This window comes from Nicotiana tabacum, chromosome 15 (genome assembly GCF_000715075.1).
Source record: "Nicotiana tabacum cultivar K326 chromosome 15, ASM71507v2, whole genome shotgun sequence".
Classification (NCBI taxonomy): domain Eukaryota; kingdom Viridiplantae; phylum Streptophyta; class Magnoliopsida; order Solanales; family Solanaceae; genus Nicotiana; species Nicotiana tabacum.
Genome location: NC_134094.1, coordinates 130,688,629 through 130,760,717, shown reverse-complemented (window position 1 = coordinate 130,760,717; position 72,089 = coordinate 130,688,629). Strand labels below are relative to the sequence as shown.

General features: G+C 36.3%; 2 protein-coding genes and 1 long non-coding RNA gene across 4 annotated transcripts; all 3 read left to right on the top strand.

Moving 5' to 3' along the window:
- Positions 1 to 34,752: 34,752 nt before the first annotated feature.
- LOC107783879 (apyrase) lies at positions 34,753 to 40,299 on the top strand. The gene is made up of 10 exons (XM_016604906.2): positions 34,753 to 34,889; positions 35,255 to 35,529; positions 36,752 to 36,880; positions 37,576 to 37,632; positions 37,765 to 37,857; positions 38,373 to 38,575; positions 38,732 to 38,823; positions 39,023 to 39,237; positions 39,730 to 39,919; positions 40,057 to 40,299. Exons 2-10 carry the CDS (start codon positions 35,287 to 35,289, stop codon positions 40,194 to 40,196), a joined length of 1,362 nt encoding a protein of 453 aa, XP_016460392.1. The 5' UTR covers positions 34,753 to 34,889; positions 35,255 to 35,286; the 3' UTR covers positions 40,197 to 40,299.
- A 2,582-nt stretch (positions 40,300 to 42,881) lies between these two features.
- LOC107783878 (uncharacterized) lies at positions 42,882 to 48,141 on the top strand. Its single transcript, XM_016604905.2, has 8 exons — positions 42,882 to 43,113; positions 43,217 to 43,279; positions 43,839 to 43,905; positions 45,423 to 45,523; positions 46,394 to 46,438; positions 46,518 to 46,820; positions 46,916 to 47,018; positions 47,662 to 48,141. Exons 1-8 carry the CDS (start codon positions 42,964 to 42,966, stop codon positions 47,742 to 47,744), a joined length of 915 nt encoding a protein of 304 aa, XP_016460391.1. The 5' UTR covers positions 42,882 to 42,963; the 3' UTR covers positions 47,745 to 48,141.
- A 7,281-nt stretch (positions 48,142 to 55,422) lies between these two features.
- LOC107783877 (uncharacterized) lies at positions 55,423 to 61,803 on the top strand. Of its 2 annotated transcripts, XR_012699466.1 has the most exons (5): positions 55,425 to 55,613; positions 56,284 to 58,248; positions 58,658 to 58,724; positions 60,513 to 60,585; positions 61,577 to 61,788. It is a non-coding gene; the product is annotated as an uncharacterized LOC107783877 (long non-coding RNA). The 2 variants fall into 2 exon arrangements; XR_001647559.2 differs by having other exon boundaries at positions 55,423 to 55,613; positions 58,658 to 60,585; positions 61,577 to 61,803.
- Positions 61,804 to 72,089: the final 10,286 nt, after the last annotated feature.

Below are 72,089 nucleotides of genomic sequence, written 5' to 3'. Positions count from 1 at the left end.
AGCCACCAGTGCCACCAGTTAGGGCCGCGAGAGGCTGGGGTCGAGGTAAAGGTCGAGGTATAGCTCGTACCACAGTTGGAATAGCACCTGTAGTACCACTAGTTGTTCCAGCTCAGGAGCAGATTCCAGATATAGTTGAGCCGATAGGATCAGCTCACGCACCAGCTGTGTCCATTGAGATTGCAGTCATTTAGGAGACTTTGGCCCAGATATTGGCAGCCTGCACTGGTCTTGCTCAGGTGGTTTCGGCTCAGGCCGCACCTGCCACTTCTCAGGATGGGGGAGGTACTCATACCCCCGTTGCCCGTACTACAGACCAGTTAGTACAGGGACTTCAGATACCGGGGGCACTATCAGCCCAGCCGGTTGCAGCTGCTCAGGCCCTGGTAGTTCTTGTTATGGCAGACGATGAGCAGAGGAGACTTGTGAGATTTGAGAGGCTTCGACCTCCACCATTTAGCGGTACTGAGTCAGAGGATGCTCAGGATTTTCTGGATAGGTGCCAACGGATGCTTCAGACAGCAGGTATTCTGGAGACCAGTGGGGTCTCATTCACTACTTTTCAGTTTTCTGGGGCTGCACTCAGATGGTTGGAGACTTACGAGAGGCGTAGGCCTGTTGGCGCAGCAGCCCTTACTTGGCATCAGTTCTCCGTGGTCTTTTTGGAGAAGTTCGTACCTCAGTCTCGCAGAGAAGAGTTGCGCAGATAGTTTGAGCATCTTCTCCATGGTGATATGTCCGTGACGCGGTACGAGATGAGATTTTCTGAGTTGGATCGTCACGCAATCTGGTTGGTTCCCCCTGATAGGGAGAGGATTAGGATATTCATTGATGGCCTCACATATCAGCTGCGGTTACTTATGACTAGGGAGAGAGTATCTGGTGCTACTTTTGATGAGGTAGTAGACATTGCTCGACAGATAGAGATGGTTCGTAGCCAGGAACGTGGAGAGAGAGAGGCTAAGAGGCCTCGTGGTCTGGGTGATTATAGCGGTGTTCCTTCAGGGGGTCAGTTTCAACGAGGTAAGGGTCATTCTTACAGACACGCTCAGAAGGGTCGTCCCACTCATCGTGGTGCATCAGCTAGCCATTATTCTTATAGTGCTCACTCAGACCAGCCTTCATTCAGTGCACTACCAGCGCAGAGTTCTCATCATGCCTCGTCCGCACAGGCTTCTGCAGGTCATTCCTCGGGTTATCAGGAGCAGCAGTTCCATCTGAGGATGGATTGTTTCGAGTGCAGAGAATTAGGTTATTTCAAGAGAGAGTGTCCTAGGCTGTTGAGTGGGGCTTCACAGCAGAGTTCTCGACCGACGGCACCAGCACCAGCAGTTACACCACCCGCCCTGCCATTTCGGGGTGGGGGTCAGGTAGTTAGGGGTCGCCCAAGAGGGAGAGGCCGATTAGGTGGCAGGCAGGCTTGATTCTATGCTCTTCCTGCCAGGCCAGATATTGTTGCCTCAGACGCAGTGATCACATGTATTGTTTCAGTATGCGATAGGGAGGCTTTTTTATTATTTGACCCTGGTTCCACTTATTCATATGTATCATCACATTTTGCTCATTTTCTGGATATGCCCTGTGAGTCCTTAGTTTCACCTGTTTGTGTATCTACACCGGTGGGCGATATTATTACCGTGGATCGTGTGTATCGATCGTGTGTGGTAACTATTGGGGAAATGGAGACTAGAGTTGATCTCTTATTACTCGGTATGGTTGATTTCGATGTAATCCTGGGTATGGATTGGTTTTCTCCATGTCATGCTATTCTGGACTGTCATGCAAAAATCGTGACATTGACGATGCCGGGGTTGCCAAAGGTTGAATTGAGAGGTTCTCTAGATCTTGTTCCTAGCAGGGTAATTTCTTATTTGAAGACCCAACGTATGGTTGGAAAGGGATATTTTTCATATTTGGCCTTTGTGAGAGATGTTGATGCAAATACTCCTATTATTGATTAGATATATTTCCTATAGACCTGCTGGGTATGCCACCCGACAGGGATATTGATTTCGGTATTGACTTGGTACAGGGCACTCAGCCTATTTCTATTCCTCTGTATCGTATGGCACCAGTTGAGTTAAAAGAATTGAAAGAGCAACTTCAGGAATTCCTTGAAAAAGGGTTTATTAGACCTAGTGTGTCGCCTTGGGGTGCACCGGTTCTGTTTGTGAAAAAGAAAGATGGTACTATGCTGCATTGATTATAGGTAGTTGAACAAAGTTACAATCAAGAATAAATATCCATTGCCGCATATTGATGATTTATTTGACCAGGTTCAGGGAGCAAGGGTGTTCCCCAAAATTGATTTGAGGTCTGGGTATCACCAATTAAAAATTCGGGATTCGGATATTCTAAAGACGGCATTCAGGACTCGTTATGGCCATTATGAATTTTTTGTGATGTCTTTTGGGCTAACCAATGCCCCAGCAGTATTTATGCATTTGATGAATAGTGTATTTAGCTATATCTTGATTTATTTGTCTTGGTATTTATTGATGATATTGTGGTGTACTCATGTAGCCAGGAGGAACATGCACAACACTTGGGTATTGTATTACAGAGGCTGAGAGAGGAGAAACTTTATGCCAAATTCTCTAAGTGTGAGTTCTGGCTTAGTTCGGTGGCATTCTAGGGACATATAGTGTCCAGTGAAGGTATTAAGGTGGATCCGAAGAAAATAGAGGCAGTTCAAAATTGGCCCAGACCATCCTCAATTACTGAGATTCAGAGTTTTCTCGGCTTAGCCGGTTATTATCGTCGTTTCGTGGAGGGTTTCTCGTCTATTGCATCGCCTATGACTAAATTGACCCAGAAAGGTGCTCCGTTCAGGTGGTCGGATGAATGTGAAGAGAGCTTTCAGAAGCTCAAAACAGCTTTGACTACAGCTCCAGTATTAGTGTTGCCTACAGGTTCAGAGTCTTATACTGTGTATTGTGACGTGTCGCGGATTGGTCTCGGCGCAGTACTTATGCAAGACGGTAGGGTGATTGCCTATGCGTCTAGACAGTTAAAGGTACATGAGAAGAATTATCCAGTCCACGATCTTGAGTTAGCAGCTATTGTTCATGCCTTGAAAATTTGGCGGCATTACTTATACGATGTCCAGTGTGAGGTATATACCGATCATCGGAGTCTATGACATTTGTTTAAACAGAAGGATCTTAACTTGCGGCAGCGAAGGTGGTTGGAGTTGCTTAAGGATTATGATATCACCATTCTCTATCATCCCGGAAAGGCCAATGTGGTGGTCGATGCCTTGATACGTAAGGTAGAGAGTTTGGGCAGCTCAGCAAACTTACCGGTAGAAGAGAGGCCTTTAGCCTTGGAGTTTCAGGCCTTGGCTAATTAGTTTGTTAGATTGGATGTTTCCCAGCCAAATCAAGTTTTGGCTTGTGTAGTTTCTCGGTCTTCTTTATATGATCGCATCAGAGAGCGTTAGTATGATGATCCACATCTGCTTGTCCTTAAGAACACGGTTCAGCACGGTGATGCCAAGGAAGTCACTATTGGAGATGACGGTGTATTAGAGATGCAGGGAAGGCTATGCGTGCCTAATGTAGATGGTTTACGTGAGCTGATTCTCCAAGAAGCTCATAGTTCGCGGTACTCTATTCATCCAGGAAGAGCGAAGATGTATCAGGATTTGAGATAGCACTATTGGTGGAGGCGAATGAAGAAAGATATAGTTGGGTTTGTATCTCGATGTTTAAATTATCAACAGGTAAAGTACGAGCATCAAAGAACGGGCGGATTGCTACAGAGACTTCAAATTCCGGAGTGGAAGTGGGAGCGTATTATCATGGACTTCGTAGTTAGACTCCCATGGACTTTGAGAAAGTTTTATTATGTTTGGGTGATAGTAGATCGGTTGACCAAATCTGCGCATTTTATTCCAGTCGGTACTAATTATTCTTCGGAGCGGTGGGCTGGGATTTTTATCCGCGAGATTGTTCGCCTACACGGTGTGCCGGTGTTCATTATTTCATATCGGGGTACGCAGTTTACCTCACAGTTTTGGAGGGCAGTGCAGCGAGAATTGGGCACACAGGTTCAGTTGTGTACAACATTTCACCCCCAGACGGACGGACAGTCCGAGCGCACTATTCGGATATTGGAGGATATGCTACGCGCTTGTGTCATCGATTTTGGGGGTTCTTGGGATCAATTTCTGCCACTCGCAGAGTTTGCTTACAATAATAGCTACCAGTCAAGCATTCAGATGGCTCCGTATAAAGCTTTATATGGGAGACGGTGTCGGTCTCCGGTGGGTTGGTTTGAGCCCGGTGAGGTTAGACTATTGGGTACTGACTTGGCTCAAGATGCTTTAGAGAAGGTCAAAGTAATTCAGAAACGGCTTCGCACGGCACAGTCTAGATAGAAGTGTTATGCCGACAGGAAGATTCGTGATGTTGTTCACATGGTTGGGGAGAAGGTTCTGCTCAAGATTTCGCCCATGAAGGGTGTGTTGAGGTTCGAGAAAAAGGGCAAGTTGAGCCCTCACTATATTGGGCCTTGGGGAGGTGGCTTATGAACTTGCTTTTCCACCTAGTCTATGAAGTGTTCATCCAGTTTTCTATGTATCCATGCTCCGAAAGTATGTCGGGGATCCGTCTCACATTCTAGATTTTAGTACAGTACGGCTGGACGGTAATTTGACTTATGATGTGGAGCCGGTGGCTATTTTAGACCGGCAGGTTTGAAAGTTGAGGTCGAAGAACATAGCATCAGCGAAGGTGCAGTGGAGAGGCCAGCCAGTCGGAAAAGCTACTTGGGAGATGGAGCAGGAGATGCGGAACAAATATCCACATTATTTGAGACTCCAGGTATTATTCTAAATCCGTTCGAGGACGAACATTTGTTTAAGAGGGGGAGAATGTAACGATCCGGCCGGTCGTTTTGAATATTATAACCTCATTTTCCTATTTACTGCTCAATTTATGCCTTACTATTGATTTATGACTTATCGGGTTAGTTGGTTCGGGTCCGGAAGGAATTCGGAATGAAATAAGACACTTAGTCTCATAATTGAAAAAATATTAAGTTAGAAAAGTTGACCAGATATTGACTTATGTGTAAACGACCTCGGATTCGAATTCTGATAATTCCAATAGCTCCGTATGGTGATTTCGGACTTAGGAGCATGTCCGGAAGAATATTTGGAGGTCCGTAGAGGAATTAGACTTGAAATGCCGAAAGTTGAATTTTTGGGAAGTTTGACCGAAGAGTTGACTTTTTGATATCGGGGTCGAAATTTAATTCTGAAAATTTTAATAGGTATGTTATGTCATTTATGACTTGTGTGCAAAATTTGAGATCAATCGGACGTGATTTGATAGGTTTCAGTGTTATTTGTAGAAATTAGAAATTTTAAAGTTCAATAGGCTTGAATTAGGGCGTAATTCATGGTTTTAGCGTTGTTTGAGGTGATTTGAGGATTCGACTAAGTTCTTATGATGTTTTAGGACTTGTTGGTATATTTGGTTGAGGTCCCGAGGGCCTCGGGTGAGTTTCGGATGGTTAACGGATCAAAAATTGAACTACAACAACTGCTGCAATTTCCTTCTGTTGGCAATTTTTTCTGCCAGATTCGAGCCAAGAAATCTCTCAGAATCGAGCCGAGAAATCGAGGGCCACGGTCGAAGCCATGATCGAGCCCAGGGTCGAGGTCCACGATCGAAGCCATGATCGAGCCCAAGGTCGAGGGTCACGGTCGAAGGCAGGGTCGAAGACATGATCGAAGGCCAAGGTCGAGGGCCATGATCGAGGATCAGGATCGAAGCCACGATCGAGGCCTAGGATCGAGGACCAGGATCGAGGACCTCGATCGAAGGCCAAGATCGAGGCCGAACCGAGGTTGTCTGGGCAGAATTATAATAACAGGGACTTCGTCCCATTCTCCATTTTTGACAAATTGGAGCTTGAGGAGAGGCGATTTTTTATATATTTTCAAGGAAAACTTGAGGTAAGTCCCTTGTGATTATTTTTACTCTAAAATATTGAATTATCATCGAATAATCCGACTAGATTATATGATTTCGTGGTGTAAATCGGAGATTGGAACTTAGAAATTTGGTAATAAGTTTTGTAGATTTAAGGGTCGAGTTGAGGTTGGATTTTGGTAAAATTTGTATGGATAGACTCGTGGTTGAATGGGCTTTCGGATTTTATAACTTTTATCGAGTTCCTAGACGTGGGCCCCACGGGCGATGTTTGAGCTAAATTTCGGATTTTTATGAAAAATTAGTATTTTCTTATCGAATTAATTCCAATAAATTTTATTGACTGAAATGAATTATTTGTGACTAGATTCGAGGCATTTGGAGGCCGATTTGCGAGGCAAAGGCATAGCAGAGTAAAGAGTTTCACGTTTTGAGGTAAGTAACCGTTTTAAATCTGGTCCTGAGGGTACTAAACCCCGGAGTTTGATATTATGTGATTATTTTGGAGGTTAGGTGACGGGCGTGTGGGCGTGCACCGAGGGGATTGTGACTTGGTCCGTCCCGGAAAACTGTAAAGTTGAATAATTTGTTGTTAGCTATATGCTCTCTATGTGTTGATAAAATTTGACTGTAAATCATGTTAGAAATCATGCTTAGGCAATGTGATAGTAATGTTGGGACCCACAGAGATCACCTACTTGTTGAATTGCCTCCTAAATGCTATATGTACTCAGTCTCAGCTTTTACTTGCACATTTTATCTCAGTCTCTGTTATTATTATTGATACATCATATCATTGTTGTTTAGGCTGATTTCATGATTATTAAGAGCTCGAGAGACTGGAGAGATTTATGACTGAGTGAGGTCGAGGGCCTGATTGTGAGATATTGCTACTATAGCACGTGAATTGGCCGTGCAGCACGTGAATTGGCCGTGCGGATCCTTATATTATACTATAGCACGTGAGTTGGCCGTGCGGATCCAGATATTTATAGTATGGCACGTGAGTTGTCCGTGCAGCATGTGAGTTGTCCGTGTAGTTTATAGCGCTTGGGATATAGGAGCCCCTCCAGAGTCTGTACACCCCAGTGAGTGCGGGTACCCATTGAGAGTGAGTAGTGAGGGCTGGGAGCCCATGGAGTGATGAGGGCTAGGAGCCCAGTGAGTGATTGTTGTCCTTAGAGGTTGTACTTGATTTTTATTTGTTGTTGCACTTAGTTGCTATCTGTCATTGTTGTGAAATCTCTGAAAGATTATTGATATACAGATTACATGAACAGGAACTGTATAAAAATTGATTTGACATTAAACTGCCAGATTTGATAGCATGTCTATTCTTTGCTGGAATTACTGAAAATGAACCATAATTGTGTAGCTCGTTACTATCTTCAGTTTCTTATTTATTATTGTTACTTGCTGAGTTGGTTGTACTCATACTATACCCTGCACTTTGTGTGCAGATCCAGGTGTTCCCGGATATAGCGGGTGTTGATCCTTTCGCGCGGTTGATTTTCAGGAGATTTTGAGGTAGTTGTCGTGTTCCGCAGACCTTGTCTCTCCTTCTCTATCTCTTTGTTTACTGTATTTGGTCTGAGACTATTATAGACTATATTTTTCAGACTTGTATTCATATTAGATGCTCATGTACTCAGTGACACAAGGTTTTGGGAAGTATTTGTATTGTATTTAAATATTATATTTTCAACCTTAAAGAGAAGTTTTGGTTTATTGAGATTATCGGAGGCGCCATCACGACAGGTTGGGATTTTGGGTCGTGACAATATTTATGTTAAACTCACATATATTGCTAAATATTCTATTATTTTTTTCTCATTCAAGTACTCTCTTTGTATGTTTCTATACTATTTTCTCTAAATAAAAGTATTCGGCTTAAAAGATGACAACCTAAATTATGCTTTAATATATGTATAAACGATCATTAGAATTCTAAATATTTTTATGTAGTTTTCCACTTTTAATTCGCATTTTGTGCACTCAACCTAAATTACAGTACTTCAATCAAATACTAATTTTTACGTATAGATAATAGTGTAAGACTACACCGATAAGTAATTAAAGCAACTTTAGTCACATATAAATAAGAACGTTAAATGGGCCCCATTACTTCAATGAGTTGTACAATACAAATAGCTATATGCAGATGAAAAATGATAGCAACGTGTAAAACAAAACTAAGATGGGACCCACATCTCCATAAAAGCTTTTGGAAACAATAGAGACGTATGATGAGATAAACAAGGGGCAATTTAGTCAAGTCACTCATAGATTTATATGGCTAAGATACCTTTTCGGCCAATCACATTGCTCCATGTTAATTGAATTTACCAAAACACCCTTGAGATGCCAAGCAGGCATGTTGACCTCCTGTGTGCTTATTCCCTCTTATTAATAGTTAGAATTAGAATATATATCAACAAAATTATAAGTTACAATTTGGGAGTTCAGTGGTAACATCCAAATCATTAATACTATTGCATGCCATAATTTGACTTTCAAATATAATTCCTAAAATATCTGCTTAAACAATGTCAATGATAAACAGAGAAGAAACTACCAAAATTTTGAGTCCGTCAAAAGTTTATTCTGTGCATCTTCCTTCGCGAGGAGGTCCACCATTTGGTTGTGTTCTAATGACTGGGTTCCACATCTAATTCATCAACATCCTGCAGTTAGAAATGATTGGGTCAAAACGAATGTGGTTTAACATTTTAATTATGTAACGACCCGATCGATCGTTTTGAACATTTACGTTCCTTTCAACTATTTGAAGTCTTGAATAATTTTCTACGAGGTATTATGACTTGTGTAAATTGTTGGTTTGGTTTTAAGGTATTTCGGAATTAGCTTGAAAGAATTAATTTTCAGGTTGGAAGTTTAAGTTGAAATAGTTGACCGGATATTGACTTATATGTTAGCGACCTCGGAATTTAATTCTGATGATTGCAATAGCTTCGTATGATGATTTCGGACTTAGGTGTATGTTCGGATTTGGATTTGGAAGTCCATAGGGCAATTCGACACATTTTGACGAAAGTTGAAAAATATTAGATTTTGAAAAGGTCCGACCGAAGGGTGAATTTTTTTATAACGAGGCCGGATTTCGATTCCGAAAATGGGAATAGCTCCATTAAGTCATTTATGACTTGCATTCCGGATTGATTTGATAAGTTTCGGCGCAAAACATAGAAGTTGAGAGATTTGTAAAGTTAAGAAAAATTGGGAGTTTGGCCATGGTCAATATCGGGTCAAGACGACCTCTTTTCAGTGTTTTAAGTGCGCGAACAGGTTCGTAGCGTATTTTATGATTGAAATTTATATATGTTTTATATCCGGGAGGTTCCGAATGAGTTTTGTGCGAGTCCGAGCATTACCGGAACTAAGGCATGGTTCTGGTGCTTAAAATTTCGCTGAGGGATTCAAAATTCCGCTGAGGGCGGAACAATTTAGCTGAGGGCGGAGGAGGAGGCGCAGACCGCGTAAATTTGGTCGCGGAGGTGCTCCAGGAGGTTCTGCAGTCCGTTGGTCCGATTTCAAAAGCCTATATATTTTGATCCACAAGGAATTATGAGATGATTCAAAAACGAAAGTTGTAGCCCTTCGTGTCTAGTTTCCATAAAGGTAAAGAAGTAATCATTTGGACATCTATAGAGAAAGTTATGGCCACAATACTAAAGCTTGGCACTGTAGCCACCAAACTTTCACGGCCGCTGTGGGAATTCCGCGGACCGCGGTGAGGCGTTCACGGGGGCAGTGGAAATGTGTGGTCAACGTATTGAGAAACCGAGATGTGCACTATATATCCGAGGTTTAGGTTATTATTTCATTTTTGAACTTTGGGAGCTCGGTTGGAGACGATATTTTATGGGTTTTTCAAGAAATTCATCGGGATAAGTGATTCTAACTCGGATTTGGTTAATATACATGAATATATCAATGATTTCATCATGTGATTAGTACTTTGAGGTGAAAATTTGGGAAAGATTGTAGAAACTTCATAAAATAAATTTTCGAGATTTGAACACCGATTCGGAGTCGGATTTGAGTAAAATCAGTATGGTTAACTCGTAATTGAATGGGTTGTGGGATTTTGTAACTTTTGTCAGGTTCCGAGACGTGGGCCCCACGGGCAATTTTTGAGGGAAATTACGGATTTTTATGGAAAAATAGTATTTTCTCATATAATTAATTTCAATAAATTTTATTAACAGAAACAAATTATTTGTGGCTAGATTCGAGGCGTTTGGAGGCCAATTCACGAGGCAAAGTCATAGCGGAGTAAAGAATTATACGGTTTGAGGTAAGTAACACTTCTAAACTTGGTTCTGAAGGTATGAATCCCCGAATTTGGTATGATATGAATTGTTGAAGGTAACACACACGATAGGTGACGAACATGTAGACGTGCACCGCAAAAATTATGTCTTGAATAAATCCCGTGAAGTTATAAAAATTAAAGAATCATGTTATTATCTGAACATGTGGCACGTGTTAGAGGAATTGAGCTGAGGCTTGTGATAAAGATCGTGTTTAGGTTACGTGCCGATATTTTAGGACCCATGGGGTCGTGTTGTTATTGAATTAATTGTTCTAAAATATACATTTCACACTCAGTAATAATTGTCCATTGTGAGGATATTTATGGGATTGAGCTGCGCAACACATGTCACGGCCCAATGTTTCCTCCGTTGGGTATGGTGATGGCACCTAGTCTTAGGGACTAGGTAAGCCTAACAATAATTTAAATAACAACATTATTTAAATAGAGTCTCTTAAAATTCCCAAAATCGGTAGTACAAGTCATAAGCTCTACAGAGTGTTCGCTAGAAAACTCTAAGTCACAAGCTGCTATAATCTATGTAGCTCTATATAAAAGTCTGAAGATAATAAGGAGAAAATCTCTAGACGAGGGAGTAGAAGGGGACTTCGAAGATCTGCGGACGCAAGCAGAAATACCTTGAAGTCTCCAAGAATTAGCAGCACGCGTTAACCACAAGGCTGATAGCTCGCACCTAGATCTGCACACGAAAAAAACATGTGCAGGAAAGGGCATGAGTACACCACAATGGTACTCAGTAAGTGCTAAGCCTAACCTCGGTCAAGTAGTGACGAGTTCAGGTTAAAGCCCTACCAGAGGAAATATAGTAATTTAAACAGTAAAATATATAAGTAAAATTTACGATAACACAGTTAAAAAGGGAGCCCTCGGCTCAAAACAAGGTAAACATAGTGGGAAATCTCTCGGGATATCGTCCCGTAGTATCAAATGAATATGCAGTACATGGGGGATCTCCCGAAATACGTCCGTAGTCCCAAAGTAAATATGCAGTGCTAGGGGATCTCCCGGAATACGTCCATAGTCCCAATTTAAATATGCAGTGCAGGGGGATCTCCCGCATTACGTCTGTAGTCCCAATTTAAATATGCAGTACATGGGGGATCTCCCGAAATACGTCCGTAGTTCCAATTTAAATATGCAGTACAGGGGGATCTCCCGGAATACGTCCGTAGTCCCAATTTAAATATGCAACGCAAGATGAAATGGCAGGTGTGGCATCGAGTTATACAGTTTATACTGGACACAGATAAGGCAAATAAGGACTTAACTAAACATGACGCACAGAATGTCAATTAGGCAGTTAAAACACGTAAGCATGCTTCTCTAGTCTAAGTTTCACAATTAAACGTATTAGAGCAATTTAATAAGGAAAAAAAATAATTTATGATTTAGAAAGGAAAAACGGGATTTTTGCAATAATAGCCCGTGTACGTACTCTTCACCTCACGTACACGGCGCCCACATACCAAATAATATCAAGATATCCTAAGGGGGAAGTCCCCAACACAGGGTTAGGCAAGCCACTTACCTCGAACCGCTCAAATCAACCTAATATCACGTTCTTGCCATGAGTATCCGACTCCAAAAGGCCCGAATCTATTCAAAACAGTATAATACCATCAATACGCGCTAATAGAATGAATCCCACAAGAAAAACTACAAAATTAGGCCAAACCCGAAATTGGCACAAACCCGCCCCCCGGGGCCCACGTCTCGAAACCCAAAAAAATTCACGAAACTAGGAAGCTCATTCACTCACGAGTCTAACCATATCAAATTTACTAAAATCCGACACCAAATGGTCCTCCAATCCACAATTCAAACTCCCTAATCCCTAGTCTCCAACTTCAAATTTTCACCTTAAATACACATTAACTAGGTGGGAAAATACATGGCAAGGCAAGATTATTAACCAAAAATAAGCACAAGGAACTTACCTCAAGAAATGCATCGAAAATGCTCTCAAAAATTGCCCTAACCCGAGTTTGCAAAGCCAAAAATGATAAAAATCGCGAAGCCTTTCGATTTTAATCACTGCCCAGGTATTTCCGCACCTGCGGAACCCGGGCTCGCACCTACGGATGTGCTTATGTGGAAAAACGTGTGCATCTGCGCAACTCACTTACCACCTCTGCCTTCGCACCTGCGACGGAAGGGCCGCACCTGCGGACAACCTTTCCGCTTCTGCGCATCTTGCGCATTTGCGAACAGCCTTGCACATTTGCAGGCATCGCAGATGCGGAACTTCCTTGCACCTGCGACCCCAGGCCAACTCTCGACTTTCTTGCATCTACGCCTGCAAGCCACACTTCTGCGAGGCCGCACCTGCGGACTCCCCACCGCAGGTGCGAAAGCACCAGAACCAGCAAAAATCATAAATTCTTTTAAGTCCAAGCTTTCACCCGTTAAGCATCCGAAACACACCCGAGGCCCCCGGGACCTCGACCAAACATACCAACCAATCCTAAAACACCATACGAACTTAGTCGAGCTCTCAAATCCCATCAAACAACGCTAAAATCACGAATCACCCTCCAATTCAAACTTAAAGAATTTGAAACTTCAAAATTCTACAACCGATGTCGAAACCTATCAAATCTAGTCCGATTGACCTCTAATTTTGCGCACAAGTTGTAATCAACATTACAGACCTGCTCCAACTTCCGGAATCGAAAAACGACCCCAATATCAAAAATTCCACTACCGGCCCAAAACTCCAAAAATTTGAGTTTCGCCATTTCAAGCTTAAATGAGCTACGAACTTCCAAAACACAATCCGGACACACTGCTAAACCCAAAATCACCTAACGGAGCTAACGGAACCGACAGAATTCCATTCCGGAGTCATCTTCACATAGTTCTGACTACAGTCCAAATCCTAGGGCTTTAGCTCTCATTTAGGGACTAAGTGTCCAAAAACACTCCGAAACTCAAAACCAATCATCCCGGCAAGTCACAATAGCAGAAAAATATTTGGGGAAAGCAGTTAATAGGGGATCGGGGCTATTACTCTCAAAATGACCGGCCGGGTCGTTACATCCTCCCCCTCTTAAAACAATCGTTCATCCTCAAACGAGTATAAAGACATACCTAAAACTCTAAAAAGATGAGGGTACTGGCTGCGCATATCCTGCTCAGTCTCCCAAGTCGCCTCCTCGACCGGCTGACCCCTCCACTGGACCTTTACTAAAGCAATATTCTTTGACCTGAGCTTTCTGACCTGCATGTCCAAAATGGCTACTGGCTCCTCAACATAAGATAGATCTTTGTCCAGCTGGACAGAGCTAAAATCCAATACATGAGTCGGATCACCGTGATACTTCCAGAGCATAGACATGTGGAATACCGGGTGAACTCCTGCTAGGCTGGGAGGCAAGGCAAGCTCATAAGCAACCTCCCCAACTCGCCGCAATATCTCAAAAGGACCAATGAGCCTCGGGCTCAGCTTGCCCTTTTTCCCGAACCTCATGACGCCCTTCATAGGCGATACCCGAAGCAAGACCCGCTCACCAACCATAAATGCCAAATCACGAACCTTACGGTCCGCATAACTCTTCTGCCTGGACTGGGCTGTGTGAAGTCTCTCCTGAATCACCTTCACCTTATCCAGGGCATCCTGGACCAAATCTGTACCCAACAATCGGGCCTCACCCAGCTCAAACCATCCCACTGGGGACCGGCACTGCCTACCATACAAAGCCTCATACGGTGCCATCTGAATGCTGGACTGATAACTATTGTTGTAAGCAAACTCTGCAAGTGGCAAGTATCGGTCCCATGACCCTCCAAGCTCTATCACACAGGCACGGAGCATATCCTCAAGAATCTGAATTGTGCGCTCGGACTGCCCGTCCGTCTGAGGGTGAAAGGCTGTGCTCAACTCCACCCGAGTACCCAACTCCTGCTGTACGGCTCTCCAAAACCGTGATGTGAACTGTGTACCTCTGTCTGAAATGATGGATACTGGAATACCATGAAGGCGGGCAATCTCTCTGATATAAATCTCAACCAACCTCTCTGAAGAGTATGTAGTCAGCACCGGAATGAAATGGGCTGACTTGGTCAGCCGATCCACCATCACCCAAATAGTATCGAACTTCCTCAAAGTCCGAGGAAGTCTAACCACAAAGTCCATGGTGATCTGCTCCCACTTCCACTCTCGGATCTCCGACATTTGAAGTAATCCACCCGGTCTCTGATGCTCATATTTAACCTGCTGACAGTTGAGACACTTGGCCACAAATCCAGCTATATCCTTTTTCATTCTTCTCCACCAATAGTGCTGCCTCAAGTCCTGGTACATCTTCGCGGCACCCGGATGAATGGAGTACCGCGAGCTATGGGCCTCCTCAAGAATCAACTCCCGAAGCCCATCTACATTGGGCACACAGATCCGGCCCTGCATCCTCATCACACCGTCATCACCAATAGTCACATCTCTGGCATCACCTCGCCGAACCCTGTCCTGAAGAACTAGAAGATGAGGATCATCATACTGGCGCTCCCTGATACGGTCATAAAGAGAAGACCGAGCAACCACACAAGCTAATACCCGTCTAGGCTCTGAAATATCCAATCTCACGAACTGGTTGGCTAAGGCCTGAACATCCAAGGCTAAGGGCCTCTCAGTTGCCGAAAGATATGCCAAACTCCCCAAACTCTATGCCCGGTGACTCAGGGCGTCGGCCACTACATTGGCCTTCCCCGGGTGGTATAATATAGTGATGTCATAGTCTTTAAGTAGCTCTAACCACCTCCGCTGACGTAAATTAAGATCCTTCTGCCTGGACAAGTACTGCAAACTTCGGTGATCAGTGTAAATCTCACAGGGAACACCGTACAAATAATGACGCCAGATCTTCAGGGCGTGAACAATAGCTGCTAACTCGAGATCATGAACTGGATAGTTCTTCTCATGCACCTTCAACTGTCTAGATGCGTAGGCAATCACCCTACTGTCCTGCATCGATACCGCTCCAAGGCCAATGCTCGAGGCATCACAATAGACAGTGTATGACCCTGAACCTGTAGGCAATACTAATACTGGGATTGTAGTCAAAGCTGTCTTGAGCTTCTAAAAGCTCTGCTCACACTCCTCGATCCATCTGAATGGAGCACCCTTCTGGGTCAGCCTGGTCATAGGTGTTGCAATGGATGAAAATCCCTCCACAAAGCGATGGTAATACCCCGCCAAACCAAGAAAACTGCGGATCTCCATAGCTGATGACGGTCTAGGCCAACTCTGCACTGCCTCCACCTTCTTCGGATCTACCTTGATCCCATCACAAGACACTATATGGCCAAGGAATGCCACTGAATCAAGCCAGAATTCACACTTAGGGAATTTTGCATACAACCTCTTCTCCCTCAAAGTCTGAAGCACGATCTTCAGGTGCTGCTCATGATCTTCCCGAGATCGAGAATATACTAGGATGTCGTCAATAAACACAACGACGAAAGAATCAAGATAAGACTGGAATACACTATGCATCAAATGCATAAAGGCTGTTGGGGCATTGGTCAGCCCAAATGACATGACAAGAAACTCATAGTGACCATATCTAGGAAATCAAAGAAATATGCTTGTTCCTAACAGTTACATAGCCTCCCGAAAATAAGTACGGACGTCTCCGCACCGATCCACGAGACTCCAATAAATCGGCTTGTGACTCGCGACTCCTACGAACCTAGTGCTCTGATACCAACTTTTCACGACCCCAAATTATCCCTCCGTAAGGTGTCATGCTGACACCTAATCTTTACGACTAGGTAAGCCTAATATTGCTAAAAATATAAAGAAACACAATATTTTAAAGATAAACAACATATTATAAATAGCGAAGAGTAGTACCACTCGGCATATACAAAATAATTTCCCAAGACCCGAAATATCGCTAAGTCACAAGCTGTTATAATCTATGCAGCTCTATACAAAAGTCTGAAGATAATAAAGAAAAATCTCTAGATGAGGGAGTAGAAGGGGACTCCCAAGATCTGCGGACGCAAGCAGAAATACCATGAAGTCTCCTAGAATCAGCAGCACGCGCTAACCCCAAGGCTGATAGCTCGTACCTGGATCTGCACACGAAAAAAACATGTGCAGGAAAGGGCATGAGTATACTATAATGGTACCCAGTAAGTGCCAAGCCTAACCTCAGTCAAGTAGTGACGATTCAGGTTAAGGCCCTACCGGAGTAAATATAGTAATTTAAACAGTAAAAGATATAAGTAAAATTTACGATAACATAGTTAAAAAGGGAGCCCTCGGCTCAGAACAAGGTAAACACAGTGGGAAATCTCTCGGGATATCGTCCCGTAGTACCAAATGAATATGCAGTACATGGGGGATCTCCCGGAATACGTCCATAGTCCCAAAGTAAATATGCAGTGCTGGGGGATCTCCCGGAATACGTCCGTAGTCCCAATTTAAATATGCAGTATAGAGAGATCTCCCGGATTACGTCCGTAGTCCCAATTTAAATATGCAGTGCAGGGGAAATCTCCCAGAATACGTCCGTAATCCCAATTTAAATATGCAGTACAGGGGGATCTCCCGGAATACGTCCGTAGTCCCAATTTAAATATGCAATGCAAGATGAAATGGCAGGTATGGCATCGAGTTATACAGTTTATACTGGACACAGATAAGGCAAATAAGGACTTAACTAAACATGACACACAGAATGTCAATTAGGCAGTTAGAATACGTAAGCATGCTTCTCTAGTCTAAGTTTCACAATTAAATGTATTAGTGCAATTTAACAAGGAAAAAAATAGTTTATGATTTAGAAAGGAAAAACGGGATTTTTGCAATAATAGCTCGTGTACGTACTCGTCACCTCACGTACACGGTGCCCACACACCAAATAATATCAAGATATCCTAAGGGGAAAGTCCCTAACACAGGGTTAGGCAAGCCACTTACCTCGAACCGCTCAAATCAACCTGATATCACGTTCTTGCCATGCGTATCCGACTCCAAATGGCCCGAATCTATTCAAAACAGTACAATACCATCAATAAGCGCTAATGGAATGAATCCCACAAGAAAAACTATAAAATTAGGCCAAAACCCGAAATTGGCTCATACTCGGCCCCCGGGGCCCACGTCTCGAAACCCGACAAAATTCACGAAATTAGGAATCTCATTCACTCACAAGTCTAACAATATCAAATTTACTAAAATACGACACCAAATGGTCCTCCAATCCACAATTCAAACTCCCAAATCCCTAGTCTCCAACTTCAAATTTCCACCTTAAATACACATTAACTAGGTGGAAAAATATATGGCAAGGCAAGATTATTGACCAAAAATAAGCACAAGGAACTTACCTCAAGAAATTCCTCGAAAATGTTCTCAAAAATCGCCCTAACCCGAGTTTGCAAAGCCAAAAATGAAAAAAATCGCAAAGCCTTCGGTTTTAATCACTGCCTAAGTATTTCCGCACCTGCGGAACCCGGGCTCGCACCTGCGGGTGCGCTTATGCGAAAAAGCGTGTGCATATGTGCAACTCACTTACCCCCTCTGCCTTCTCACCTGCAACGGAAGGGCCGCACCTGCGCACCCGCGCCTGCGGACAACCTTTCCGCTTCTGTGCATCTTGCGCATTTGCGAACAGCCTTGCGCATTTGCGGGTATCGCAGATGCGGTACTTCCTCACACTTGCGACCCCAGGCCAACTCTCAACTTTCTCGCATCTGCGCTGCAAGCCAAGCTTCTGCGAGGCCGCATCTGCGGACTACCCACCGCAGTTGCGAAAATACCAGAACCAGCAAAAATCACAAATTCCTCTAAGTCCAAGCTTTCACCCGTTAACCATCCGAAACACATCCGAGGCCCTTGGGACCTCGACCAAACATACCAACCAATCCTAAAATACCATACGAACTTAGTTGAGCTCTCAAATCCCATCAAATAATGCTAAAATCACGAATCGCCCTCCAATTCAAACTTAAAGAATTTGAAACTTCAAAATTCTACAACCGATGTCGAAACCTATCAAATCACGTCCGATTGACCTCAAATTTTGCGCACAAGTTGTAATCAACATTACGGACCTACTCTAACTTTCGTAATTAAAAAACAACCCCGATATCAAAAATTCCACTACCGGCCCAAAACTCCAAAAATTCGATTTTCGTCATTTCAAGCCTAAATGAGCTACGAACCTCCAAAACACAATTCGGACACTCTCCTAAACCCAAAATCACCTAACGGAGCTAACGGAATTGACGAAATTCCATTCCAGAGTCGTCTTTACACAGTTTTGACTACAGTCCAAATCCTAGGGATTAAGCTCTCATTTAGGGACTAAGTGTCCCAAAACACTCCGAAACTCAAAACCAATTATCCCGGCAAGTCACAATAGCAGAAAAACATTTTGGGAAAGCAGTTAATAGGGGATCGGGGCTATTACTCTGAAAATGACCGGCCGGGTCGTTACTACAACACAGCAAGCCTTAATGACTTTATACATCATTATTATATGGATCAGGGCTGCCCGCTTACAGTAGGCCTTATTGGCTTTACTATTTTATGGATTGGGGCTGCCAGCCTGTAGCAGGCCTTATTGGCTTTACTATTTTCTGGATCGGGGTTGCCCGCCTGCAGTAGGCCTTATTGGCTTTATTATTAAATGGATCGGGGCTGCCCGCCTGCAGCAGGCCTTATAGGCTTTGTTATTATATGGATCGGGACTGCCAGCCTATAATAGGCCATATTGCCTTTGTATTACGCTTGGGCTGAAGGAGCCCCTCCGAAGTCTGTACACACCCCTAGTGAGCATAGATGATCATCAATATTCGGGATGGACTTCCCAGGGCATGGACTTGCCTTACTTACTGCTTATATATATATATTTGGGATGGATTTTTCCCAGGGCATGGACTTACCTTACTTATTTGTATTGTAATGAGTTATCTGGACATGGATCTTGTCCGTATCATTTATATTTAGGGATAAATTATCCCATGGCTGGATTGGCCTTATACGGTACTGAGTGACTGACTTTCAGTCGATGTGTACTTATATACGGGTTGGAACACCCCTGGGATGGATTGGCCATAAACAGTACCGATTGACCGAATAATTTGTGATCAGCATTTACATGAGGTCTTTCTACTGAGATGTCATATGCCTCATATCATACAGTATTGATCTATTTCACTTGTATTGAGTTTAACTATTGAACTTGAAAGCATGCCTATATTTTTGTACCATTACTTTTACTGGACTGTACCTGCGAAGCTCATCATTTCTTTCAGCCCAGAGGTTAGTCTTGTTACTTATTGAGTTAATTGTACTAATACTACACTCTATACCTCATGTGCAGATCCAGGTGCTCCCGGATACGACGACTACTAGAATTCAAAGTTATTTCTATTGGAGAGTATCAAGGTAGCTGCTTCACGACCACAGACTTGATTCCCTTCCTGTTTAGTTATTATACTGTTCTATACTTCAGACAGTGATGTTTATCAGTCAGACTTTGTATTCATTTAGATGCTCATATACTCAGTGACACCGGATTTTGGGAGTGATATATTTGAAACCTTTGAGATTTCTTTCGCTGAACTTAGTTATTTTGTTTTCAAATTCAAAAGAAATGGTGGTTTATTGGGATTTTTGGCTTGCCTAGTATTGATATAGGTGCCATTACGACAGGTGATATTTTGGGTCGTGACAAGTTGGTATCAGAGCCTAGGTGGCATAGGTCTCACGAGTCATGAGCAGTTTTAGTAGAGTCTTGCGGATCGGTACGGAGATGTCTGTACTTATCTTCGAGAGGCTGCAGAACCCTTAGGAAAATTTCACTTTCTTGTATTCTATCATGCAGAATTGATTCAGCTTGAAACATAACTCTTTGAATTCTTTCCATGCATTCGTATGCGCGCATGAGCGCTCGGTATCAGTTGTGCATCGCCGACTTGTGATTTTATGAACGAGGTTCAAGATGTGTGTTTTGTGTTTGGTGATGGGCCAGTCTGGAGGACTTGAGGCCAGGTTTATACCGCAGCTTAGGCTCGGTAGCTTCAGTTGTAATCTGTACATTTGGACTCATATGTCCGGTAATGTCCTTACGAGTGGAATTTGTGTCTCGATGAGCAGTGGAATGGCTTTGTGATGAGTATGATGTAACTGCGGGATGTGTTAAGACGATTTGAATATGAACGGAAGTGTTTCCTTGAAATGTATAGGAAGGCCATTGGGTGCTTTATTTTCTCTTTGATGTGACGTACAATCTCGAGTGTGAATGTTTTGAAAGATCTTTCACATTGTTAAATTTTGGGGCAAATTAAATTTTTGTGTGTGATTAATGAGTTTGGACTCAGAAAGATTAGGTGATTTCATAGTAATTGTGGCTGTGAAAGGGCATAACAAGATGCCAATTTAAGACTAAGCAGGTGTGTTATCCCCTACGCAGTAATTTATGTAAGTGTGTTCCTTATGATGTGAATAGAGAGTTTCCTTTCTGCCAGCGGGGTGTATATGTTGAGACTTGAATTTGCATCTGGTTGAGAAAGTTGACTTGAGTGTTAAGAGAATGAATGCGAGATTAGCGGATGATTGAGATATTTTATGGTTGGTTTGGAGTAATTAATGTGATTATGATTTGGAATGGGGTTGCGAGAATGTGAGTTGTGTAGTATGTAATGTGAATATATCTGGGTTCCGAGACGTGGCGATTTTTGAGTTAAATTATGGATTTTTATGGAAAATTAGTATTTTCTCATGAAATTAATTCCAATAAATTTTATTAATTGAAACAAATTATTTGTGTCTAGATTCGAGGCGTTTGGAGGCCAATTCACGAGGCAAAGGCATAGCGGAGTAAAGAATTATACGGTTTGAGGTAAGTAACACTTCTAAACTTAGTTTTGAGGGTATGAATCCCCGAATTTGGTATGATATAAATTGTTGAAGGTGACACATATGATAGGTGACGAACATGTAGACGTGCACCACAGAAATTGTGTCTTGAATAAATCATGTGAAGTTGTAAAATTAAAGAATCATGTTATTATCTGAACATGTGGCACGTGTTAGAGGAATTGAGTTGAGGCTTGTGATAAAGATCGTGTTTAGGCTACGTGCCGATATTTTAGGACCCATGGGGTCGTGTTGTCTCTGAATTAATTGTTCAAAAATATACATTTCATACTCAGTAATAATTGTCCATTGTGAGGATATTTATGGGATTGAGCTGCACAACGCAGCAGGCCTTAATGGCTTTATACATCATTATTATATGGATCGGGGATGCTCGCCTGCAGCATGCCTTATTGGCTTTACTATTTTATGGATTGGGGTTGCCCACTTGCAGCATGCCTTATTGGCTTTACTATTTTCTGGATCGGGGTTGCCCGCCTGTAGAAGACCTTATTGGCTTTATTATTAAATGGATCGGGGCTGCCCGCCTGCAACAGGCCTTATAGGCTTTGTTATTATACAGATCGAGATTGCCCGCCTGCAGTAGGCCATATTGCCTTTGTATTACGCTTGGGCTGACAGAGCCCCTCCGGAGTCTGTACACACCCCTAGTGAGCGTAGATGATCATCGATATTCGGGATGGACTTCCCAGGGCATGGACTTGCCTTACTTACTGCTTATATATATATTTGAGATGAATTTTTCCCAGGGCATGGACTTGCCTTACTTATTTGTATTGTAATGAGTTATCTGGACATGGATCTTGTCCGTATCATTTATATTTCACTACTAAAAATCCGCTAAAAGTTGACCAAATATTTTCGACCAACGTTGGTCGGTCAAAAAAAGCGACCAAAAACCGTCCAGCTTGGACGGAAACTGGAAAAAAAAATTATATATTTTTTAAAACTAAATACCGACCAACGTTGGTCGATAAATTGGTCAACGAATTGACCCAGCTGGTCAGACAAGAAAATTTTCGTTGGTCGGTAATCTGGACCTAATTTTTTAAATTTTATTAATTATTTTATTATTAAAAATATTTTATAATATTTAAGAATTTATATTTAAATTTACCGACCAACGTTGGTCGGTTAATGTAGGGAAAGCATTTACCGACCAACTTTGGTCGGTAATTGTTATTTTCTACAAAATATTCATCGATACATCTAAGTAAGTTATAAGTCGATGAATCAATTTACAAATAGATATATTTGTTGATAAAGTATATATACTAATTAGTATCTTCCCAAGTCTATCCCTAAAAGAACCCGACCCTGTGGTCCTACCGCTTCGTGTTCTTATATATATATGGCTATCCCTATACACACACACACACAAACACACTTCACTGTATTACTTTAACTATATATATATCTTGTTATAGTATATGTTAGTGTGTATATATATAGCTTGTTAAAGTTTGACCATGTTTGACCTATTAATTTAACTCGTTTACTTAATACTAATAACTTCTTTCGTTTATTTAATTTGTGATAGACTTGTGAAGATCCTAATTAGTATATATAATTTATCATCAAATATATCTATTTGTAAATTGATTCATCGACTTATAACTTACTTAGATGCATCGATGAATATTAAAAACAAAACGTTTGACCTATATCGACTAATAGTAAAAATAAAACGTCTCGACCTATATCGATTAATCTATGTCATGCATTATTAGTGATGAATGAATGAAAAATAGAAGAATTAATACTATATATATATATGGATCACAAATTAAATAAACAAAAGAAGTTATTAGTATTAAGTAAACGAGTTAAATTAATAGGTCAAACATGGTCAAACTTTAACAAGCTATATATATACACACTAACATATACTATAACAAGCTATATATATATATATATAGCTGTATATATATAAGAACACGAAGCGCTAGGACCACATATATATATATATATATATATATATATATATATATATATATATATATATAGGTATAGCCGTATATATATAAGAACACGAAGCGCTAGGACCACAGGGTCGGGTTCTTTTAGGGATAGACTTGGGAAGATACTAATTAGTATATATACTTTATCATCAAATATATCTATTTATAAATTGATTCATCGACTTATAACTTAGATGTATCGATGAATATTAATCAATGATTCATCAAAACGACTAGACCTATATATCGATTAATCTATGTCATGCATTATTAGTGATGAACGAATGAAAAAAGAAGTTATTAGCATCAATTACAATATAGTGTATATGTGTGTGTGAGTGTGAGAAATTACTCACATACTTAATTATAACTTAGAAAATTTACTTAGATAGATGCTATTATAATTTATTAAAAGTAAATAGTTAATATAATTATTTATAAAGATTATGCTTATAGTTTATAATTATTTATAATAATTGTATAGTTAAATAAAATAAATGCTTATAGTTTATAATATTTTTTTATTATTTATAATATTTTAAGGAAAAAAACACAAAAAAAAGAATTTAATTTTTAAAAAAAACGACCAAAGTTGGTCGGTTTTTGGTCAAACGGTCAACACTTAATGTACCGACCAAAATTACCGACTAACTTTGGTCGGTAATTCTGAAATCATAATTGAAAAACAGGGGAACCCCCATTTCTCTCTTATCTTCCCCTCTCCTTCTCTATTTTCCTCACTCAATACCTTCCCCTCTCCTTCTCTATTTCCCTCACATAAATCCCATTCTCCACCCCGCGTCGCCACCGCCCAGCCCCCGCCACTGCCACTGCCGCCCCTCTCCTTCTCCATCTCCTAAAAATTCTAGGTTTGAATTACAACCCATTTATTTATTATTTCTAGGTTTTGTTAATTAGTTATGAATTAGTTTCAATTGATTAGTGTTTTAATTTTTTGAATATTGCATTTTATTGAGGATTAGGGTTTAGGTCTTGTTTTAATTAGTTTTGTTAATTAGTTTTATTAACTAATTAGTTTTGTTAATTAGTCAATTAGTTATGAATTAGTTTTAATTGATGAGTGTTTCAATTTTGAGTTTGTATTGTCTTAAATAGTTTAGTTAGAATTGAATTATTAACTTTGTATTGTCTTGAATAGTTTAGTTAGAATCTAGGGTTTACGATTTGTTCTTGTGAATCGAACTTTTAGGGTATGGGTTAAATTTCTTTAATTTAGTTAGTTTATGTTTAAACTCATAGGATATGAATTGAAATTTTAGTTTTTAGGATTTGTTCTTGTGAATTGAACTTTTAGGATATGAATTGAACTTTTAAGATATGAATTGGACATTTTGGATATGAATTGAACTTTTAGGATATAAATTGGTATAATTAGGAAAAAATAATTATCTTGAATTAACTTAAAAAGATATAATTAATTTATAATTGTAGAATAAATTAATTTGTTCTTGTGAATCGAACTTTTAGGGTATGGGTTGAATTTCTTTAGTTTAGTTAGTTTATGTTTAAACTCGTAGGATATGAATTGAAATTTTAGTTTTTAGGATTTGTTCTTGTGAATTGAACTTTTAGGATATGAATTGAACATTTAGGATATGAATTGGACCTTTTGGATATGAATTGAACTTTTAGGATATAAATTGGTGTAATTAGAAAAAAATAATTATCTTGAATTAACTAAAAAAGATATAATTAATTTATAATTGTAGAATAAATTAATTTGTTCTTGTGAATCGAACTTTTAGGGTATGGGTTGAATTTCTTTATTTTAGTTAGTTTATGTTTAAACTCGTAGGATATAAATTAAAATTTTAGTTTTTAGGATTTGTTCTTGTGAATTGAACTTTTAGGATATGAATTGAATATTTAGGATATGAATTGGACATTTTAGATATGAATTGAACTTTTAGGATATAAATTGGTGTAATTAGGAAAAAATAATTATCTTGAATTAACTAAAAAGATATAATTAATTTATAATTGTAGAATAAATTAATTTATTTTTGTGAATCGAATTTTTAGGGTATAGGTTGAATTTCTTTAGTTTAGTTAGTTTATGTTTAAACTCGTAGAATATGAATTGAAATTTTAGTGGTTTGCCTGAAAGAATCTGAAAATCCATCACAGAGATTAGTTTATTTTTCAAAGACTTGTGTTCTACCACATTAAGGGAAGAAAATCTACTTCGGATGGATTAGAACATTCGTGTAATTTCTAGTAAGATGGAAAAAATATTTCCATGTGGTTTCTTTGATGTGATGGAACACCTTCCAATACACCTTGTACACGAGGCACGACTTGGAGGGCATGTTCAATGCAGATGGATGTATCCCTTTGAGAGGTAATATTATAAGTTTGATGTAATATTCTATTTTATTTGAATGTTCTTGGCTAACATGAGATTATGTAGGACAATTGGCAAATGCAAATAATTTGTTAAGCAGAGGAATAAGATTGAAGGATCTATATGCGAAGCCTATCTTGCAAAGGAAACTGCACATTTTTGTTCTTATTATTTTGAGAGTAACGTGCCATGTTCTAGGAATAGGCCCAATAGGCACACGGTCGAATGTGTGAATGATCCATTATATCCACCAATGTTCATATTCAATCAACCAGGCCGGTGTTCTAAGGATGTTAGAAAGAGAAGTTTGAGTGATATGGAGTACAAGTCAGCTACACTTCATGTGTTGCTAAATTGTCCCAAAGCTATACCATTTCTCAAGTAAGTATTGATTTATTAGTTATCAAACTGTAAAATTTACTGTGACTACATATTGATGCAACTACTAAAAATATTTGATGTGTCACAGTCACTTCGTGGGTCAATTTGTCCATGATGTTGTATATACGAGATTTGATACGTGGTTCAAACAGTTTATATATATATATATATATATATATATATATATATATATATATATATATATATATATATATATATATATATACATACATACATACATACATACATAAAAATTGATTCATAAGTTGTGCTAACTTATTAATTTTTTTAACACTATGTAGGTAAATAATCCAAATAATGGTGTAAATCAATTTTTGAAAGATATATCTTGGGGACCTGGGCTTCAGGTCACAACAATATCTAAGTATGTAGTGAATGGTTATAAGTTTCATACAAAGGATTGCTCTAAAAATAAAAATAGCAACAACAACGGGGTGTGGGTTCAAGGTGATGATGGCAACCAAGTTGGAGATATTGATTATTATGGTGTGGTCAAAGCAATATTATAACTAGAATATACAGGTTGGCCATATAAGAAATACTCTTTAGATGCAAGTGGTTTGACCCAAATCCAACAAGAGGTACAAGAGTACACCACCAATACAACATAATTGAGGTTAATCATACGAGGGAGTATGATCGCTATGATCCTTTCATAATTGCACATAACGTTAGGCAAGTGTATTATGCTCCTTATCCATTGCGGCGGAATAAGTCCGATTAGTGGGTTGTAATAAAAACTAAGCCTGTAGGTAGGGTGGAAGCCGAGAATGTGTTAGATGTTGCATATCAAAATGATATCTCCAATGTTTACCAAATAGTGGACGATCAGTTAGAAAATGATTTGGAACATCCTGAACGCATATTGGAAGAAGTTGATATAAATGAATTAACAATTATTGTCATACCTCCTTTTCCCCGAGGGGATAGGGGATAAGGAGTTTTTCTAATTTAAGTGACATTATTTGAAATGGGATTATTTATTTATTCAGAGTCGCCACTTGGAATAATTTATGGTGTCCCAAGTCACCGATTTATTTTAAAATCTCAAATCAAGGAAATTGACTCTATTTATGGTCCGCGAACACAAAAGACCGGGTAAGGAATTCTGTTAAATCGGAAGAAGGTGTGAGGCACTCCCGAGTTTCGTGATTTTAGCACGGTCGCTTAACAATTAATACTTGGCCTAATTATCTGATTTATTTATTTATTTACTTTTTAATTATCTGATTTAAACCTATTGTGCATTTTACCTTTGATCGCTTTTAATTATGTATTTAAATCGATTTTTAGTATTTATGAAGTTATTTCTTGAACAAGTTACGATGTCGTACACTTATCGTTTGGTACACATTGCAAAACGCGCCACATGAAACGCACCCGCGATTTACAACATATTTATTATTATTATTTGAAGTTATGGTCAAGTCGCGTGAAACGCACACTCGAATTAAGATTTACGTATCGTGACCATGCCACGGGAACCGTACCCATGGCCACGATAATTTATTAATCGTGCCTAAAGCAAGCTACGAAGTTTATGAATTATTTGTCTTAAACTAATTTGAGATTTGTAAAGCCATAAGAGTATGTCATTGTAGAAAAACATGAAATAGATTAAATTAATTAATCAAGAACTACAAAAGGGGGTCATTGTATGAGATTAATGGGCCTAGCAGATTTCAAGTTTTGGCCCAAAAATAAAATAACTTTCTTCATTAGCTTATAGTAACCTCACAACTCCACTACCTTCAACAACCTACGTGTTTAGGCCCAAACATTGGATCTTCACCAGTGACACAATTCTAGTTAAACTTGTTTAACAATTTAACTCTATACTTTAGACAATTGATAACTTAGTTTAAAACAAAGATGGAACTATTAAAGCTCATTTATTAACACATGAATGACTAAATAACCAAATAGAGACATAAAATTGCTTGAGCTACCATTTCAATAAGATTTATTTATTTATTTTATAAACAATCACAACTCACTTATCAATTAGCAAATTTCATTAAACCATTTATGGATGAACCCTTTTTTAAGAGAACATGCAAATGAACTAAAATAAATATACAAAGAGCAAGCTAAAAAATTGGTATGTTTAACAGAGAATAATTTCATTCATTCAAGATATAAATGAACACCAAAAGAAAAATAAGCAACTCATATCATTAATCAAAACAAGATAAGAAGTGGGCCTCAAAAGTTGAATTTGAAACTTTACGGTTTTACAACTTTGAATCTTAAACTCATTCAGACCGCGTGCAAGACCTCAAACGGAGCATCGAAACTCGTCGAAGACCTCAACTAAAAACTTCACTGTTTCGACTGGATTTGGATGGTAGTTTATGGTATTAAAAGGGCTGTTCTATGGAGGTTTAAAGGTTATTTTTGGGTGGTGAAGCTGCTGGTTTTTTCAAAAGAAAGACGAAGAAAGAATGACATAAATAGAAATTCCCTTGTCCTAAAAGAAGAAAATAAATTTCTCTCGATTCTCTCCTCCCTCTTTCTCTCTCTCTCTCTCTCTCTCTCTCTCTCTCTCTCTCTCTCTCTCTCTCTTTTCAATCACATTTCTCTTCTATTTATAGAAAAAATTTTCGGAATTTTCAGATTTTTATTTTTTTTTAATTTTTTAATTTTTAATTAAAAAGAATTTCCACTTCCCATTTTTCTTATTTTTTTTTAAAAAATAATTCCCCATTTTCCTTTATTTTTATTTTTTAATTTCTCACTTTTTTTACTTTTGATATATTTAAAATCCCACTTTTTTACTTTTCTTTTTTTATTTTCCACTTATTTTACTTTTTTTTTTATTTCCCACTTACTTTTACTTTTTAAAAAAAAAAAATCAGATACCCTTATCAATTAGCAAATTTCATTAAACCATTCATGGATGAACCCTTTTTTAAGAGAACATGCAAATGAACTAAAATAAATATACAAAGAGCAATCTCAAAAATTGGCATGTTTAACAGAGAATAATTTCATTCATTCAAGATATAAATGAACACCAAAAGAAAAATAAGCAACTCATATCATTAATCAAAACAAGATAAGAAGTGGGTTACGGTTTTACAACTTTGAATCTTAAACTCATTCAGACCGCACGCAAGACCTCAAATGGAGCATCGAAACTCGCCGACGACCTCAACTAAAAACTTTACTGTTTCGACTGGATTTGGATGGTAGTTTATGGTATTAAAAGGGCTGTTCTATGGAGGTTTAAAGGTTGTTTTTTGGTGGTGAAACTGCTGGTTTTTTCAAAAGAAAGACGAAGAAAGAATGACATAAATAGAAATTCCCTTGTCCTAAAAGAAGAAAATAAATTTCTCTCGATTCTCTCCTCCCTCTTTTTTCTTTCTTTCTCTCTCTCTCTCTCTCTCTCTCTCTCTCTCTCTCTATTTTTTTTCAATCACATTTCTCTTCTATTTATAGAAAACAATTTCGGAATTTTCAGATTTTTATTTTTTTTTAATTTTTTTATTTTTAATTAAAAAGAATTTTCACTTCCCATTTTTCTTATTTTTTTTAAAAAATAATTCCCCACTTTCCTTTACTTTTATTTTTTAATTTCTCACTTTTTTTACTTTTAATATATTTAAAATCCCACTTTTTTTACTTTTCTTTTTTTATTTTCCACTTATTTTACTTTACTTTTTTTTTAATTTCCACTTTCTTTCACTTTTTTAAAACAAAAATTCAGCTACCTTTACTTTTATTTTTTAATTCCAACTTTCTTTTACTTTTTATTTTTTAAATTTTCTCATTCTTTTACTTTTATTTTTAAAATTTTTCACTTTCTTTTACTTTTTTTATTAAAACATTTCTACCTACTTTTACTTTTACTTTTTAATTTTATATTTCTAATTTTTCTATTTTTTAATTTCCATCCGAAATTTGTTTTAAAAAAATTATTATTTTTTATTTATTTTCGGTTTTTAATTCATTTTATTTAAAAATAAAGATAAAAATAATAATAAAAATAATACTAATAATAATAATTGACCTTTTAAATTATTAATAATTTCTCTCTCTCTCTCTCTCTCTCTCTCTCTCTCTCTCTCTCTCTCATATATATATATATATATATATATATATATATATATATATATATATATATATATATATATAAGTGTAACAAAGCTAAAAAATATATATTAAATTCTGAAAATATTTACATAGTAAAAGGTGATAAAAATTCAAATATAGTCAAAAATTAGGTGCTCACAATTATAGAAAATGAGGACGAAGATCAACTGATGAAGCCTAAACAAGTGAGGACGAAGAATTCTCGGACGAGGAACAATACGTCGATGAGGATTAAAAAGTTATTTTTTTAAAGCACTCTCGTTTTATAGCTAGTTTCTTATATGTTTCAATCTAAATGTGTATTATATTATGCAGATGGCAGGCAAGGGTTAAGGTAACAATGACCCTACTAGTTCTCGGGGTCGAGAAAAGGGTAGGAAGGGAAAGAGGAGGGTAGAAAATAATAGTCCCTCCTGTCCACCCTTTTCAGAGATGCCTATGTCTTATCCTTCACCACACGGCTATACTGGGCTGCCACAACATCACGAGCCGTACACCTTCGTTCAGACACCAGGTCTTCCATCACAGGGCCATAGGACTATACGTCCGACATACAGTCTAGCTGCCTCACAGCCATCTACATCGCAGCCATCTACATCACATCCACATGGATCACATCCCTACATATCACAGCCACATAGATCGCATCCATCCATGTCACAGCCACTCGGGTCACAGCCATCAGTATCACATCTACTTGGGTCGCATCCAGCTATGTCGTAGTCACAGGGATCGCAACCGTCTTCATCATCGACTCCATCTATTGTAGGCTTTCACCTACGAGGCAGTAGCTCTGACCCGCCTACACCGTCTTCACATGTCTCTGATACACATGCTTCGGATGGTGATGACGAGGTAGTGCATTATGATCGATATGGCATGATCATCATAGTCCATGAGGGTGATGGATAAGTGTTATTCATTATTTTTGCGTCTATTGATTTGTAACATTTTTACTAAGATATTAATGTATTTTTATTGTTAAATTGCAGGTTCATGCAGGGTAATAAGACTACAAAGATAATCACCAATGCCATCAGAAAGTTTTATGGTGACTCTTATGCGACTTGGACTGATTGCCCATTCTCGCTGAAGGAGCAAATTTTCAATCAATTTAAGGTATAAATGTTCTTTTAAACAGTTTAATAATTTATATTTATGATGTTTCCATCTAATATTTAACTTTTGAAATACAGAGCAAGTGTGTATGGGAAGACCGCTATAGCGCGGAAGTGGCTGCAAATTTTTATCATAAAGCTCGCAAGAGATTGGCGGATGCTTTCTCGGATGCTAGAAAGAAGAACAAGAGGCCTGGGTGCTTACTTGAGAATTTGTGGAATGATTTACAAAGGCAATGGCTTACCGCGTAGTTCTTAAAGAGGAGCGAAAAAGGAAAGAAAGCTCGCGCATCCGAGAAGGGAGGCTCCTTGCACACTGGAGGTGCGATCAGCCTAGGGACAATAAAAAGAAGATTGGTACGTAATTGCTTGAATTACTTTACTTTTATAAGTATATCTATTCTTTTTATTTACTAAATTAATTTATTTTCATGAAAAGAAGTATGGGCATCCAATGAGTCATGATGAGCTATTCAAGGAGACGCATATTGTGAAGAAGAAGAAAGAGGGGGATCAAGATAGGTGGGTCGAGGACCGGGCCTCGACTGCATATGTAAGCTTTCAATTTTCTTTAAGTATTATAATTTACTTTTATAAAAATTTTGAAATACTGATTTAATTTAAAATAATATAGGGTCGCTACCAAAGTAATGTGGAGGAATTCATCCGTAGTCATCCAGCTGGTGAATCGGGTGAGCCAACCCAACCTTCGGACGAGGATACTGAAAGAATATGGTTGGAGTCTGTTAGCGGTCCAAAATGGGGGAAGGTATACGGGCTTCCTACTAAAAACTTCCATCGCTATAAGTGTGGAATACGAGAAATAGGGACTTCCTCGCAAGGCGAGCAACTTAATAGGGAGAGTCTCTCCGCTATGCGGAGACAGTGACAAAGCTCACATCCGAGTTAGAAGCGGCCAAGGAAAGATAAAGGCTTAGAGATGCTCAATTCCTTGGCATGCAAGCTCAGATCAGAACTCTCCTATCTAGTGGAGCTTTTTCGTTGCCCCGATCTCGTGAGTCATCTCCAGAGGGTCGACCACCACGTGATCGTTCCTCCCGTCCTGCTCGTGATCGTTCCTCCCGTCCTCCCCGTGATCGTTCTTTCCGTCCTCCACAAGACCATTCTCTATACCATCTTGTAAATGAAAGTTCATCAGACGGTGATGATGATGTTGTAGAAAATACCCCTTGACTTTTATATACTTTGAACTAGACAAATAGAATTAGTTTTGAACTAGTTGTAATTAGTTTTAACTTGGTTTTGGATTTTTATGTTCAATTGAACTTTAATTTGTTAGTTTTAAAGTATTTATTGAATGTTTTGGTTGTTGTTGTGTTGTTGTTGTTGTTGTTGTTGTTGTTGTGTTATTGTTGTTGTATTGTTATTGTTATTGTTGTTATTAGGTATATTGGTATGCTGGCATGTGGTGTAGCTGCCAAAACAGGCATTTTATGCCAAAATTAAACCCATAAAAACCGACCAAAGTTGGTCGGTTTTTAATAAATAAAAAAATTAATCCAAAATACCGACCAAAGTTGGTCGGTTAATGAATATTGAATTCCCAAAATTCAACATTACCCACGGATATGCTCTGTGCCTGTGTGATGGAGTTCGGAGGGTCATGGGACCAATCTTGCCACTTGTAGAGTTTAATGTTAATTATTTTAAAAATATATATATTTTCAATTACCGACCAAAGTTGGTCAGTTTTTTTAAATTTTAATAATTAATAAAAAAAACATAATTTAGTTAAACCGACCAATTTTGGTCGGTAAGATTAAATTAATAAAATATGTTTCCGACCAAAGTTGGTCGGTAAGTACTTAAACTTGTCAGATGGTCGTTTTAAGCTACCGACCAACTTTGGTCGGTAAGCCATTCCGACTATCAAAACACCATCCACACCCTAATGGTCGCGTTTTGGTCGGTAATTGGCCATAACCGACCAACTTTGGTCGGTTTTTTTGGTCGGTTTTTAGCGAATTTCTAGTAGTGTTTAGGGATAAATTATCCCAGGGCTGGATTGGCCTTATACGGTACTGAGTGACTGACTGTCAGTCGATGTGTACTTATATACGGGTTGGAACACCCCTGGGCTGGATTGGCCATAAACAGTACTGATTGACCGGATAATTTGTGACCAGTATTTACATAAGGTCTTTCTACTGAGATGTCATATGCCTCATATCATGCAGCATTGATCTATTTCACTTGTATTGAGTTTAACTCTTGAACTTGAAAGCATGCCTACATTTCTGTATCATTACTTTTACTGGACTGTACCTGCGGAGCTCATCATTTCTTTCAACCCAGAGGTTAGTCTTGTTACTTATTGAGTTAGTTGTACTAATACTACACTCTACACCTCGTGTGCAGATCCAGGTGCTCCCGGATACGACGACTGCTATAATTCAGAGTTATTTCTGTTGGAGAGTATCAAGGTAGCTGCTTCACGATCACAAACTTGATTCCCTTCCTGTTTAGTTATTGTACTGTTCTATACTTCAGACAGTGATGTTTATTAGTCAGACTTTGTATTCATTTAGATGCTCAGGTACTCAGTGACACCGGGTTTTGAGAGTGATATATTTGAAATTTTTGAGATTTCTTTCGCTGAACTTAGTTTTTTTTTTTTTTTTCAAATTCAAAAGAAATGGTGGTTTATTGAGATTTTTGGCTTGCCTAGTGTTGAGATAGGTGTCATCACGACATGTGAGATTTTGGATCGTGACAAATTACCTCCATAGAATCAGTCTTGACTCCGAGAGGAATTAGGTTATTGGGTACAACAGAAAATTCTTATATTGGCAAATAATATGAGTTTTATCTTCTTGAACCGACAGTATAAAATTTAGATATCGTGCAGTTAAGTTGACCTATATTGTATAATATATGATAATTAACCTAGTCAGTTAGTTAAGATGTATAATACAAACCAGCTAGTCAGTTAAATTCATTGATGATTTAATTTGTTTTCTTTCACAATTAGAGTTAATAATTTAATCCTAATAAAACATACTCAATTTGTGAAAAAAATAATATAATAAAATCATACAATGTGATCCATGTTGGAGGAAGATTATATTGCAAATGAAACGATAAGCTGCTGGGTGCTGGCCGCCTATATATTTTATGCTAAATGGATCAGTCATTAGTACAATAATTTCAGATTATGGACTTCCTTTCATATTTATAAAATAAAATGACAGCTTTGATATCAAAATTAGAGAGAGTAAAAACAAAAATATCTTAAAAGAATAGGATATATATATATATATATATTGTCGTTAACAGAGGCGGATCCAGAATTTTAAGTTTATGGGTTCTATAAAAATCTTAAGTTAATATACAATAATAACAGGATTAAGGAACTTGATTTCAAGCTAAATATTCTTATAGTAATGATTTTTTTTATTAGGTTTAATTGTATAATAGTAGTATCACATGTTTACATGGTCAGTAATTCTTCTTTGGGTCATACTCATGGATGCGACTATTAGAATATTAATTATTGGATCAGACAGTAATGCAATAATTACAGGAAGTGGGTCGCTTTTACAGATACAAAATGAATATCTTAAACAGAAAAAAGAAATAATTGGTACGTCAAATCATTAGGTTTTTCTGTAATAAAATATAATAGTACTATCACGTGTTTCACGAGTGATTCTTTTTTGTGTTATATCAATGTTTATATAAGAGCACAAGGTTTACCATTTGCTTCATCATCTTCTTCCCACAAACATAGAAAGGTATCTCCCCTCCCTCCCTCTCCCTCGTATTTATTTTTTAATTTTTTATTACATAGGAGAGAAAAGGATGTTATGCTATTGAGGGAGTTTGAACTCTTTATTTTTTTGTTTCTCATCCGGGTGTCCGCTGTCCGGTATTCGCATTAAAACCGACTATATCCGAATTCACCTTAGATAGGGCTCATTCGGGATAGCGTTTCCTACCAAGGATTTTTATTAACAACTCTTGATTTTTGTTAACAATTCATGCACTAGCTAGTCTTAGCGATGGCGGATCCAACTATACAATTTTATACTTATTTGTTCAGCTCAGATTCCACACTATTGAATTCTTTCTTTTTAACTTGTGTATTTGCTTTTTGCAGAACATCATCAAAGGGGCAAAGAGCAAATTAAAATGCTGAACAAAAAAAGTCATTTTGTTTTCACATTTTTGGCGATACTTCTGCTCTTGCCCCTTAGTTTTTTCTCCAGTACAAATGCCCATAAACCGTTGAGGAGACATCTTTTGAGCCATGAATCAGAGAATTATGCAGTTATATTTGATGCTGGAAGTACTGGCAGCAGAGTTCATGTCTTTCGTTTCAATGAGAATTTGGAACTTCTTCCCATTGGCAACGATATCGAGTTTTTCATGGCGGTAATTTCATTTTGACGAGTTAAAGTGGCTTTTGTTTGTTTAAAATAAGTTAGTGGGCGTTCGGACATAAGAATTGTAAAATTCTAAAAAATATTAAAAATAATTTCAAGAAAAAATGTTATTTGAAAATTAGAGTTAGTGTTTGGACGTGAATATAATTTTGGGTTGTTTTTAAAATTTTGCAAGTGATAAAACAGTTTTGGGGATTTTTTAAATTTTTGAAAAATTCCAAAATACATTTTTAATTAAAAATTAAAAAATTTATGACCAAACGCTGATTTCGAAAAAAGTAAAGATTTTTCGAAAAAAGTGATATATTTCTTATGTGTAAAAACGGGCTCTTCAAAATCTCTAATAACTTAGTATATATCTTAACTCCTAAAGAAAATGGTAGTAAAAAGTATACTACCTTTGTTTTAATTTATGTGAATCTGTTTGGCTGGATATTGAGTTTAAGAAAAAATGAAAACTTTTGAATTTGTGGTCTTAAACAATTCAAAAAGGAGCTCAAAATATTTGTGTGGTTATAAAAGCTTGGATAGAATTATAAGTTTAAGCAAAATTATTTTCAAATTAAAAAAAAAGATTATTTCTTTTGGAACAGACCAAAATAAAAATAGATATACGTGAAGTGGAACGAAGTTAGTATATAAATGGCAGATCACATCTAATTTATTTGATAAGAGTTGCACTTAGGGTAGATCCCAAGACTAGAGAGCATGCTCACCATTATTAATGGATTGCAAGAATTTTTGTTTACTTTAACATTTCTCACGTTAATGTATGAAGGTTTCGGAAGGGGAGCCTCGGCAAGGGTAAAATTGCGGTTTGAGCATTGTACTGGGCTGTTTTTTTTTTTTTTCTTTCATTTAACTAAAAGAGATTTTTTTTTTTTTATGAAGTAGAAAAAATATTTTTTTTATGAGTTTTTTCTTTTAATTATTTAGAAAAAATATTTTCAATTTTATGTTGTAAAAATTGTGCTTTCTTTTTTAACTAAAAATGTATTTTTTTTAGTTATGGATCACAAATTTCAACGTAGTTTCTACGTAAAAAAAATAAAAATAAAATAACATATTAGTTACTTTGAATTTGTTTGAACTTTTTAACGGTTATTTGGGGGCGGGTGAAGAACACATGAAACATATTCTATTCTTACTTTTTTTTTAATTCCTACTTTTTACCATTAAATCTTATGATATGAATTTCACCTTTTTTGCAGACAAAACCAGGTCTAAGTTCATATGCAGATGATCCTAAGGCTGCAGCCAACTCTTTAGAACCACTTCTAGAGGGAGCTGAAGGTGCTGTTCCTAAAGAATTGCAGTCCGAAACTCCCCTCGAACTTGGGGTCGGTATTAATTACCATTTAATTAGCATATGTTAATATGAGTTTAACTTTTATAAACAATTTACGATAAATACCGAAGAAAATGAGTCGGCTTTGGCTTACTTTGTACATATTCATCGGTACTATGTTTTGGGATGAATGGTTGTCGTCACATATTGCAAAGTAATGCGTATACTATCATGTCACTTATAATAAGTATTTATAATAATTCAGTTGTAACTTATTTATAAAATAAGATAATAAGTACAACTTGTAATCTGGAAAATAAGATAATAAGCAACTTGTAATCTGGAAAATAAAATAATAAGTACAACTTGTAATCTAGAAAATAAGCCAAGCAACTTATTATAACAAGTTAAATAATCGCTGATAGTGTAAAGCTAGCTCTTTACTCTGCAACTTATTATAACAAGTTAAATAATCGCTGATAGTGTAAAGCTAGCTCTTTACTCTAACGGTGTATATGTAAGTTTTAAATCCTATTAACATGATATACCATTCAATTAATCATAAAATAAAAGTACATTGGTCCAATCTGAAACGCTAATGGCCCTTCACTTATCTTTTTCTTTGATAGAATAATGCAAGTTGCGTAATTAATTATTATTCCAGTGTCATATAGTATTGTTTATAATAAATAAAATAATATTTTTGGCTGCTCTTTTAATTGTTTTTTTGTGCGAATAAACATACAGGCAACAGCAGGTTTGAGGATGTTAAAAGGGGATGCAGCAGAAAAGATTTTACAAGCGGTATATGTTTTCATTAGACCTTAATTATTACTTGAAGAAATTTATTTTTATTTTTCATAATAAGAATGTTAGGTTAGTCCTCCTTTTACTAATTTATTAATTAAGACTTTTTGTTTTTTTCAATTTTAAAAGGTGAGAGATTTAGTCAAAAATGAAAGCACCTTCCACACAAAAGATCAATGGGTCAGTATTCTTGATGGAACTCAAGAAGGCTCTTACATGTGGGTAAGTCAATTACAGCAAAATACTTTCTTTTCTTCATCTTCTTCTTCCCCCTATTTATTTAATTTATTATTTACTTTTTAGCTAAGTATTCGTAGGCTATTTTAGTTTAAACAGTTGAGTTTAAGTTTTTATTTTTATTTTTTGTGAGTCCCTTCGGATACTCAAAGGCCTCGGAATATTCTACTTAGTCAACTCAATTATGCAAATGAGGCTATTAAAAAAATGCAAATGAAAATAGCTTTTTCTCACGTGTCGCATTCGAACATGTAACTCTCATTACGATTTCTCATTAGTAAATAACTGCACCTTAAAAATAAGAATTTAACTATATTTTTCAGTTTATTTAACCTTTTATTGCAGGCTAATTGCTCTTTTTTTTTTCCCTTCAAATTATCATATTAGATTTGTTATGAATAGCGAGAGAACTCAAAGTCGTAGATCTTATATGTAATCAGCTATTATTAAGTTGAATATCTTCTTTAAATAATTTGTTGTTGGTGTTTATTAATATACAGGTTGCAATAAATTATCTATTGGGAAATTTGGGTAAAAACTATAAAAGTACCACAGCAACAATTGATCTAGGTGGTGGTTCAGTCCAAATGGCATATGCCATATCAAAGGAACATTTTGCAAATGCTCCTCAAAATGAAGATGGAGAACCCTACGTTCAAGAAAAACATCTTTTGGCAAACGATTATTATCTCTACGTCCATAGGTTTGTATATATTCCTCTCCTCTATAAGAAATATACTGAGATACTAACATTATGTAATAAAATTTAACTACTTATAGTATATATTGACAAAGTAAAATACTTTAAAAATAAGTATACATTGACACACAAAATCTAACAAGTATATATTGTATGCAGTTATTTGAACTATGGACAGCTAGCTGGCCGTGCTGAGATTTTCAAGGCTTCAAGAAACTATAGTAATCCTTGCGCTTTGGAAGGATATGATGGTATATATATTTCTCTCTATTTTCTTATACATTATTTTTTACAATAATATCGATGTGAACATTCTCAATATACGAGAAATGTTGTGCTAAGATGCTAAGAGTTTAAATTACAATACACCAGTAATATATATCTTATAGGCTACTTACAAGTAATTAGTCAAATGCACTGATACAAGAGCATCATTTTGTTCTTTTCAAGGGTACTACTCATATGGAGGAGTGAACTACAAAGTAAAAGCTCCATCAAGTGGTACTAGTTTGAAGAAATGCAGGGCATTAACTAGGAAAGCACTTAAAATTAGTGCACCATGCAATTACAAGAACTGCACATTCAATGGAGTTTGGAATGGTGGAGGTGGAGCTGGATCCAAGACTGTGCATGCTTCATCATTTTTCTATGATATTGGTGCTCAGGTAAAAGTTTTGTTCGACAGGATTGGGATCTAGGGTTTCAAATTTATGTATTCCTATACAACGACCTCAAGTTAATATACACTAATAATTGATTTCGAAGTTAAATACTTATACATAGATATTTGATGAATTTCTTAATACATATATAAGATTTGAACAAAAGCTATTGAGTTCACATGAATATGTCTCTAAATCCCACGTGTTCAACTACTCCAACATTTATTAGAAAGAAAAGGAAAAAGTCATTCGTTAGAATTACTAGTTAACTTTTATTGATAGCCTTCATCAAAGTGGTTTGTGTCTAGTTAGATAAAATCACATAAAAAAATATATTCATGGTTAATAAGTATAAACGGAGCAATACGGATAATAAAGATTCATATAGTTAACTCCAACTTACGGATTGAAACGTAGTAATTGTAGTTGATGTGATGATCAATTCAATCGAAAATTTATAAACTCGGACTAATTGGGGTTCAATTTGTATTGTAGGTTGGCATTGTGGACAGCAAATTTCCATCAGCAATAGCAAAGCCAATTCAGTACCTAAATGCTGCTAAAGTTGCTTGCAAGACAAAAGCAGCAGATATAAAATCTGTATTTCCAAACGCTCAAGATAGAGATATCCCATACTTATGCATTGATTTGGTATATGACTACACTTTGCTTGTCGATGGATTAGGTAAGTTATTTTTATCGTTCTTTTATACTGTTGGTATATATAAGTTAAATGCAGTATCAATTCAAACAGAAAATAATTTGGCACTTAGACTTTTTTCCCTTGCTTGCTTACCTTTTTTTAAATGCATCTTTGGACAGGATTAAATCCATACAAAGACATTACAGTGATGCATGATGTCAAATACAAAAATTATCTTGTTGGAGCAGCTTGGCCATTGGGATGTGCCATTGATTTAGTTTCTTCATCTCCAAAGAAGACTAGAATATCATCACATTAGTGTTATGTTATTCAAATGTTGCAATAATGTCATGCCCTTTGCTTTGTTTTCTATCTTGTATTTTGAGTCACTTGATATTAATGGGCATTTCCTGTGGATTCAAGATTTTGGGTTCGTGGGTGTTGAACTTTTTTTGACGTACAATTACTACCAATCACGGTAAATATATTATAAACGCGTGTAACGAAAAATGCAAAAGGCAAAAAAAATTTTTAATGAATTTTGCCACTCTAGAGGAACTATTTGTTTTTAGAAGGGGCGAACTTTGAAGTTTCTTTTTTTTTTCTTGGTTATAGAGAATTACTAGGTAAAATACAAAAGGAAAAACTTTATAAAAAAATGGGAAGGTAAAATAAAATTCAGGGAAAAAGTAGTCTGGAATAAAAATAAATAAAGTAGTAGTATTGGATAAAATTAAGCGTGCTGTGGTAAGGTTAGTGGATGCTGAAGCAACCAAATTTAGCATGTAGATCCGCCCATGGCTTGATAACTATTTCTCCTACCCTCATAAAAGATCTCATTGGAGCGGTCAATCCCATGCATCATTAATCATAGCAAGTGAATTAATATATAGGCCAAACACATTCAACTTGACTCCATTTTTTATTTTGGCACTCTATCTCAATCTTGTTCCATTTTGACCCTTCAACTCTATTTTTTATGTTTCATTTTAACACAAAAGCAGAAACCAGTGCAAAAGAATATAGCGCGTGTGTATACACAAATCTGAGGTGTAATAAATATCCAATTAAATGTTGCCACCTTATTTTTTCATCATTTATTTCATATAAGCTTGAACTTTGAAGTGAATCCACGTCTAAAAGAAGGATGAACAACATTTAATTGGATATTTATTACATCCCAGATTTGTGTATACACACGCGTTATATTTTTTTGCACTGATTTCAGCTTTTGTGTTAAAATAAAAAGGTAAGAAATAGAGTTGGAGGGCCAAAATAAAACAATACTGAGATAAAGTGCCAAAATAAAAAATGAGACCAAATTGAACAGGGCTGTATATGTATTTGGCCTAATATATAAATTTGACAAAATGATTTTTGCTCAAATTGATTCGAATGACAAAATGATTCTTTGTTAATTTCCGGTTTGTATCCTCTCTATTTCGAGTAGAATATGTTAAATATACTTTATTAAAATAGCATATGACAGAGAACACAAATAACAGTAGATCACAAAGCCATTGGGCATACCACAAAAATGTGGGCGTTGTTTTTACTCTCTCAGTCTTAAATTATCTGTCGTGTTTCTTTTTTACACGCCACTTAAACTTTAATTAGAAAAGAAATTAGACTATTTTATCCTTATTTATGTCTTAAGATAAAATCTCTCTTCATTGAATATTTATTTTATTTTAGTGTTATCTCCATCTTCAAAAACAATTATTACTAAGGGTAAAGGAAAAAAATAATCAATTATATTTTGAATTTCTAAAATGACAAATAATTCGAGACACCTATTTTTAATAATCGACTGATAATATTTGACACAGGAGTATTTTTTCTCCTTTTCCTCTTTCCCTTTTAAGCATATTAATTATTACATGGCAAAATTATGTCGGACGGACTTTTTTAAAATCACCATTTAATTTTTAATCCAGTTAAAAAAATCTGTTTTCTGAAAAAATAGCCCCATGTTAGAAATGTAAAGCACACTGGTCAAAATTTTAAAGTGCACAGTATTTTAAAGTACGAAGAATCCTGACGACCACTAGAATTTTAGCCATAATGCAAAAATTCTGGTAATTTATCAGAAATTGCGTAGCCAATTACACAAAAATATAGCAACTGCCAGAATTTTATGACGACTACCATAACTTGTAATATTAATTCCAACGCTTCACCATGTGACTTTTCCAAAAAATTCTAATCAATGTACTTCAAAATTACAATCGGGAACTATTTTTTTAACTTTCCTTATTGGGGTCCAAATATAAATGATGGCACCAATATTCCGTGAAAATAGCATATGCTAGTCAATTTTCGGACTGATAATTGAAAAATAACCAATATTTGTAAATTTATTAAAAAATAGTCACTATTTTGCTAAAACACGAAAAATTCTAACATAACATGCGGGATTATGGAGCTCATGCATATAAGCTTCTAGCATATTATGTTGGAAATCTAGCACATGGAAAGTTCCCGCATAATATGTTGGATTTATGGAGCTCTTGCATATAAACTTCCGGCATATTATGTTGAAACTCCAGCATATTATGCTGAAAGATCATGTAAAAAAAATTGAACTCCAACATATTATGGTGGAGTATTTCCGGATTTTTAGGAGTATTTTTGTTCAGATTTTATCTTTATATGAAAAAGTAACTAAATTTCGATTACTTTTGAAACCGTGACTATTTTTCAATTACCAGTTTTAAATATGGTATTTTTTATTTTTCCCCAAATATTCCTATTTTTGCAAATCACCCTTATTATACTGGGCCCAAAAAATGGTCATTAGGACTTTTTTCACTTTTAATCCGTGTCAGAAATTATTTATTTTCGGTAGCCAAAAAAGTGTGTGTATATATATATATATATATATATATGAATAGATATATTTTTAGTTATTATTTTTATATACAAATTTTATACACTTTTTCGACTACCGAATATAAATAGTTTCAATTAAAAAAAAAAAGCCTTATTAGCCAAAAAAAAGGCCCAATAAGCAAGCCCGTTTAAGATGCCGTGTACTTCCATCGGTTGCCGTCCACACTGAAAGCTCAAAACTTTTCAGCTTGGCTATGGAGGCGAACACGTCAGCAACTGGACCCGAACCATTTCGTCTGTTTGATGAAAAATCCCAATCTGGGTTTGGGTTAGGATTTCTTGATGTCCCAGAAAACAAGCCTCTTCCACCTCCACCTCCTTCTGTTGAAGTACTTTCCTCACAGGTACTCCCTTTTGTACAAATACAAATACAACAACATATTACATTATTTTGTTAAGTGGTTAGTCATGAATAGTAAAATGAATTTATTTTTGTATCTTGAGTAGGTTATATCAAATGTGGAGTTTAATGTGGAGCCTATAAATTTGGATGGCCTTGCTTTACTTAAGGTAAGATTAGTTCTATTTTTTCCATTAACTCTATGGGGGTGTTTTATATACGGCAAAAATATTTTTCTTGATGAAATTATGTTTCAGTAGAAGTGAAGCCTTGGCGTAACTGGTAAACTTGATGTCAGGTAATCAATAGGTCACGGGTTCGAACTGTGTAATCAGCCAGAAATGTAATATAAAGCCATGTACAATAGACCCTTGTGATTCGGCCCTTTTCCGGACCGAACGGGAGCTTAGTGCATCTTTTAAATTATGTTTTTCAGTGTTTGGTTACTTTGAATTGAAGAAATATTTTCTCTCAAAGATTTTTTTTTTTGATAAGTTCAGTCATTTTTTCTTTACAAATATGCCGGCTTTTAGTTAAAAATAACTTGTTTCAATCAACATTTAGACAGATTTATGAACATGCTAAAAGATTCAATTTGTTGATCTTCTTTTTTCTTTTAAAAATATTATGGACATACTGAGATACAGTGGTTTGTTATTTGCTGAGCTCAAGAATGATTTAGCTTCAATTATATTTGGTTGCCCTAACGAGTGTTCACTTCTCTGTTAGGGAAGGGTGAGTACAAAGGAAGTATTTGGTTTGTCTAATTCAGATTTAGTCCCCGGCAAATATGAAGGTCTGTGACAATTTAGTTCTCCTCTTTACCTCTTTGGTGCTCATTATAACTACTGATACTTCAACTTGAATTGCGTGAACTTTATTTATTTGAATGTGGTTTAAGTATGAATGTTTTTAGTTTACTAAATCAGGAATTATAGGTAATATATGTCAATTTTTATTGCTGAATAAAGTTAGTACAACAACAACATACCCAGCCCACAAATGGGGTCTAGTGTGAGATAGAGAGACTGTTTGCATTTGGCCCTCAGCTCATTAAAGGCGTTTTCAAAACATGCTTGAAAAATACAAGAGTAAAAAACTAAGGATGAAATATTGAAGAAAAGAAAAGTATTGACACCAAAATAGTAGAGATAACCAAAGAAACAACATAAAGTAGTGGTGCAGTAAATATTACTTTGAAATATAAGAGGAGCGTTGTGGTAGGTTTACGACCAAAGTGAAAATAGTCAATCTTGTAGCATTATATGAATGAATTTTGGGTTTCTAAGTCCAAAATTTTCACGAGGTGAATTTCATGGGGAATACATATGCAATGATATATGGACAACCACATAAGATTAGACATGATTAAAAATGATCACATAGGGTAAAAGTAGCACACATAGTCATAGAGGATAAAATGAGGTCTCATGAAATTGTTTGATCATGTCCTACATAGATTTTCAGATGTACCTTTTCATTGGTGTGGCAAATGATGGTTGCAATTGGAATTTTAAGGAGACGAGGTAAACCTAGAATTACATCAAGGAGGAGTTTTGTGAAAGGACCTAAAATGGGAGGAAAATGTCTGTATAGATTGGTTGAGAATTAACTAGTTATCCATGAAGGAATAAGTGAGAGATTTAGAGTCCTAATTTTACTACAAAACAATAATTGATATTGGAATGAAATGGACCTGAATGGAGTAAAATAGATATAGAGAGTTCATATAGTTGACCCAACTTGCTATGAAATTGAGGCGTAGTTGATTGATTAACTTATAGCTAGAAACCATCCTCAATTAAATGGAACAACATTTTATAATAAAAACTATAATTCATCTAAGAGAAATCATAGTAATGATAAACTTCTCAAATAACAAGGAAAGAGTCAAAATACTTCTGTACAATCTTAATCTACGACATTGATGTTGCATTGAAACACGACTCAGGACATAGAAGCCATCTGCAACTGTCGAGTGAGTGATATCTTCACTAACACACGCTATAATATCTGTTCTAGTGTTAGAAGTTTGATATACTGTTGGCTGGTTTCCTTTCATGTGGGTGTGGTTACACTGAGGTTAAATTTATTGTTTGATGTTAATGGAGAAAAACATGATGAAGCTCATACAGCTAAATTGAGGAAGAAACGACTCAGTACAGAAATTTTATGCTTGTCAACTCCCAGTTAGACACTAATGATTGGCAAGTCCATTAATGGAAGATACAGTGGCGATTATTGGTCACTAATTAGGATGTGAAGTGCACCTAGATGACTGATATTCTCATTTGTGTTATTCTCTTTTTGCAGGCGGGCTGAAATTGTGGGAAGGTTCATTAGATTTAGTGAAGACTCTGAACTCCGAGATGCAAAGTGGGCAATTGTCACTGACTGGAAAAAGAGTTTTAGAGGTGGGCTCCTATTGTGGAGGTGAATCTTTGATCTTCTGCTATGCGTAGAGACTGCTAATCCTAACTTATTAAATCCACTCTTGCATTGGTTTTTTCCATTTACCTTCTCATTCCAATTTTAGTCAAAATGATGTCTGAATTACTGTATGCTGTGTTGCTCGGACTCTATGAAAATATCGTGGGGTGCGTGTCGGATTTTCCAAAAAAGGTGTATTTTTGGAGAATCCAACGCAGGTTGGAGGTATTTTGGAGAATCCACGCAACATAGACTGTATGCAAGTAGTAGGGTCAGATTGTTCATTAAGCATATTAAAGTATTTTTCCGTTTAACAGTATTTTCTTTCCCTATACAAGTCACATGGTTGATCTTTTATACTGTACTTGTGCAAGTGCTTATCGATTATGACACTAGAAGTTTCTATTGAGTACCCAGAGAGGAAATTTTGCATCTCCGATCAGTCCCCTGTCACTTGACTCAGGTTTTTCACTTAATAGAAGTCTTCTCCTTTGTTTGTTTAGTTGTTTTCCCCCCCTTCCATTTTAAATTTTATTTTTTCCTCCTTCCCTTTTTACTTTTTCCCCTTTCCCTTTTGATTGAACATAATAATCATTTGAGTTAAAATTTGTGATTGCCAGTGGAAATGTTGATTTTCTATAAAATGTCGTTGTAACGTCTTCATGTTGCTCATTGAAATAAGAGTTTGTAATGGTTATTGTCACTGTCATTATCGCTATTAGCTTTTGTTGTGATTGTCCTGAGGGATAGACACCCTAATGCGCTTAGATTTTCCAACTTAACTTGACTTAGTACATGACTCTTGTAATTATCTCACATTATTTACTTGTTGACTCTCTTTCACTTGTTTTCAGCTTGGTTGTGGTCATGGTCTTCCTGGAATTTTTGCCTGTCTGAAGGTACATGAATGCTTGAAGTGATTTGTGATTGCTTGTCTCGTCGTCCTCTTGATTAAGCATTTTGCTTTTGGTGTATTAGGGTGCTCGTGCTGTACATTTTCATGACTTCAATGCTGAGGTGCTGCAATGCCTAACTATTCCAAATGTCAATGCAAATATCCAACAGAATTTGTTGGCCACAGATAATGATAGCGCTGAAGTTCGCTTTTTTGCTAGTGACTGGAGTGAAGCTCATCTGATTCTTCCTCATGTACTTGCTGATGAAGGTGGCACAAAAAGCTGTAAAACAGTTGATAAGGCTGCTGGTTATGATATAATTCTCATGGCAGAGACAGTGTACTCAGTTTCTACTTTACCTACTCTGTACAAACTTATTAAAAAGGTTTGTTTTGATTTGAGTTTTAATATAGTTTTATCATTGAATTTCCTCACTTCTAAGCTATATCTTTCTTTCCGTCCTTTTTCTTCTTTGTGCAGTGCTTACATAGTCCTCATGGAATTGTATATCTAGCTGCAAAGAAGCATTATTTTGGTGTCGGTGGTGGATCAAGGCGATTTATTTCGATTGTGGAGAAAGACGGTGAGCTACTCTGTCTACTTTTACTCTTTATTCTTCGAAAAGTGACATTTATATACTTCCTACTACATTTTCTATTTGCGAAATGGAGAGTTGTTCTCTGAAGATGTTGAATTATGAAACTGGTATTCGTATTAGCTGTTAAATGTAGGTTATCAGTTATGTCTTATCTCACTCCCTTGTGACTGCCTTTTAGGGTTAAAGAATTACACATAGTTTTATCATATGTATTTGCGAGCGTGTGAAGTATATGATCCATCTAATGCCTAGTTTCCTATAGAAAGAGCTCAAGATTTCGTTGCATCCTATGCATACTGGAAACAGAGGAGCGACTAATCCTCTTGGATTATCATGAGGATGGATTCCAGTTACTACGCTCTTAGTATATATCCAATCGGGGTAGCGAGCTCAGTCCTAAAGTTTCATATCAGCGTCCTTGTGGTAGCATTGTACCTTACTTACTGTTAAAGCTGGCGCTAAACATACACTTATAAAACTCCATTGCTGCTAGTTTGCTCGTCTTACTGGTCACTGTTCCTTTTCTATCGTCGTTGCTTTAACCCTTTCCATTATTTCCAGTGGATGTTTTTCGCTCGTTTTAAGAGTTTCAACATGAAATTAACCTCATGAACTTTTACTTAATCAGGTATTCTAGCGGCTTCTCTAGTTGCTGAAGTTACAGACGGCTCCTCTAACGTTCGAGAAATCTGGAAACTCCACTTCAGGTGAAGTTTGGTTCAGTTGTCTGGTTCTAGTTTCTTGTAGCTCATCTTTCTAAAATGGGGAATCCAGAACATGATCTGTATGAAAAAGAATAGGGAATTGTTTTCTTTCTTAAATAGAAGACTAAATTATGTTCTATTAGTCATAACCTTACTTTAAGGGATCGCTTGGTAGGATGCATTAGAGAAAATAATGCATGCATTAGCTTTCGGTATTACGAATCCCTTGTTTGGTACACTTTTTCAACATATGTATTACTAATAATGCAAGTATTAGTTATACAACCAATTTGGTATTATCCTATGTATAAGTAATACTCGTTTCTCGGCACGTGCGTCGTTAAGTCATGTAGTTCACACCTATGTAATAATATTAATATTATTAAAACAGAATGTTTGAATAACTATACACGAGAGAATATAAAGTAAAGTTTCTTAGAAGCATGTGATATTTTTGTAGCATATTGACCCATTGTACTTCCTTCGTGTATGATATTGTTATCAAATCCTCTGTAAATCATCCTTATACCATTGTATAAGCCTATTGAAGGGTCCATATCTCTAAGTAGCATGTCAAGTAACCAGTTCAACAAAGTATAAGTAAATATATTGATTTTTTATTGGTATTTGTAAACACACAAGTATATACACAGAGAATAATAAAATTATTATTATGAATTAAAACATATCAATCATCCAAATTAAACTCAATTAGGTGTTTAAACCATTTAAACACATGTAGAGTATTTGCATAATTAATTTGTTTTTTACTATGAGCAACGTTTCTCAAGTGTTTAAATTGCTCCAACTCTATCTGTCCAAGACTATAATTTTTAATTCCAAAAGAAATCTATTGCAAGATTATCCTTTATACCTTTATTTTTTTAGAATCCCATATTAAAAGAGAGAATTGTTCTAACTTCTACTACAGATCCATTACAGTTGAAAGATGTTATCCAAGGCATTAAAATAAGGTCTTATATCATAGTTTTAAATTACATGACTTATACACATATTTCCAAGTTTCGTCTCACTCAGTGGTCTATTAGAATAGAACCTAAATTGTTTATTTCTTAAATTTCTATGTTGTTTGGAATCCTCAAATACAATGAAAAAAGCAGTGATAACACAAAAGAAAATAAAAGATTTAAAGAAGTAACATAATCATCAACTGAATAGATAAAAATACACATAGCGTGAAGGAAGAAAAATATTAGAACTCACTCACATGAGAGATCATAACTATCTATTCTACTCCTATTTATAGATACTGCATTTCATAAATCACAAAAGATAAATAATTCAAGAATGAATGAATAGAACCCGGTTTTATTGTTGCTTAATTGTTTATTCACTTTGGAGTTGACTTTGCGTTCCATAGGCATGAATATCAATTTATTCCTCAAAATATATTTCTACCATTGGACAAATGTAGCATATTGGAAGAAACGAAATCTGTGCATCCAAATGTACCATCCTTTTCTAAATTTGGACAATATTTACATTCGGTGATGGGAGTTTGAAATTTTCCTCAAAACCGTTGGGTCTCTTTGGACGCTTTAGTTTCTTTTTAATTATTAAATATAGTATTTAGTAGGTTAATATAAGGGGTAAATAAGTAATTTAACTTTTAACTTTAAAAGGTTCCTCCTTTTAATATAATATAATATATATATATATATATATATATATATATATATATATATATATATATATTACAAATCGGATGATATTAGCAATACTAAGACTATTAATGCATGCATTAGCATGGTTGAAGATAAAATTATCCTTAAAGTTCCTTAAAGTTAAAGAATATGGAGGATATTTTTGTAAATAACTAATTTTCTTAAAAGTTTATGCAATGCATTTTAATATTTAATACACTACACTAAACAACGGATAAGAAATAATCTCTGCATAACCAATGTTTGCATTATTAATACACCTTATTCAGCATTATTCTTATACAGTATTTTAAAAGGCTTTCTTAGGACACGCCTCGGGGCTCACCCTAGGCGGGGCACTATCAAAACGCCCTGAGGCTCACGTGTGGGGCTTAGTTCTGTGAGACTTATGCCCCCAACGCCCGACTGTACGCCCGAAACACGCCTAACGCTCTTCGCTCGGAGCCCGCCTCATAAATCCTAGCGCAAATCATGCATCAAAGTCCCTGATTAACATTGTTCACACTCAAATTTCTTTAACAAATGAATGATTAAAGTTTTATTCATCTATAGAAATATGAAGATTGAGAATAACTCAAATAATGAGTAATGATATTTTATATTTACTAATTGAGAACATCGGAGAGCTAATATTATTTGAATTAATAGAAAAAATTTATGTCTTCACTTGCTACTCGTATTCATATTTTAGTTCTATGTCTCTCAAAATTATCAAACTTTAATTATTTTACTATTTGAAAGCAATTTTATATTTACTCGAAAGGCGTAATATTTAAAACTACATTATTGATGGAGTTTATTGATTATTAACTTTTAGAGAGGTAAATCATATAATCTTTTATAATATGTTTTAAAATATTATGATCTTTTGATCGTTTGAAGACAAGACGTTATAGTTGATTTTTATCTTAATGTACTTTATATATTTTTATGATTATTTTTCTATTTTATTAATTTATAAATTAATAAATTTAAAAATTTATGGGACTTACGCTCCATGTCTTGGGGCATACGCCTCGCCCTGTGTTAAGTAAAACAGGAACCTTTTAAAACATTGTTCTTATACCCCTGCCAAACGACCCCTAAAAGTAGACAATACTTTGTCAAAGTCTTTGCCCCATATTCAATTCGTCTACTCTCAGGTAAATGCTACTGAGAAAGGAACGTGAGTCCCCACTCACCCACCCAATTTAATATATGTTTTTCAGTTTTTTTTCCCTTTCATTTTCACTCACTCACCATATTTAATATTATCCCCATTAGTTAAAAGAGTTACAGAATTTACCCTCTAAGTAAATATACTATTACATAGACCTTTTTAAGTTGGTTAACAACAAAAATATCATTTGTTTGACCACTTTACCGACTATTATTAGCAAAAATTGCAAAACCAGCTGAGTTGGAAAAACTATGACAGCTGAATTTCACTAACCAATTATTTTCCAAATAATGTCAGATATTAAAGAGAAAATTCTGCTCTTCTACTATGGGTGCCTGAATGTACAATGTTGTTTTGGAGAAATTAGAATATGATTAGCATGAATTTCATATGAAAGTATGTAAAGAAAAGTTGTCGATGCTTATAATGTAGGGGAAGTGCACGTGTAGTCATTCTCATAGATACTATTTAGAGATTAGTCTGAACTTATTTGTCCTGAAATTTAAACTTAGTCATTCTCAAGGATGCTATGTAGAGATTAGTCAGTATTTATTTTATCCTGAAATTTTAAACTAAAAATCTTAACTTCAGGACAACTTAAGATATTTTTGTCATGAATAGCATCCCTTTAGAGTGGCTACTTGGTATCTGACTAAACTTACCAAAAGTAGTCAAACACATAAAAATTGAAGAACCAAATAAATAAGGTTCTTTCTCTCAAAGAATCACATGCAAAAATCTCCTTCCATATTTTAAACGTTATTAGCAACATTAGATACAAGACGGAAAAGAAATTTCATGGATGAGGTAGCAAATAAGGTGATGAAATACAAAAAAGAAAAACACAAAATTCATAAATCTAAGCAAAAAGGAACTTTTTTCAATGGGTATAGTTGAAATTCATTAAAAATATATAGATAAGCCAATATATAAAATTTGAGGAAGATTGGAGGTGATTTGGACTGGTTTTGTATCAAAATTCGTAATTAAATCGAGTTAAAAAAAGCTTCTCCGACACATGTATCACACATGTATCTCACACACAGGAATACATGTGATACACAATTGATACAAATAAGATACATATGTGATACACAAGTGATACACCGTGTGATACACATATTATGTTTTTCATGTTCAGTTTTTACTTCGAATTTTCAATTCAAACCACCTCAAAACTTCACCAAATCATTCAAAACTCAAATTCAAACTCCTTAAGATGTACCTAATCTATTATAATAACACCCACTCATAAGAAAGCAAAAATTTGACATTTGTTTTTTGCTACAAATAGCTAATTGGCTAATATTATTAATATTTAGCTTATATTAATAATATTTTATGAATTGACCAATTTTAATAATAAGCTACTTATAAATAAACATAACTTAGTAATTTTCCCACTTTTTACTGCAATTGCTCTTTCCCCGTAGCATGTGTGACGGATGATATCTATGTTTTGATCACATTTATAATTACAAGCTTGATAGGGCCTAGTAAATCGATCTACTAAATTTATTTATGGGGTATTATTATTTTTAGCCCGCGTCAAAAATTATTTATATTTGGTAGCCGAAGAAATGTATAAAATGTATAATATATATATATATATATATATATATATATATATATATACAAAATATAAAAAATTTATACATTTTTCGACTATTATTTTTACAACGGGTATACAATGTAATTTTTCCTATATTTATTGAGTTGTTCTAAATGATCAAAATAGCCAGTTAACAATAGAATTTGTTGTTAGTTCTCTATAAAATACTTGTTTGGCCGAACACCCAATAATCAGCCCGCAATAAATCGGAAAAGTATATATTAGTACTATGAATGACGCACCTTCTTGTTGTACTCGAATACTTGTTATAAAAAAACCCGAAGAACTAACCTAAATATTACCCAACTCAACTAGCTAAACTAAAAATAGCTATCGAATATATAATATATGTATAATATATATCGACTTGAAAAAGTAAATAATGAATTCGGTCGGTTATTTGCGTAAAGAACCCATTTAATATCCTTTACATTCTTATATTATAAGCATCTACAACTTATTTTTTTGTTTTTGTTTACATATTTTCATCTGAAATTCATGCTAATCATAGTCTAATTTCCCCCAAAACAATCTTGTAGATTCAGGAACTCATAGTAGAAGAACAAAATTTTCTCTTCAATATCTAACGTTATTTGGAAATTTTCTTCTAGTTTCACTTCTTTGTTATTCCAATCGCCGGTTGGGTTGGTCCAACCAAGAAAGGTATGAGATTTTTAAGCATTAGTTGGGCCGAATATTGTATGGCTACTTAGTGATTTACAACGGGAAAATGATACAGTATAACCGCTCTCAAAATATATTTTTTCGTATATATATATGTATTATACTTTTATGGGTTATCGAACATAAATAGTTTATGGCACAGAGTAAAAGCGAAAAAAGCGCATATTAAATTATGATTACGATATTCATTCTATGTACAAAACATCATATTTATAACTAGGGCCGGTTGTTATGAGTAAGGGTGTACATGGATCGGATTGGTTCGGATTTTATCAAAACCAATTATATCGGTTAGGATTGGTTCGGTTTTGTCGGCTTTTTCGGTTTTTTCGGTTTTTTTGTTACATGAATATTATTTCAACCTTGGATTATTAAAGTTATTGATAAAATTTTGATAAGTGAATATATGTTTACTAAAAATTAAAAATAAATAACAAACATATGATCTATTAAAGTGATCTTATGGGAGAATTGTTTTTATTACTACATAATAGTTTATTTTCTTAGTCGTCTACCAATAATTTTTGGTTAATGTACGCTTTCAGGGTTAACCAAATTTAATAATTAAACATAAAATCAATATGATACCTAAATAATGATATGTTCTATGTAATTTTAGATTATCGAAATACCACTTCAAATTCGAAAAATATATACTCCATCCGTTTCAATTTATGTGAATCTATTTTCTTTTTAGTCCGTGCAAAAAAGAATGACCCCTTTCCTTATTTGGCAACAATTTACCTTTACACAAGGATTTATAGCCATACAAAATATATGTGCCTCATTTTACATCACAAATTCAAAAGTCTTCTTTCTTTCCTTAAACTCCGTGCCCAGTCAAATGAGTTCATATAAATTGAAAGGAAAAAGACTAGATTTGTAGCTCCACTTTGGTAAATTATTCACGTTTATACCTCGTTCTACTTTCCGTCTAAATATGTCCCTACCATTAGCAAAGTAGATAAAATCGCCCCTAATTCTAACATATTCCAACGTGGCAATGGGACCCCTGAATTAATTTGCCAACTGGACAAATATCAACCCAAATTAAAAGACCCATATCCGACCCAACTATCACAAATGAATGGGTCAAAATATGGAAACAAATCGACGATGACAATGAAGAGGTCGTCGAATCGGTGTCGTCGGAGAAATTGCAAGACTCGCTGCCTGATGATTGCTCACTCCTCTTCGTTCCTCCACGGCTAAGCTGCCGCAGTCGCCGCCATCGACCGCTCTTTTTCTCTTCCATCAAATCATGAGAAAGAGAGCTCTCTTCTTTTTCTTTTCTGTGTCAGGGACTCAAATGGTTTAATGTGCACACATAAGCTAATTTTTCTACATATTTTGGATTTTATTTGTGGTTTTTACTGCAAATATTTAGAGGGGGAAGGTTAGAAAGAGGGATCCATCTCCGAGTTATCTATTTCCATGTTCTATTTCTTCGTCTTGTAGAAATAAATGATTATCAGAACATGAAAAAAGGGAGAAGAAAAAGAAACAAGATTTGTCTGTTTCATTTTGTCATAAAAAACCTTTTTTTCGACTGATGATTTGCTATTCAATGTGTACTTAATTTTCATTTTATTATGGAATCTTCTAAATTTTTCAAATTGATTTTAAGTTTTCTGCTCACAATATTTTCTTTTTGATAAAATTTTTAGTTGGTTACCTTATCATGAACCATGATTTCCCAGTCATAAATGAAAAAGAAAAAGAAAAAAGAAGGAAGAACAAGAACTGGAAAAGAAGAAACGAGGAAGAAGAAAAGTTGCGGTTGAATACTTGAATTAAGAGAGAGATGTGAGACCCATAAGATGGTTGGATAGTTAGGTCAAAGAAATGGGCATAGGTCTTTTAATTTGGATTGATATTTGTCCAGTTCGGCCCATTGCCACGTTTGGAGATCTTTTAGGTTTAGAGGTGATTTTATCTACTTTGCTAACTGTAGGGACATATTTAGACAGAAAGTAGAACGAGGTATAAACGTGAACAATTCACCAAAGTGGAGGTACAAATTTGGCCTTTTCCCCTAAATTGAAATGGGTGGAGTAATAAATCTTGACATATGAATATGAAACGTCAATAACACATAATAAGAAAGTGATACAATCTATTATTTAAAGTAAATAAAAATAAATGCACTTTATAATTCTATTAAATATTATATCCCATGAGAAGATCTCAAATATTTCTAGACATTTTTTAAATAAAAGTATATATAAAGTCTTTAAATTATCTATAAAAAATTATATATTTGTATGTCGATTTGTTTCGAATTTATTTTATTCAATATTAAACCAAATCAAACCAAACCTAATCGAATTTTTTAATCGATTTGATTTGAGTTTTCGATTTGTTCGGTTCGTACATGTCTAGAGCACACATTACTTTCTTAGAATATTTACTAAAGGGAGTAGCATTTAAGACTTGACATGACCTTCTGCTGTTTAATTTTGAAAATTGTAAATCAAATTGTGGAATTTAAGAGGAGACTTGACTTTTTGAAAGAAATTATAAAACTTCAAAATTAAGAGGATAGTGAAATTGAGCCCCCTTTTCCCTATAAATAAATTGACACTCGTTAAACAAAAGCTACTATTTCTTTCAAAATTAATTTCTATTTTGTGCTTGAGACAATGTTTTACAAGGCTGCGCTTACTTTCTTTATGTTCTTATTACTTTTGGCTGGATTGCTCTCCCCTGTAGCACCCACAAGAATGGATAGGGCGAGTAAGTTAATTATATTTTATTTTTTTTCGAAATTAATGTTTGGCCATAAAATTTTTAATTTTTACTTGAAGGTGAATTTTGAATTTTTCAAAAAATTTAAAAGCTCCAAAAAGTTATTTTTTAAAATTCACTCAGATCACTTACAAAAAATTAAAAATAACTCAAAATTATATTCATGTCCAAACACAACTCTAATTTTCAAATATCATTTTCACAAAAAAAAAAAAATTCACTTTTTCCGAAATTTTACAATTCTTATGTCCAAACACCCACTTAAATATACCACACCTGTAAATAGAGCAGAGGTAGTTACACAAATTAAGAAGTTATAGAAAAATAGAGTTACTTCAAAAGTTAAAGAAAGCAAAGAATATAGGAGTTTAGTTCGACAAGCTCTTTGTAATTAGCTGGGTTTTTTTGTGTGTTGGAGGCGTAAAGTATGTGGTCAGAATTAGGTGCTCTATAAGTGTAATCGTTTGCTGTTGTCAATGGTAATATTTACATTGTTACCAAAAAACACTGCAACTTTTATACAGAAGTAGTCTATAATCGAATAAAATGATCTAATAAGTTTTTTTTTTGTATTTTATTTATCAATCTTCTATGAAATTGTCATGCAACTAAAAGAATATATTTAATGAACAATTTTTCTTTTGTTTTGGTTCCACAGTGATAGCAAGAGATCTGAGTCAGAGTATTGCTGCAATTGGTGCTCCGATACATAAGAGCCCTTCAGGTCCTGGAAATAATTAGGGATGAAATTAAGGCAAAGAAGTTTCGCTACCGTCAACTATTAATCGGTTGTTACTGTTATTGTTGTTGTTATTATCTTTATTTTTTGCTAATAAAGAGTCTTATCTCCACGGCGATAAGTACGAGCGGAGGGAGAGTAGAAGCTCCGAGTTCGGTCGAATCAAATAGTTTTAATCCAAACCATGTACTTTTTCTCTTACAAAATTTATTGATTATGAAAAAATAATTTAGTATCGACTAACTTAAAAGATTTAAAATCCCGAACTTATAAGTTTCAAATCCTGATTCCGCCTATGTGTCAATGATCATGCTGCATGCATAGCAATTTTTAGCTAGGTACGTAGTAAAAATGTTTTAAGTTTTTAGGTACTTTAATTTTGGTACAATTGAATTTATAGCGTGATTTATAAATAACCGAATCGGTTTAATTCAAAAATGATAAATAAATAAATAAGAATAAAAATTAGATTAGCGAATAAAGTTAAAGGAAATAACAAGCATGGTTAAAGACTTAACCTTTCCGATGACAAGAGCAAGAAAGATTTCAAATGCTTGAGTTTATCATAGTAAGAAAATAGATTACAACTTTTGTGAATGTTTCATGTGTCTATTATGGTTGTTAACCCCACTATTTATCCCTCTACCTAGGGAGACAAGATCCTAGAAACAAGCTAGAACAAGAATAAAAATGTTATTGATGGGCGTATAAGGCTTTGAATGCAAATATTCTTTGTAACAACTGCTCATTAAATGCTTATCCGTTGTCAAGCCTTTGAATCTCTATATTCGGTTATGCTTCCTTCGCTATCCACCTGGTACCAGTTATAAACTTCGCACCTGATGTCAGTTATTTGTCGACTCATCCTCTACCTGTCTTTGGTTCCACGTGTCACTTTATCATTCAACCACCTGTTATCAACCAATTTCACCCCATTCAGCGGCTAAGGTGGTTTAAAATCTTTGTGAGATTACTGGTTCAATTCCCACTAGCCACAATCTCGTGTAACTTTATAATTTTTTTTCTTTTTTGAACCCCTTTAACTAAAATTTTTGTAACGACCCGGACGGTTGTTTTGACTATTGCAATCCCGTTCCCCCATTTACTGCTCAAAATATGATTTACGGTTGTTATTTGACTGGACGGGGGTAATTGGTTCGGGTCCAGTGAGGTTTTGGAATGATTTGGAACACTTAGTTCCAAGGTTTAGAATTTAAGTTGAAAAGGTTGACCGGATGTTGACTTATATGTAATGACCCCGGAAAAATTTTGCTAAGGAAATTAAGGTTTTGTGGTGCCGAGGTAGATCAATTAGTACAAAGCTCGGACTTTTTGGGTTGAACAATGCACCGATGTGTAAAAAAAAAAATTTGCCAGAAAAAGGGTCATTTCTGCGACCACTATGCGGTCGCAGAATCACTTTGCGGACCGCATAATGGTCGAAGAGTGGATCAGGAGAGGGGCAAGATTTGAGGAAAATCTGCGGTGCATTATGCGATCGCAGACCTGTTCTGCGGTGTATTATGCGATCGCAGACCTGTTCTGCGGTGTATTATGCGATCGCAGAATAGGTATGCGGGACACATACTGACAGCAGACCGGGTCAGTCACGCCCAGCTTTGGAGGCCAAATTATGAGGCCAATATGCGGACCGCATATGTGTTATGTGATCGCATAACTGCGTCAGGGCTTCCATTCTTTCTAATTTTTGACCCGACCCAACTTCGATTTATAATCCTTGAAGCTTTGTTTTAGCCAAAATCTGACATTTTAGAGAGAGGTGAGAGCATTTTAGATAGAGAAAGTGAAGACTTGGTCATTTATCCATCAATTCTTGTTCAAGGTTTGAAGATTTCACAAGGATCTTGCTGGGGCTTCAAAGAGGTAAGAATTTCTTTCCCAATTCTTCAATTTCGGGTTTGGAGTAAAGATGGGTAATTAAAAGTATGATTCTAGGGTGTTAGAGTATTATTTATACATACACATACCAATAAGGTTTATGAAAAGATTATTGAGTTCAAATGGGTAAAGATTGGGTTGAAAATGGTATAAATCTTCAAAGAATTTAATTGAAGATTTGAGGGTCGAGTTGATGTCGGAATTTGGTGAAATTTATATGGTTGGACTCGTGGTTGGATGGGCATTCATATTTTGTAAATTTTGTCAGGTTTCGAGAATTGATTCTCACGGGCGATTTTTGAGTGAATTTCGGATTTTTATTGGAAACTTAGTATTTTCTTATGGAATTAATTACAATAATTGGTATTGACTGAATCGAATTAATTGTGGCTAGATACGAGGCTTTCGGAGATCAATTCTAGGGGCAAGGCATAGCGGAATAAAGAATTACACGGTTTGAGGTAAGTAACAGTTCTAAATTTGGTCATGAGGGTATGAAACCCTGGATTATGTGTTAGATGATTGGTTTTGAGGTGACACACATGCTAGGTGACAGGCGTGTGGGCATGCACCGTAGAAATTATGACTTGGTCAAATTCCATGGGACTGTATAGTTGAATAATCTGTTGATATCCGTACATTCTCTACGTGTCAGAGAAAATTGAGCTGAGACTCATATTAAAAATCATGCTTAGGCATATGTTGTTATTATTGTGTCATGACCCAAAACCCATTAAAGGTCGTGATGAGGTCTAACATCGTTGTCAGGCAAGCCAACCTTGACTAATTAATTTAATTACTCATTTTAGTATTTCTGAATCGAAATTTTCTTCAATTAAATAGTAAAGATAGAATTCATATAGTAAGTGATAAATATTTTAGCAACTAAATTACTAAACAACCCATAACTGTGATGACCCAAAATGCCATCTTTAAATTTAATAAGTAATTCTGTGTTCTAAGACTTAGAAAAGTACCATTTATCATTCTTCGACTTGCGTGCGCAGTCCGTATAATTTTTCGGAAAGTTTTTATGTGCAAAATGGATTAAAATATGAAATAGAGCTTTAAAACTCAATTGAGTTGACTTTGGTCAATATTTTTAGCAAACGGACCCGGATCAGTATTTTAACAGTTTCGGTACTCCGTATCGTGATTTGGGACTTGGGCGTATGCCCGAAATCTAATTTGGAGGTTCCTAACTCAAGTTATAGCCATTTAACGGAACTAGCAATTTAAAAGCTAAAGACTTTTAAGTTTGACCATGGGGTTGACTTTTTGATATCGGGGCCGGAATCCGATTCTAGAAATGTGAATAGCTCCATTATGTCATTTATGACTTGTGTGCCAAATTTGAAGTCATTCCGGATTCATTTAATATATTTTGGCACAAAATTTGCAAATTAAAAAGTTTAAAACTCAAAGTGCGAATCGAAGTGTGAATTGCAATTTCGATGTTATTTGATGTGATTTGAGACCCCGAGTAAGTCCGTATGATATTACGGGACTTGTTGTGATATTTGGATAAGGTCCCGAGGGGCTCAGGTGAGTTTCGGATAGGCCACGGGATGTTTTGAACTTAGAAAATTTTGCTGGTATAACTGAACCCGTTGCAGGCCTCTGATCTCGCAATTGCGAGTTTATCTTCGCAATTGCGAAGGACCAATTATCGCAAATGCGACATAATCTTCGCATTTTCGAAGGCAGCGAGATTGTGAAGGGCATCGCAATTGCGAGTGTTTCTTCGCATTTGCGAGCTTCGCATTTGCAAAGCTCAGGTCGCAATTGCGACACTTGCAACTGAACAAAATGACTTTTGGACGGGAGTTTTGATTCATTTCTCAAATCTTCAATACCTAAAGCCTCAAGAGGCGATTTTGGGCGATTTTTACGGGAAAATATTGAGGTAAGTATTCCTTATCCTATATTGTTTATATTTCATGATTTCATACTCATTTATATCATGAATACGTGAATTTATGGAAGAAAAATCAGGTTTTTCTAAAACTTTCCAAAAATGAAAATTTAAGATTTGAAGGTCCATTTGATATCGGAATTGGATAATTTTTGTATGGTTGGACTCGTCTAAGAATGGGTGTTTGAATTTCGTAAGTCTTTCTGAGATTTGAGACATGGGTCCCACTACTGAATATTTTAATGAATTTTGGATTTTATCCGAAAAATTAGTAAATTCATATGGAATTAATTCCTATGATTAGTATTGAATATATCGAATTGTTTGTGAATAGATTTGAAGCTTTTGGAGACAAATTTAAAAGGAAAAGCTGTGGTTGAGTAATTGATTGGAATTTGCAAAGCGAGGTAAGTGTCGGGGTTAACCTTGACTTGAGGGAATAGAGCCCTTTAATTATTTGTTATGTGAATTGCATGTGAATGACGTATAGGCGAGAAGACGAGTGTCTATATGTCGTCAAATTAATTGTTTGCCTGCTTACATGAAAAATCATAAATTATTTTAAATCATAAATTAATTATTATAATAATTATTTCTCTCTTATTCTTTATCAAATATTAATTCTTGAATTCCTGCATTAATTGTTACATGTTATTTGAATTATGTGTTTTAATTGTTATTTGACATTTAGCATATTAAATATTAAACTGCCTATTTTCTCCCCGATCTCTATAATAATTTGCTATTTGTCATTGTTTGTTTCATAATTAAATCATAATTGTTGTATGCTTGTTGTCTTATAATTTTATATTAATTGTTGCATTTATTGGGAAAATATTTTCTATAAGAATTGATTGAAATGGATATATTGGAGGATCAGGTTGCACGCCGCAACACACTTATTATAAGTCAATATTGGAGGATCGGGTTGCACGCCACAACAGACTTATTAAAAGTCCATATTGGAGGATCGGGTTGCACGCCGCAATAGACTTATTGAAAAGTCAATATTGGGGGATCGGATTGCACGGCGCAACAGACTTATTTAAAAGTCTATATATATACTTGATTGAAATAAATATATGACAGACTTGATTAAAAGGAAAATATTGGGAGAGCGGGTTGCACGCTGCAACAGAATTGAATGTGAATATATTGTGAGAGCGGGTTGCACGCTGCAACATAATTAGTTAAAATAATAATGGATTATGACTGTTGGGTGGGATTCAATTATTATAAATGAGTTACCTGATTTATTTCTATATTTGTTGTTGTTACTAATATTGCGTACAAGTTAACGTAAGTGAACCGCCTTAGCCTCGTCACTACTTCATCGAGGTTTGGCTCAGCACTTACCAGTACATGGGGTCGGTTATACTGATACTACACTCTGTACAGATTTCAGAGTTGGTCCCAGCGATGTGCCATAGACTTGCTCGATTTTCAGCTATTCGAAGGAAACTTGAGGTATAACTGCATGGCGTCCGCAGTTCTGAAATCCCAGTCTAATTTACTTTAGCTGTGTGTTTATTTCCAGACAACGTTATTTTATTTAGTCCTTTATTTGTATTTATTCTAAAAGCTTGTGCACTTGTGACACCAATTCTGGGATGGTATTTAGACACCGTTGTTGTTTTATGGATTATTTTACTATATTTCAAACTTTGCTTCCGCTTTTGTTCCCTTGATTATTAATAATTTAAAAAAATAGTTTAAAAATTGGTTAATATTATTCTAACGTTGGCTTGCCTAGCAAGTGAAATGTTAGGCGCCATTTTGGTTAGACTTAGTTGCCTTTTTGGGGCATGTTGTATCGGCAGAAGGCATAGAGGTGGATCCTAAGAAGATTGAGGATGTTCAGAATTGGCCTAGACCTACTTCAGTTACAGAGATCCGAAGTTTCCTGGGTTTAGCAGGTTATTATCGTGGGTTCGTGGAAGGGTTTTCATCTATAGCAAGACCATTGACCAGATTGACCCAGAAAGGTGTCTTATTCAGATGGTCAGACGAGTGTGAGATGAGCTTTCAGAAGATCAAGACCGCTTTGACTACGACGCCAGTATTGGTATTACCCACAGGTTCAGGATTGTATACGGTATATTGTGACGCATCTCACATTGGGCTTGGTGCAGTATTAATGCAAGATGGCAAGGTAATTGCATATTCGTCGCGACAGTTGAAAGTTCACGAGAAGAATTATCCTGTTCATGACTTAGAATTAGCAGCCATTGTTCATGCGCTGAAGATTTGGAGGCATTACCTCTATGATGTCTCGTGTGAGGTATTTACTGATCATCGTAGCCTTCAGTATCTGTTCAAACAAAAAGATCTTAATTTGAGGCAGAGAAGATGGTTGGAGTTATTGAAAGACTATGATATCACCATTTTGTATCACCCCGGAAAAGCCAATGTGGTGGCCGATGCTTTGAGTAGAAAGGCTGTGAGTATGGGCAGTCTTGCATATATTCTGATTGGTGAGAGGCCATTAGCTACAGATGTTCAGACTTTGGCCAATCAGTTCGCGAGGTTAGATATTTCAGAACCTAGTCGGGTTCTAGCTTGCACATTCGCTCGGTCTTCTTTATATGAGGGCATCAGAGAGAGGCAGTATGATGATCCTCACTTACTTGTCCTTAAGGACACGGTGCGACACAGTGATGCCAAACAGGTTGCTGTAGGGGAAGATGGGGTTCTACGAATGTAGGGTCGTATTTGTGTGCCTAATGTGGATGGGCTTCATGAATTAATTCTTGAAGAAGCACATAGTTCCAGGTATTCTAATCATCCAGGTACCACCAAAATGTATCAAAATTTGCGGCAACATTATTGGTGGAAGAGAATGAAAAAGGATATAGTTGCATATGTAGCTCTGTGTCTGAATTGTCAGCAAGTTAAGTACGAGCATCAGAGACATGGTGGTTTGCTTAAGAAGTTAGAAATTCCTGAGTGGAAGTGGGAGTGTATCACTATGGATTTTGTTGTTGGGCTCCCACGGACTCAGAGAAAATTTGACGTAGTTTGGGTCATTATGGACAGGTTGACCAAGTCAGCACATTTCATTCCAGTGGCAGTTACCTATTCTTCAGAGAGGTTAGCTGAAATTTACATTCGTGAGATTGTCCGCCTTCACAGTATGCTCGTGTCTATTATTTCAGATCGAGGTACACAGTTTACCTCACATTTTTGGAGGGCTGTACATCGTGAGTTAGGCACGCGGGTGGAGTTGAGTATAACATTTCATCCACAGACAGACGGACAATTAGAGTGCACTATTCAGATATTGGAAGATATGCTCCGCGCTTGTGTTATAGACTTTGGAGGTTCTTGGGATCATTTCTTACCACTTGCTGAGTTTGCTTATAATAATAGCTACCAGTCGAGCATTCAGATGGCTCTTTATGAGGCATTATACAGAAGGCAATGCCGATCGCTAGTTGGTTGGTTTGAACTGGGAGAGGCTCGGTTGTTGGGTACCGATTTGGTACAGGATGCCTTGGATAAGGTCAAGATTATTCAGGATCGACTTCGCACAGCTCAGTCTAGGCAAAAGAGTTATGCCGACCGTAAAGTTCGTGATATTGCATTCATGGTTGGAGAAAGAATATTGCTCCGGGTTTCACCTATGAAAGGTGTAATGAGGTTCGGGAAGAAGGGCAAGTTGAGCCCTAGGTATATCGGACCCTTTGAAATTCTTAAAAGGGTGGGTGAAGTAGCCTACATGCTTGCATTACCACCTAGTTTATCAGCAGTTCATCCGGTCTTCTATGTGTCTATGCACCGAAAATATCATGGTGATCCGTCCCATGTGTTAGATTTCAGCTCAGCCCAATTGGACAACAATTTGACTTACGAGGAGGAGCCGGTGGCTATTCTAGCCCGACAGATGCGACAGTTGAGGTTTAAGAGTTATCCTTCAGTTCGGGTGCTATGGAGAGGTCAGCCGGTAACGGCATCTACCTGGGAGTCCGAGTCAGACATGCGGAGTAAATATCCACACCTTTTCACCACCTTAAGTATTTATTTTCTAACTCAAGTTCGAGGACGAATGTTTGTTTTAGAGGTGGAGAATGTGATGACCCAAAATGTCATCTTTAAATTTAATAAGTAATTCTGTGTTCTAAGACCTCTAAAAGCACCATTTATGATTCCTCGACTTGTGTACGCAGTTCGTACAATTTTTCGGAAAGTTTTCATGTGAAAAATGGATTAAAATGTGAAATAGAGCTTTAAAACTCAACCGAGTTGACTTTGATCAAATTTTTTAGCAAACAGACCTGGATCAGTATTTTGACAGTTCCGGTACTCCTTATCATGATTTGGGACTTGGGCGTATGCCCGAAATATAATTTGGAGGTTCCTAACTCAAGTTATGGCCATTTAACGGAACTAGCAATTTAAAGGCTAAAGACTTCCAAGTTTGACCACGGGGTTGACTTTTTGATATCGGGGCCGGAATCCGATTCTGGAAATGTGAATAGCTCCGTTATGTCATTTATGACTTGTGTGCCAAATTTGAAGTCATTCCAGATTCATTTAATATGTTTTGGCACAATATTTGAAAATTAAAAAGTTTAAAACTCAAAGTGCGAATCGAGGTGTAAATTGCAATTTCGATGTTATTTGATGTGATTTGAGACCCCGAGTAAGTCCGTATGATGTTACGGGACTTGTTGACATATTTGGATAAGGTCCCGAGGGGCTCGTGTGAGTTTCAGATAGGCCACGAGATGTTTTGAACTTAGAAAACTTTTCTGGTATAACTGAACCTGTTGCAGGCCTCTGATCTCGCAATTGCGAGATCAGACATTGCAAATGCGAACCAAGCAGGTATGGCAATTGCGAGATTTTTATCGCAATTGCGAAGAAAGCCTAGGCCAGCAGTTCTCGCAATTGCGAGTTTATCTTCGCAATTGCGAAGGGCCAATTGTCGAAAATGCGACATAATCTTCGCATTTGCGAAGGCAGCGGGATTGTGAAGGGCATCACAATTGTGAGTGTTTCTTCGCATTTGCGAAGCTCAGGTCGCAATTGCGACACCTGCAGCTGAACAAAATAACTTTTGGATGTGAGTTTTGATTCATTTCCCAAATCTTCAAAACCTAAAGCCTCAAGAGGCGATTTTGGGCGATTTTCACGGGAAAACATTGGGGTAAGTGTTCCTTATCCTATATTGTTTATATTTCATGATTTCATACTCATTTATATCATGAATCTGTGAATTTTTGGAAGAAAAATCAGGTTTTTCTAAAACTTTCCAAAAAGAAAAATTTAAGATTTGAAGGTCCATTTGATATCGGAATTGGATAATTTTTGTATGGTTAGACTCGTCTCAGAATGGGTGTTCGGATTTCGTAAGTCTTTCCGAGATTTGAGATGTAGGTCTCACTGCCGAATATTTTAATAAATTTTGGATTTTATCTAGAAAATTAGTAAATTCATATGGAATTAATTCCTATGGTTAGTATTGAATATATCGAATTGTTTGTGAATAGATTTGAAGCTTTTGGAGACAAATTTAAAAGGAAAAGCTGTGGTTGAGTAATTGATTGGAATTTGCAAAGCGAGATAAGTATCGGGGTTAACCTTGACTTGAGGGAATATAACCCTTAAATTATTTATTATGTGAATTGCATGTGAACGACGTATAGGCGAGGTGACGAGTGTCTATACGTCGTCAAATTAATTGTTTGCCTGCTTACATGAAAAATCATAAATTATTTTAAATCATAAATGAATTATTATAATAATTATTTCTCTCTTATTCTTTGTCAAATATAATTCTTGAATTCCTGCATTAATTGTTACATGCTATTTGAATTATGTGTTTTAATTGTTATTGGACATTTAGCATATTAAATATTAAATTGCCTATTTTTTCCCTGATCTCTATAAGAATTTGCTATTTGTCATTGTTTGTTTCATAATTAAATCATAATTGTTGTATGCTTGTTGTCTTATAATTTTATATTAATTGTTCATTTATTGGGAAAATATTTTCTATAAGAATTGATTGAAATGGATATATTGGAGGATCGGGTTGCACGCCGCAATAGACTTATTAAAAGTCAATATTGGAGGATCGGATTGCACGCCGCAACAGACTTATTAAAATTCCATATTGGAGGATCGGGTTGCACGCCACAAAAGACTTATTAAAACTCAATATTGAGGGATCGGATTGCACGCCGCAATAGACTTATTGAAAAGTCAATATTGGGGGATCGGATTGCACGCCGCAACAGACTTATTTAAAAGTCTATATATATACTTGATTGAAATAAATATATGACAGACTTGATTAAAAGGAAAATATTGGGAGAGCGGGTTGCACGCTGCAACAGAATTGAATGTGAATATATTGTGAGAGGGGGTTGCACACTGCAACAGAATTGGTTGAAATAATAATGGATTATGACTGATGGGTGGGCTTCAATTATTATAAATGAGTTACCTGATTTATTTTTATTATTTGTTGTTGTTATTAATATTGCATACGGGTTAATGTAAGTGAACCGCCTTAGCCTCGTCACTATTTCGTCGAGGTTAAGTTTAGCACTTACTAGTACATGGGGTCGGTTGTACAGATACTACACTCTGCACTTCTTGTGCAGATTTCGGAGTTGGTCCCAGCGACGTGCCATAGACTTGCTCGGATTTCAACTATTCGAATGAGACTTGAGGTATAACTGCATGGCGTCCGCAGTTCTGATGTCCCAGTCTAATTTACTTTAGCTGTGTGTTTATTTTCAGACAGCTTTATTTTATTCACACCTTTATTTGTATTTATTCTAGAAGCTCGTGCACTTGTGCACTTGATTCCGTTTTTGTTCCCTTGATTATTAATAATTTAAAAAAATGGTTTAAAAATTGGTTAATATTATTCTAACGTTGGCTTGCCTAGCAAGTGAAATGTTAGGCACCATCACGGTACGAAGGTGGAAATTTCGGATCGTGATAATAACTGCTCCCAAAATCCGGTGTCACAAGTGCATGAGCATTAACTAGGGAGTAAGATAAAATACAGCATCTGTCCGGAATACAAATTAGACAGTAAAAATATAAATAACACTGAAGAAGATTCTGCTCGCTGCGGTATTGTAATATAGAATACAACTCACCTAAGTCCCCACATTTAACCACACCTTTGCGCCCACAAGGCCGCTAGACATATACGTACCTGCACAAACAATATGCAGCAAGTGTAGCCTGAGTACGTAAACAACGTGTACCCAGTAAGTATCAAGCCTAACCTCGAAGAAGTAGCGATGAGAGGTCGACTTGACACTCACTAAGGGTCAATAATATTCAAATAAAAATATTTAAATCAACATGATTTATAGGAATAACAATAATTTTTTTAACCAGCGGAAATAATTAATTCTTTCAATTCCAATAATTTCCAATTTATCAATTAGTTTCACAAGCTGCAATAAAATATCAAAATATCGTGTAATTATTATTATTAGGCATAATTTCCGTCGTGGTCATACGACCCGATCCAGAGTGTCGTGTACACTACCGAGGGAGGTGCGGCGCGATCCATAGATGCATCTATACTGCCGAGGTGTTCGGTCCGCTCCACAAGAAAGGAGGACATTTTCTTATGAACCTCCGCAATGAGAAGTTATTAATATTAACACGTAGGGTGTTCAATCTTTATTAACAATTCAATAATTTTCACCAAAATTCGAGTATATGAAGTTTCGATCTTTTACTATTTTCTCAAACAATTTACAATATAATTTCAGTAATTTAATCAAATAAAAGATGCAATTATCACAAGTAATTCATGATTTGAGTCCTAAACTACCCGGACTTTAGCAATATTAGTAGCTACGCATGGACTCTCGTCACCTCGTGCGTACGTAGCCCCCACAATTAGCAACAATTATTAATTTAAATCACATATGGGGTAAATTCTCTCTTACAAGGTTAGACAAGAGACTTACTTTGTCTCAAACCCCATTTCCCGATCACAATGTTGCGAAAAATCTCAATTCGGTGCCGAAAAATTCTAAACTATCCAAAAGTTATAGGAAATAATTAATACATGCTCAATAATTCAAAATTAGACTATTCAATAAATTACCTTATCCACAGTGGTAAAATTTCTAAAATTCACCCCGGGCCCACGTTCCCGAATTTCGGAAATATTTGGAGGAAATCGTTACCATAACCTTAAGAACTCAAATATACCATTTCCATAGCCATTTTCGTGGTAAAAATCTAAAAATATAAATTTCTAGATTTTTCTTCAAAATTCCAAATTTCTACAAATTTTCATGTTTAAATCCATATATAAACCAAGTACTTAACTTGCAATAGGTGGGAATCACTTACCTTGCATTAGATGATGAAGATGGAGCTCCAAAATCGCTCCAAGATCGGCTCCCATGGCGGAAATGAAGTGAAAATGGCCAAAATACCATTTTTGCAAACTTATACATTGCCCAGGCGACCCTTCTTCGCGTTCGCGAGACCCCCATCGCGTTCGCAATGAACAAAATTCTCAGAAGCCATTTTCAAACTCTTCTCAGATAGCCTCTAGTATAATGGTCATAAACTTTTGTACAAAACTCCAAATCACAATTGATTTGACTTTATGGAAACTAGACATCAAGGGCTATAACTTTCATATGTTGATCATCTCAAAATTCATTGTAGATTGCTAGATATAAGCTTCCAAAGTCAGCCCTGTGCAGTATAGTTCCAAACTCTTCCCGGACAGTCTGTAGTGTATCCACCATAACCTTTTGTCCACAACTCCAAATGACAAATGATTTACCTTTCTGCAAAACTAGACACCAAGGATTACAACTTTTATTTTTAGATCATCTCCAGATTCGTTATAGATTAAGAGATATAAGCTTCCGAAATCAGACGACAGACAACAGAAATTCCTTCTTCGTGAACGCGAAGAACAATGTCCCAGCAGCAAAATCCTTCTTCGTGAACGAGAGAGGCTCCTCGCGAACGCGAAGAACAACACCCGAACCAGCAACCAACAGCATCAAAATACCCAAAACTTGGTCCGGAACCACCCCGAATCCCACCCGAGGCCCCCGGGACCCCATCCAATTGTACCAACCAGTCCCAATTCATAACACGAACTTGCTCGAGACCTCAAATCACATCAAATAACATCAAAACCATGAATCGCAACCCAATTCAAGCTTTATGAACTTTAGAATTTCAAACTTCTACATTCGACGCCAGAATCTATCAAATCAAATCCGATTGACCTCGAATTTTGCACACAAGGCATAATTAACATTACAGACCTACTCCAACTTCCGAAATCGGAATCTGACCCCGATATAAAAAAATCCACTCCTGGTCAAACTTCTTAAAAACCTTTAAATTTCTAACTTTTGCCAAATGACCCCGAAATTACCTACGGACCACCAAATTAACATCCGGATACGCTACTAAGACCAGAATCACCATACAGAGCTATTCCCAAACTCGGAATCCCAAACGGACATCGATAACATTGAAATACACTTCAATCCAAATTTATGAAATTCTTCCAAAATGCCAACTTTCCACAATAGGCGCCGAAACGCTCCCGGGTCATCAAAAACCTGATCCGATCATACACTCAACTCCAAATTCATCATACAAACCTATTGGAACCATCAAATCTCGATTTCGAGGTCGTTTACTAAAAATATTGACCGAAATCAAACTCGCCCTTTTTGAAGCTAACTAAGGAACCAAGTGCTCTGATTTCAACCCGAACACTTCCAAATCCCGAATGAACCATCCCCGCAAGTCATAAATTAGTAAAAGCACATACGAGGAGTCTTATTTAGGGGAACAGGGTTCTAACAGTCAAAACAACCGGTTGGGTCGTTACATTCTCTCCCACTTAAATATACGTTTGTCCTCGAACGTGCTAAGAACTACTCCGGAGTTTGCAGAAATTATTGTTTAACACCTTGAGCACCTATCTGTGCTACCACAACTTAGCGGAGCATATTAGCTCGAGCAAATCTGAAGATCCTCCCCTTTATTTAGGAGAATAAGCCTTAGAGCCAAATTCCAACATCCGAAATTTTCTATTATGCCTGCTTCCAACATACGAACACCGTTTCAATCACCACACGATGTACCAATACATGATTGTATATTCTCACTAAATTCACACCATGCACCGCATTATTCACATGACCATAATAACATCCTCTGACAATGATAGACAAAATTCCACGAATTCGATGCCCACAACACACTTCATGACACATATAAGTCATGTTCCAACTCTTGCAATACTGCTACGACGGAAAAGATGTGTAGAAATTCATAACCAACTATATAGTCAACAAATCATTTAGTCCCTCCTCCTCACAGGAACCATTAGTTCATTATGAACCAAATAACGATATTTTCTCTTTAATATGCCTTGTATAAATCTGATCGCACTGATCCCAGGTCCAAAAATCTCGCCTCACCCAGTACAAGTCATTCAGGTAATAGGCCACCACAATCATTACCAAAAGTCTCATATGAAGCCACCATGTGCCAAATAGCCACAAACTCGAATGTGATACATAAGGAATAACGAACTCTGGAAAGAACTACTCATCCCACGTAGCAATTTAAACAACCGAAAAAGTGTTATGAACCATCCTTAGAACATGAGAAATAAGACATGCAAGAATAGATATGGGGAACTATACTCAACATCATACTATTGCGGCGTTCAACTAGATCCAAATAACATACCCGTGGTGGCGGGCCACCCGATCCACACATGACAATAAATAGGGTAGTACCCATTAAGCCAAAATGCTTATACCTACGAAATACCTGAATGTCAACCACAAGCACGCTAAGTGCACAATACCATCAGATAGTGCCATACGCTACAAAACTCAAGCACGACTAAGGTGAAATAAATGACCTGTATCTTGAGAGCCATCCAGCTCATATAACACCGCAAACTATAAGGGATCTCAATACGAGTGCAAATAATCAAACCGCCTCACAACCTATACGGCAAAATAGAGACCACACGGAAGGGCCGACAACAGAAATAACATCCAAGGCCCGAAAACCTATCCGAAAACAACGTTATGCTGAAATGAACACATCTAGCCTGATATAAAGCCCACATTCATATTTAGATCCATCCACGGACCTTAAGACGATTCTGATCGTACCACACTTGTCTAATAACCTTTCAAGGATCCACAATAACCTTTTTTTTCATGACACAAGAATAGCCGTGAAATCCGAAACAACTTCCACGGTCCACAACCAAATGAACCGAGTGCCCTTCAGGCATAAATTCTCACATTAGCGATAGTACCACAATCTCCATACTTTGTTCTAAATCTTTAATCAATCAAATACAATCTTCCCATGGAATACACTCCCACGACCTTCCGCACCAGGTAACAAAGTCTGCACATCCAAACCACTAGTCATACAGTGTTGTAAAGCGAATTGAAAGTACGCAAATCAGTACACAAAGCCTCTTACACATGACACCGATATCAGTGACGCTAAAGACAATACCAGCTTACTCTAATCATCTAAATCCTTCCCTACTCGTCCGAACTCGTGGAATCCCTGTCAACACCGAACTGCAACCTTGATCCTAAACTTTCAAATTTCATGTCGCGCACCACACCTATCTCACCAACACGCAAAAACTCTAGAATTTAATCATAACTCCTGAACCACTAATAGGATACATACTTCATCACATAGAAAACTTTTACTTAACTCATTTCAGGAGAACCATTGCAATACGCGACTGAATTCCCATAACCGCAGAAAATAAAATCCTCAAATAGTGTTCTAAACTACCATAACTCTTCCGGGACCCATCTATACATGACATGCCATAATACTCGAATGCCTCCAAGTAAACTCAATTGTGGCGGCCGCCAAGCCTCGCACG

Coding starts and splice junctions, on each gene's coding strand:
- LOC107783879 (XM_016604906.2), top strand. CDS start 35,287: ATGCTGAACAAAAAAAGTCATTTTGTTTTCACATTTTTGGCGATACTT. Junction 37,858..38,372: donor AAGAAGGCTCTTACATGTGG/GTAAGTCAATTA, acceptor ATTAATATACAG/GTTGCAATAAATTATCTATT. Junction 38,576..38,731: donor TATTATCTCTACGTCCATAG/GTTTGTATATAT, acceptor TATTGTATGCAG/TTATTTGAACTATGGACAGC.
- LOC107783878 (XM_016604905.2), top strand. CDS start 42,964: ATGGAGGCGAACACGTCAGCAACTGGACCCGAACCATTTCGTCTGTTT. Junction 43,114..43,216: donor TTGAAGTACTTTCCTCACAG/GTACTCCCTTTT, acceptor TATCTTGAGTAG/GTTATATCAAATGTGGAGTT. Junction 43,906..45,422: donor AGTCCCCGGCAAATATGAAG/GTCTGTGACAAT, acceptor CTCTTTTTGCAG/GCGGGCTGAAATTGTGGGAA.